Source organism: Polyodon spathula, chromosome 17 (assembly GCF_017654505.1).
Source record: "Polyodon spathula isolate WHYD16114869_AA chromosome 17, ASM1765450v1, whole genome shotgun sequence".
Taxonomy (NCBI): Eukaryota; Metazoa; Chordata; class Actinopteri; order Acipenseriformes; family Polyodontidae; genus Polyodon; species Polyodon spathula.
This window is the reverse complement of record NC_054550.1, coordinates 18,449,379-18,510,326: the sequence shown is the minus strand read 5'-3', so window position 1 is coordinate 18,510,326 and position 60,948 is coordinate 18,449,379. Positions and strand designations below refer to the sequence as shown.

General features: G+C 41.8%; 2 protein-coding genes across 3 annotated transcripts; both read left to right on the top strand.

Moving 5' to 3' along the window:
* Positions 1–9,903: 9,903 nt before the first annotated feature.
* LOC121329657 (deubiquitinase DESI2-like) lies at positions 9,904–31,762 on the top strand. Its single transcript, XM_041275367.1, has 5 exons — positions 9,904–9,942; positions 26,290–26,362; positions 27,424–27,517; positions 28,483–28,624; positions 30,837–31,762. Exons 1-5 carry the CDS (start codon positions 9,904–9,906, stop codon positions 31,077–31,079), a joined length of 591 nt encoding a protein of 196 aa, XP_041131301.1. The 3' UTR covers positions 31,080–31,762.
* A 6,685-nt stretch (positions 31,763–38,447) lies between these two features.
* LOC121329791 (serine/arginine-rich splicing factor 5-like) lies at positions 38,448–45,707 on the top strand. 2 transcript variants are annotated; one of them, XM_041275597.1, is made up of 8 exons: positions 38,448–38,546; positions 39,446–39,585; positions 39,979–40,049; positions 40,404–40,532; positions 41,118–41,187; positions 43,206–43,279; positions 44,268–44,372; positions 44,807–45,707. In XM_041275597.1, exons 2-8 carry the CDS (start codon positions 39,460–39,462, stop codon positions 45,087–45,089), a joined length of 858 nt encoding a protein of 285 aa, XP_041131531.1. In that variant the 5' UTR covers positions 38,448–38,546; positions 39,446–39,459; the 3' UTR covers positions 45,090–45,707. The 2 variants fall into 2 exon arrangements, with proteins under 2 accessions (XP_041131531.1, XP_041131532.1); XM_041275598.1 differs by lacking the exon at positions 38,448–38,546 and adding an exon at positions 38,705–38,725.
* The last annotated feature ends 15,241 nt before the right edge of the window (positions 45,708–60,948 follow it).

Here is a 60,948-nt window from a genome sequence, read left to right as displayed (position 1 = left end):
CAAGCCTGTGATCAGGCCAGTAGAATGACCATCCCTCCTGATACAGGGAGGATGGCAGGTGATTCCTGATGAAAATCTTTGACAAGTTCAATATTTCAGGCAGGAAGAAATTAAAGGTGCACGCCCCTAGTGGCCCTTTTTATACAGGCTACATTACGGAAATCCCACTTTGCTCAGGCTTGCTTTGTCCCAAAGTATGTTGGTGATTTTATTAAACATGCCAACTATCCACGAGTAGAGAAATAGTAATACATAATGATTAAGGACATGTATGATGGGATAACAAACAGATTCAAAGTGAAATATTATGCATTTTTGAAGGGTACAAAGCATTCCTTTAAGTATTACCTCTCAGATAACAGCTCAGGGTCTAATATACTCTACTTGACCACTTCACTCACCCTTGTGATGAGGATAGTTTTTATTATCCAAACTGGACTGCAGCTGCATCATTTGAGGGGTGGAGGTGGAGATTTACTAGCTTTCAAAATGAGAATTTTAGATTTAAAAAAAAATTCAATATGTAACTCAATAGTGAACATATTATAATAGAAATGCAAATTCTTTAGAGCTACTCACTTTCTAGCACTGCCTGTGTCTAGTTGTGTGTGCCTGCCTGAGTCTAGTTGTCTGTGTCTGATTGTGTCTAGTTGTGTCTGCCTGTGTCTAGTTGTGTGTGCCTGCATGTGTCTAGTTGTGTGTCTGCCTGTGTCTTCTTGTGCATGGTTGCAGCACTGGAGAAATGATTTAATTCACCAGTGACATGATTATCTGGTCTACACAGGCACTGCTGCCCACAGCACAAGATAATTTACGTGAGGATGAAAGACGGACAAGGGAAACGCCAGCTTTTTATGGTAATGATGGACAAGGCAGCAGATCTACCAGATTTTTAAAAGGAAAGAGTTGATCGGTTGGCAGAAATGACTGGTGTTCTCTGAGGAAAGAACCTCAGAGTGATGTCTTCACACAATGCAAAGAATAGCCTTAATAGCACACAGTGCAAATGTTTCTGTGCTTCGGGCCACTGTAGCCTGTCTGTATCTTGTCACAATTTGTTGCACACGTCTGCTTGATCTGTCACAATCCACTTGAGAACTGCTTTCCCATGATTGTTGCTGAATAGTTGTACATACCTCTAAGGTCAAGTGGATCACATGCAGACCAGGAGATTTTTTACCCCCAGCAGTTAAAACCTGGGTACCCGTAATACAGCAGCATCATTAGATCTCAACGCATAATCTGAGGAAGTTGGATTTAGACAGGCATTCAGACAGTTCACTCCAAACACCCTTACACACAAAGATAGCAAAATATAAGAGCCTACAGGCTCAGGAAGAGAAACTATCTGGAGATAGTTCCCTAGGCTGGGCCTAATGAAGGCCTTGGTTATATATGTCTGTGCTGAGCAACTAGAACTGAAGAGCAGCTCCTGAGCTCGTGGGGGACGGGGACAGATTTATGAAAACATTTGAAAAAAAAAACCACAGGAGAGAGAGAAAGAGAGAGAGAGAGAGAGAGAGAGAGAGAGAGAGAGAGAGAGAGAGAGAGAGAGAGAGAGAGAGAGTTCTACTTGTTCTTTCTGGGTTCATTTTATAGATCAAAAACATTTTCTGCTTAAATAAAATGTGGCGAAAAAAATTGTATTCAGTTGGCATGCATAGGATGCAAGGAGAGGTTATCTAAAGCAAAGAAAATTGTGGGCTATCATGTTTAGGGCTATCGTACAGCTATGGTCAAAGGTTTTCCATCACCCTATGGAATTATTTATTTTGCTTCATAAAGTTGACTGAAACCTGCTGAATAATGTTATGTAAACATATTGAATTGCATGCCACTTTGTAGTTTTCCATATACTTAACGATAAACTGACACCAATTGAAAAATGTGACATTTGGAAATCTAATATGGTTTCCAAAGACAATGCAGATGTTGACACTTGTTACTCAATTCAGTAGTTCGGGACAAACACCAATCACGAAATGTTTTAGTACAACTAATGTGGAGAATGCAGAGTATGCAATTTTACAGAGAATTATGTTGTATATACGCTTTCATTTGGCGTCATGGTTTGAGGGCTCTCTGCCTGGCCGAATGGACGAGGAGGAGACCCCCCAAAAAGAACAAGCTGGTCTCAATGCTGCCATTAGTATTAAATATAGCCCACTTGAAGGTTTATCCAACCTTTATCAAATGATCATCAGCATGCAGGAGAGGAAAACAAAACCCATTTTTGAGAAATAAACCTCTGGGAATCCATGGCTGATTCGATTGCCCTTCCTCCGTGCAGGCTACTAACGCTTAAGAATACATTTTTGTAAAAGCATTTTTAGGATCCATAATTTATTCTTATGTAAACTTGGTAAGAACTGGAGGTCTAACAACTTAACCGTTTGATAAAGGACCCTATAACTCCTTGACAAGAAGCTGCTACGATTCTGAAGGAATGACCGGAGAACTGCTCTGCTATGAATCTGGACCTGGAAAGAATCTGTTGAAGGTGAAAGAAGAACCAATGGTGGTTGACGATTGTTCCATTTTCGTTAAACAGCGGGTCTGAAGAACAGAAGGTTTGAGCACCCTGAGAAAGATGGAGATGGATAAGAGAGAAAGGGGTCATATGGGCTAACATGGCAGTTTAATTTATAAACGAAATAGGAAAGGGTTCCCTAATCTTCCTGGTCAATTTTACTTCTTTTTAGCAGGAAGGAAAAGGTATCAGATGAGGTGATTGCAAGGTCGTAGATACAGGGGTGAATCCGGGGGTTGAATTTGTGTAGACTCTGGAGCACCTAAGGAACCCAAGAAAGCTAAGAGAAAAGTGCTTTAAGGTTTACCTAAAAACTGGGAAGAGTAGCTGGAGTGGATGAGAGGCACCAAGAGAATACGTAAGCAAGCAGGGGGAGAAAGAGATTCTGATTGTTGAAGCCCTTTCAGGATTAGAGAAATGTGTGAGTTGCCGAGTGTAGAGCTGGGATGCTGAAAATGAGTTTGTAGAAAAACTGGATGCTGGAAATTGAAATATTGATGGAGGAAACTCTTATAGCACCATTCTTAAGGGACATAATATAGGATGATACTACAGGTATTGAAAATGAAGGGAACGGAATGCAATTCCAAGATGACCAGTATATTTGCAGTGCGTGGGGAGTGATGCTGAGAAGAGTTGTTTCTTGAGCCTGCAGAATTAGGGAATGGAGCGGGTGGCTCGCATGAATATCAGGTCTGAAAAGGGAGGAAACTGAGTTGGCAGGAGGTCGTCTTCAGGAGCTAATGCTCTGAATCTCTGCATTTGGAAACGAGAAGGAAAATAGGCGATTACATTCAGGTGGCCGCGAATGTGTTGAACTCTGAGAATGGACAGGTGAGTAACAGGTAACCAAATAATCCTTCTGAATATTATCATTATACGGTGGGAGGATGAACGACCTTTGTTAATTTGGACTGGCTGAATTATTCTTCAGGCCATGGAGCAGAAAACCATTTTCCCTTGTAATATCCTCCAAAGCCGAGAGAGGGAGCTGCGTCTGTGAACAGTTGAATGTCTTCATGCAGCAGGAAACACTTGACGTAAAAGAAAGTAATGCAGTTCCAGACTTTCAGTAGGAGCTCCCACAGGCAGTTCCTTGCGGCAAAAAGGATCCATGAATGTGACATTGTTGACGGAATCAATAGAAGGGATCAAGAGAAGGTAGGAGACAGCTCTTTCTTGAGGAATTATCCTCATTGCGTAGTTTAAATGGCTTAGGAGAGACAGAAGATTGCATTTGTAGGAGGGCAACCGGACAGAAAAGTGGAAATAGAAACAATGCGATTGCTTTGTGAGGCTGAAAAAGATTGGGAATCCAGGGTGAAGCCTAGAAACTCGATGGAAGTGAGAGGACCCAAGGTCATTTCTAATGCTAGGGGGATGCCGAGATTTGAAAATAATGATTTGAGGATCATTATTTTCTGGGCAGGGGAAGCGTGGGGAAAATCAAATTGAAGAAAATCATCCAGGAGATGCAGCACAAAAGGATATTGAATATCTATGGGCTGCTTTTGCAGCCGAACGTCAAGCGAACAGAAAAAATAAAATGTGAAAAGCCACTGTACTCCGAAGAGGAGCCTGAGGGCAGGCTCAATGGCCATGATTAAAAAAATGTGTCTGCTATATCGACTTTAAACCCATGTCTGGCTTCCCCAGCAATTTTGATTAAGAATATGGCTTGGTAGATTTTTGCCTATTGCAGGGAGAAATCTTCGAGAGGGATTAAAACTATTGATACTGGGTGTGGTGGAGTTATGGTGAGCGGAAATTAATGAAGTTACAGGCGGAATAGTACAGGTTCCTTTGTTGAAGTTATTACAAATTTGACAGTGTCCAGAGTATGCAGTATTGCAGCTCTGATCATTTTTTGATCTGGAGGGGATGAAAAGATGAGGAGGGTTGTGAGGGAGAGCCATGAGGGGACGGGGTGGAGAGTCAGTGGGGTGAGCAGTTGAACCACATGCTGAGCATACTAGAAGCCGAAGACCTGTGAAAAAAGGAAGAATATGTATTGGTCCAGTGCACCACAGTAGATGCTCTGGTTCCTTTGTTGGAGATGGGCAGTGGCTTAGGCAGAAAATACTTTGTGGTATTCAAAGAAATGGGAACCTCCGAATCTAACTGAGAGGTCTAAAATGAAAAGAACTCGCATATGATGTCCCTGAAATGGCCGAGAGCTAGAATGAACTCGGAAACGATAAGTGTTTTGAATAATGATGAGCTGAAAGAAGAAAAGCATCTCACAGAGAAGGGGCCACTATAGGGCCTGCTGGATGCCTGCAGTGAGGGGAGAGAAGCTGAAAGGTTATAGTTGGAGGAGAAGGGACCTCTATAGGGGCCTGCTGGATGCCTGCAGTAAGGGGACGTAACCTGAAAGTTTATAATTGGCACCAGAATGCTCAGTAACTGCTGAATGATCCTTTGATTGACAGGCTCTGTCGTCCCGTCTTCAGAGTTTTCCAGATGTAGACGCGCCTCGTGGCGATGCAGTCATTGCAGGGTGCGGCGTTTCAAGTCCGCTTAATGAGGGGAATGGGTTTGATTCTTGAGAGTCACAGGTTGGAATTTTTAGAAACACCCACACTGGCATGGGTTTGGCTTATTTTGTCATGAGACTTGGCAAAACTGGAAGTGAGCTGTAAAGCAATAATCTGTGCTTACGTCATAGCACCTGCGACGGGAATGATGCTGCAGAGTGGAGAGAAATAAAGTAAACATTCTCCTTACGTGCTGTAGATTTAAAAGTGATGTTGTTGCTACGAAGATCATGCTGGAGCCTGGGGATCGTCCAGTCTGTGATGTCAGGAGGTGCGGAGGAATGAGTGGCCAGGCAGGAGCTATGGCAGACAGGAGAAGCAGACATCCGCGCAGAGAAGTTCAGAGTGATAAATACTGCCAACCATTGTCGTGGAGTTGGCCCGGGAAGGGCTGGTTGAACTGGTTGAGTGGATCTCGGCTCAATTAAATACAGTAAATACAGTATAATTGTAAATCTCGAAAAACTACTTGCTTCTAAATCTTTTGTAGTCATCTTTGTATTACTTTAGTATAAATACATGTTAATTTGGATTCATATGTTGTTTTTTTCTGACTTTATGTGAACGAAAAGACACACATTTGCCCATTTTCCCATTGGAAATAATGATATTTTGAAATATCACTGTCCTGGTCACAAAAGCAAAGTTTGTGGGGAATAATAGCCATGTTCTATACTTTTGAGGCGTAAGCAATTAGGAAATAACACTTACTACCCAGGAACAAAAAACTTTTTTTTTGTTACACAGTGTAATACAGGAAATTAGGAAAAGTCAGCCATGCCAGTGAAAAGAACTGGAATCAAGTGTACAGGCTGCATGGAGGGATCTAAAGGATAACTCGACCCTTCAGTGCCTCATTGAGTCCATGCCTGAGGATTAAGGAAGTCTTAAAACACAATGGACTGCACTGCAAATACTAAGTACTGCTATTATAGCTTTTGCGATATAATTTTGTAGTTTCTTTGATTACACAATGTTAAATAAAAAATCTAAATTATGTTTCACATATATATATATATATATATATATATATATATATATATATATATATATATATATATATATATATATATATATATACTAGGGGTTGCAAAACCTTTGATGTTTTAACAATGATTTATGAATCAGTTTATATAAGTTGAAAAATGTATTATAGATTTTAGGATGAGGTCATCTCAGTATAAAAATTGTTTTGTCCTCAATGAGTCAATATAGAAAATGAAACTAATATTTCTTAAAATATGAATCAGACATATTTACAATATCTCAAGTCGCCAACCCGTTATTTCTATGGCAACCATTAGCTGTGCCGCCTTGTGAGCTGCCATCTTGAGCAGTCACTCCCACAGTCACTAACTCTATTCATTTTTGGGGTGCAGTGCAAAAAGTTTGAAAAACGTATAGTTAAGATATTAGGCATGCTAGCTTGGAATAAGTGATGTTTGTGTGGGCTGCATGTGCAGGGCTTGTGTGACCTTGTTAGGACGGTTACAGCTCAGTCCCCATGGTGATGATTCATCACTGAGAGAATCGCTCCATTGATGTAGTCAAGGTACATGCAGAGATGTTCCCTGGAGACCGACTTTACTTCAGATGAGATGGAAAAAGCCCATATTTAAACTGTGATAACCCAGACAGTAAAAGCATCTTCTCTGCTTGCATGCCAACATTCTCTCCAGCAAATACCTTGCTTTGCTAGGTTTTTTTAAATACGCGTGTGTAATAGAATCTTGTCGGAGCCTAACACTCACATTCTGGGCAGGCTGGAGGGATGTGTGGGGTCAGGAAAGTTAGTGCTATTAGCTGGAACACAACAAGGTGACTAATAGGTAACGCAAACCAAGCAAATCTATCAAACTTCTGATCCTTATACAGCAATGTACCATAAGAAGCAGAGCCGAAACAGGAAGATAAATCACATAGCTGTATTTGTATGGTAAAGCAGTATGGTTAAAATATATATATATGTTTAATTTAGCAGTGGTACCCTTTTGAAAGTTCAAATAAAGTTTATAGAACAGATATTTCTTGTGTAAATTAATAAGGGGTAAGAAAGGTGTTTTAAATATTTTTTACCTATAATAAAATGCTGGTTATTTCAGGGCCTCATCAGTGCTATTGATCTTAGCATTACAGTCTATGGCAAAGTGAAAGCATGAAGTAGCAATGAGTAAGACACAATCCTTACTGTAGTAAACTCACAGCAAAGCATAATAAAGCACAGTGAAAGCATGATAAACCGTAGGTAAGCAATGTGAAGTCCAGAGAGTTATGGTAAAGCATACTAAACAAACAATGGGGCAAACCTCATTCAACTCTGGTAAATGCACAGTAAAACCATACAACTTGTATAGGGGTGGAGCTGGATTGTGATCTAACACCACAGCCCAGGACTGCCTCGAACCCAGGACTTCAGATGTGAATAGCAGCAGAGAATATTTTTCAAAGCTTACTGCTTTGTGCTAGTGGTAAACATACACTGCCGTTGAATCTTGTGTCACATCCAATTAGCTATGAACACATTCAACTAACCAAACAAATCACTGAATACACAAAAACATTTATCAATGACGGTATATACAAAAACGTTTATCAATGACAGAAAATACAAAACCGTTTATCAATGACGGTATATACAAAACCACTTATCAATGACAGAATATACAAAACCGTTTATCAATGACAGAATATACAAAACCGTTTATCAATGATGGATTATACAAATCCGTTTATCAATGTACTGTTGGATAGGGTTCAGATAGGTAATTGGTGGCAGGTTTGTTTCCTGGATTTAATGAATTATACAGTCTATTAGCATTGATGCATAAAGCTGGGGGAGGGAATTCGTTTTTATATTTTACCGCAATCTGACCCCACACTCACTTATAATGGCATCCCTCAGCAGATGATAGTATTCAAGTACATGCAATATATTTTAATGAGCAATCTATCCCAGGGGTTTCTGTTATAGTAACAGCTAGGACTGGTGCAGTATTGAATCCAGTACCTATCTGGCAGTCACTATTGAAGAAACCCAGCATATACCACACAGTTGTTTTACATTGGTAGGAATGGATTCTATTTGGAGCACACATGTACTTCTCTAAGACAGCTTGCTTAGTAACAGGTTTTGTTTACTTATTCAGGGATACTAGGATATTTAGTATGCAGCCATGGCAAGCAAAGGCAGGAATATGAATGGGGTTTACATGAGACAGGGCAGTCACAAAACACTCTTTAAGTGATTGTAGCTAACATAAGAATTCCACTTTCAGCCGTTCAATAGGGTTCAATGTGCAGTTTTGATAGAAGCACATGCTGTTGTAAACATGTTTGTTTTTATTTTAAAAGACGATATCTGGAGGATAAAAAAAATCTCTGTAAGCAAGTCTTGGGCATTCGACCTTGAGGGGGGAGTTGCCTCCATCCCTTTAATGACTTATTTCCAGTCATTAACCAATCAGTTGCATCCCCCATTGACTAATGTGTGTTCAGCCAGTAACATGCTTTGACCCAGAAGACACTGAAAGCGTGACATGACCAAGGAAGTGTAAGAAAATACCTGAGAGGAAGACATGGAATGCAATGAGTGCCATCTATCATTCAAATGCAAACACATGACTGGTATATGTGTTTCTTTCAAAACTGCACATTGATGCCTGTGTGCTGCAGTTAATGAAAGTGCAAAACAGATTCCTAGAATGTATTTATCAGCTGCAATCACTTTAAATAAATACAATTTGTGTGGCTATCGATCTCAAGGGAGAACTCCTTCACTGAATACCCACTTCTGAGCCTCCTAATATGATTGCATTGAGTGAAAGTTTGAAACGGTTTCCAGATTCAAGGATGACCTGCTACATGCTAGCATAAAAGAAGTCAATTGCACGCAGGATTTTACAATGAGATGTGGTCTTGTTTATTACTTTAGTTGCTGGATTCAGGTACCACACCTGTTACTCAATGACTGATTACAGTTCATGAAAATAGGTTGTATGCTAGATAGAGGGTTATCAGTTTATCTTGTAGTAAAGGGATACATATCGATATGGATGACCCAGTAATATAAAAAAAAAATACACAGCATTTTATTTACTGTTTACACAATTCTATCGCGGACAGGATCCGTGTGTTCAGCACCTTGGTTAGCTCCATTCCGTCATCCGGAGCAGCACCAACCAACACGGAGCCTGCGGTGTTGACCACCGCTCTGCTTACTCTCGGCGCCCCCAGCAGCAACACACACCAAGGAATCGAACAATACATTCCATTGAAACTGCTCCAAGCGGATTCAGCGCCAGGCTGAGCCAAGCGCCCCTTTCTGTAACAGCGTGAATCGAGTAAATGACACTGCCTTGGAAGAGCTTCAACTTATTTTTACTTTATTTAATTAATACTTTTTTTTTTTAATTGAACGTTTCTAAATAAATAGACTAGTTGTATTATAGATATCCTCTGACCAGTACTGCTGGTGTTAACGTATACTACCTTTATAACACACTACCTCTGGAATCGTATGTAAAACCGACTTTGCCTGCAGATTGAACGAAATTGGAGTGGTGGGGGGCTGACAAAGTGGAATTCCAGCACAATTCTACCCTATTCTAAATGTCAAAAGTTATTGTGTGAAATAGGATTACTTTTAACGAGCAAAGCCACATGAACGAACCCATTCGACATTGTGGGTGTGTTTAAATATTATATAATTGAAACTCAATATTAAAACTCAGCATCTCCTGCACGAGGAAGCCGGTGGGTCTCTTCCATCAAGCAATCATAAACCTCATTATACGGGGGGGGGAGGGGTTCGTCCTTCTCTCAGCTAGGACTAGCACCATGGCCAGTGAACCTGTGATCCTCAACGTGTATGACATGGTGAGCAGCGCTACTGTATTCTGTTATCAGTTTAATTTCCATTTGCACGTGTCGAGTAAGTGATGCTCGTACTTATCTTATAGGCAGTAGTCTCTGTGCAGTTAATTTTGCGCTCTTTGTTCTGTTTGTGTAAGCAGGTGTTGAATAGCAACATGCCCGTAACCCTAACATGATGTATAACGAAAAAGCGTGGTATCGGAGAACGTGTTTAAATCTCTGATTAACGACATTAAACATTCAACTCAAATTGTTCACTCTTATACAGACTGCGAGTTCCCAAATGAAACGCATTAATCGTGTGATATGATGCGTAAAGCACCGTAGCAGCGATGGCAGTGTGTTGTTTGTGTAAAACAGCCTTTAGTATTTAATGTACAATAACTGCATTCCTATTTTGCTGCCTCAAAAACGCGATCGAGGCTCCATTAAGTTATGAAAATAACAACATATTGAATGTGTTAATACATTGAATTTAATGGTTTAATAATTAAACGGTTTGTTTTTCATATAAACATCGGGGTTTATGTGTTTTCTTATGGTTTGGTTTTACGAGGGCATTCCTCTGTTTGTGATCATATTGTGTATCAACAGTAATGCTGATATTAATGGTCTGAAAATAAACACCGTGTATATTGGCATTATTTACATTGAATTCGTTTCGCAGTTTCACATTTCAACGCAATAATTGTGACAGAGAGTACATATCGTTATCTGGTTTTCCAGCTGTGTGCCAACCCGCGGAATCCATTTGATTCTCAGAACGCAGGGAAAGAGGGTTTCGATGCGATTGACAGAACTCGCTTTCCATTAAGACACAATTCCAAGTGATTCCCAGGCACTGCACTTGCGGTGGGTGGTCGGGGCACGAGGTATATGCCTATTGTAGACACTACAAAGTGAAATGTTAAAGTTTTTTATGCACCACATACATAGGCTGGACAAAATAATAAAAACACCTACCATAAAACTGACAATGTTGTGCATGGTGACGACGGGCATCCAGTTGGCAATGATTTGGCGTGTCTAGTGTGCAAAGTGTTTACATTATTCTGGAGGGATGATTTTGTGATTTTTTTGAGAACATTCCAAAGTACTGGGCACCCCCCTTATTTTCCACAGCTTATTTTCCATGGTCATCCCTAAGGGTCAGTGCAATCCATGGGGATTCCTCAGCGTTGTAAATACTCCAGCACAATCCAGCTGTGGGTTATCCCGGTCCGGTATACATTGATCAACTTGACCCATAAGCCTGTTGTATTGAATGGCTGGTAGAGAGAGCACTTTAGTGACCATTCAGAGCCTGTCATTTGTGTTGTAGTGGCTTCAGAAGTGCCTGTCAAGTGTCTACACTGTAAATGAATTGTTCAGGAATTTAAAATATATCTCATGCAACAGAATCTAAGCATTACTGTTATTTACACAAAATGTTTATTGTTGTCTTTCAAAAGCATAATCTCAAACAATGAAACACTGCAATGTGTTTATAACTGGTTCAGTAAGAATGATGTTGAATTCTTTAACACTTGGTTTTACGTTGTAATGTTGGTCCTCTTTCAAAGTCTGTCAGGTCACTGTGACTGAAACTGTAGAGCGACGGAGAGGTGCAGCTTTACTGTTTTACAAATCGTCATGGACGCCATGTTTATGCAATGAATCAGTCCCGTAAGAGACAACCTATTTGTACAAAGTTTGAGTTACATATTATAGGTGTTTCTGTATTTTATCTATTTGTATATACTGTAGTACAGTATTGTGAACTCGATTTCTTTCAAAGCAAGAGTAGAATGGCTCTGTGTGACTGGCAGCAAGCATGTAGTACTGCCAACATTACATTCAGTAAATCATGCTTCACTTTAAACATACAGAGCCCATGGCTTTAACTGAACAGTTATTAAAGAAGTTTGTTTTTATGAATGCAAAAAACTGATAGTCATTAAATGGTTCTGAATTATTAAAAAAGAAAGTCACACAAGTTTCTGTGGTGGTGCACAATTGCAAATAAAAAGAACTGCACTGTAGCCACCTGGAACCCGCTACTGCCTCCCTAGGAGTGGAGGAGGACTTCTAGCTTACTCTGCTGTGTTGGTGGAATGCACTTACCAACAATGGATCATCTTTCTATGTTTGCAAATGGTCATTTATACAGGTATGTTGAACTTTTAAAGTATAACTACTTATAATAGAGACTGTATTTGCAAGTAAAGAAGCACATGGCTGAAGGGTGCATTAAATTGCGACAAAAGCACATATTCTAGAAAAAGAGAAAGAAGAAAGTGAAAATATATTAGAAATCCACATAAAAGGTCTGTCTATGGTCCTTCATCAGTTTTATTATCATAACTGTTTGTAAACATCTTATTAACATCTGCTTATACTCTAACACAGCCACATGATCTTATACAACAGAACCTTTCAGATTTGATTTAATTGGTTGCAAAGAGCAGAATTTCTTGTTTTAGACTCATGATAATTTCCATCAGTAATGCTCAGTTGGTAGCAGCATGTGTAAATGGCACATACCAGAGGTCCATTGGTTAATAGAGGGTATGGTATTCTACAGGATTGGATATGACAGATTCAACTATATATGAAACCAAAGGAATCTTTACAGAAAACACGTATAACTGCATATATTTTGGGCATGGTTATACAGTACTGTACTGCATATGGAGCTAACAAAGTTGTAAGGTCACAAAATCTATGGCATTTTGCAATGAAGAAACAAAAGCCTGGGAAGTGACTTATTTTGATAAGACCAGTAGCTAAAAGCTCAGTTTCACGAGGTGCTGTTCAAACCCACTAATAACCTTAACAGGGATCATGGATTGAGCTGCGTGTCTGGAAGGCAAGTCAGTATTTATATTTCATGACGGGTAATGGACTTTGCCTCAATGGCCACTTTGATTTAAATCTTAAGCAATGCGAAGGTCCTTTAGTCGTAAATGAGCTCCGGCATCATAAATCCAAACCTCCTCATTTCAAAGATGTGACTCATTCCTACTGTGTTGATTCAAATCAAAGGAACCTGAGTAAGGTATTTACCCTGTTTAAAACAGATTTAAAATAGAAATGTTTGCAGAACTCAGGATGTTAATCTATTCAACCAATAACCTTTTACGCAATTGGTGCAGAGAACTAGTAGCTCTTATATTCCCTCCCTGCGCTGTGATGCTGCCTTCTAAAGGACGGTTCTGTCTGGGTAGATTTGCTATATTTAGTGTGTTGTGAGCAGTGAATTAGAAGCTTCTGATTTCGCATGCCAGCTATACAGCTCAAGCCTGGGTGCTGAGCAACGTTGCTGCTGGTTTGACAGGATGACCAGCATGACAGGGCAGCACGGCACGGGGCTCGGCAGAGCACTCATATAGTTCACTGGCTTCTTTTACTCACACCATGAAACTAAATTCAAAAGCACCACACATGTTTAGAAAAGCAGTATTAGCAGGAGTAATTACCTTTAAAGTTCTGGATAGAAAATAGAATTATCTGCTGCATCAAAACCCAATTTACAGACATTGTAGAAATGCAGTGCTCCTGCTGCAGCCTGATTTAGAAGCCCCTGCTGTGCTAACAAGCATTTCCAAAGAGCAGACAGTGGTGGCTGCTTGAATGGTTCATTAATTTTGATGGCGCTCTGAATTAAAAGCAAATTAAAGGTTATGCAGGGCCAATGAAAATCCAAAGCCACATCTAAACGAATTACATGCAGATAATAATGAGCATGTAGACAGAACCAGCGTGCACACAATTAAAAAAATGCATCATTTTATAATGATATTTATTTGTGACAGGCAATAAGAAATGATTACTGATTCATTGAGTAATTCATATTGCAGTGAAACCTGCTAAAAATCATTCCTGTTAATGTCACCCTCTGCTTATTCTCATCACACTGTGTAATATATAAGGAGTCAATGGGGACAAGCTCCCCATAATATCACTTGGATAGTATCAGAATTTGATTAATATCAAACACGTTTTACACTAATACAACTGATTTCCACCCACTAACTATCTCTTTGAGAAAAAAAGGCATAAGATGGTTTGAATGTTCTTATCTTCTTAAATAAGTTGCTGTTTTAAAATGTAATCAAATGTTTTTACACATACTGTACGTGTCACCCTTATAACAGTTACAGATTCCACCGTTTGAACCTTTAGCTTTAACGATATAGATTAGCAGAAACAAGAAGACGACAAGCCCTCTGGAGTATCAGAAGTGATTGAATCCTGCGCACTTGTACTAAGGGTCTGGCACATTGACCTCTTTCATCTCCTCCCATCTGTACAAGCGCCAAGGAGAAGCATGATAAACGACCCTCCATCTCTCAGCAGATGAAGGGTGAGAGATGTCATTTATTACAGCATTTCAGCACCTGCCAGCTCAGCAGGATTTTCCAGGACAACCTGAGAATCTGATATCTCTCTGTTAGGGTCAGCTGGGTCCACTGTTCCCATTTGATTGAGTTAGAGCCACTATGGCCCCCAGGTTCAATTCCTAGTTTAGACACTGACTGATAGCACCTCACCCTCTGAGGCTTCAGTGTGTATCTGTTGGGTAGAGTTACAAAATGGGGTGGAAAGTGGGGAGGGATGGAAAAGGTGGAAAAAGAAAGGAAAATAGGGAGAAAAGATCAATGCGATTCCATAGTTTCTAATAGTTTTACTTAAGAATTGTGATTGAGAGTTCTGAAGTTCTGGATATTTTTTTTTAGCACACATCTGTTGCAGTGCCTCTGGTTATCTTGTGTAGAAGCCTCTCTTTCCTCTTTCTGAGACTGCTCTATTTTGAAAGTAGTAGGTGGATTGGTTGAGCTGGGTGGTGCAGTGGGCTAATTCACTAGTTTGCACACATTTCCACATCACAAAAGAAAATGCAAAAACTGTAAAAGGTCCAGGCCTGAATGGCAGGCAGGGGGTGGTCAGAATTGAGGCTCTCTCTCTTTCGTGGAGGATTGTGGGAAGGGCTTGCAGAGAGGTGGAACGCCGATGCGGTAGGACCGGGAAATTTAAAATTTTATTTATTTATCTATCTATTTATTTATTTATTTATTTTGATAGTTACTTAGTTGTTCTTTTTGGGTGTTTGTTTGTTCGTAGGTTAGTGGTGTGTGTGTGTGTTTGTTTGTTTGTTGGGTGGTGGTGTGTGTTTGGAGATCCCGTTATGGGGTCTCGTTCAGGAGGGCTGGGGGCTCTCACCCGCCGACACGGGGTCCGTTGCCTGCCTGACCCCGGGGTTTCGGTGGAGGAGTGCCTGCTGGCAGTAGGAGAGGTGGTGGGGTTTGAGAATATTATGTCGGCGTCAAGAATGAATAAAGCGCTGGTAATATTTTTAGTGGAGGTGTCTCTGGTACACAAGCTGGTAGAGGAAGGATTTACAGTGAAAGGTGAATTTGTTCAGGTTTCCCCTCTAGTAACCCCGGTTACGAAAGTTATTATTTCTAATGTGCCTCCGTTTTTAAAAAATGAGCAATTAGAAAAGAATTTAGCTCGTTTTGGTAAACTGGTGTCCCCGATTAAGGGAATCCCGCTGGGGTGCAAAAATAACAGTGTTAGGCACGTCATGTCGTTTAGAAGGCAGGCGTTTGTCTTACTAAATGATCCTAATCAAGTCATTAATGTTGCCTGGAATTTTAACGTGGAAGGGATGAATTGTGTGGTGTTCGTCAGTTCCGAAACGATGAGGTGTTTTTACTGTGGAGAACAGGGACACCAGAGGAAAGCCTGCCCGAGAAAGGAGGCTAGAGCGGAGACAGGGCAGGATCAGGGCGATGCTGGCGGGGAGGAAGTCGGGGGTGTTGGGGGTGAGCGGGAGGAAGAGTCGGCTCCTGCACCGCAGCCGCAGAGCGAGCCCGTGCTGACCGAGCCCGTGCTGACCGAGGAGGGGGCGATCCAGAAGGAAACCGGAGCAGAACCACCAACACCACGGCCTCGCACAAAGAGACCCAGCCGCAGCCTGTCACTGACGGGTTCGGAGGATAATACCGCTACTACTGAGAATGGTGAAGAATCATTCAAGGTAGTAGCGAAAAAGACACGATTTCAACGGAAGGCTGCAGAGCTGCCGGATGGCAGAGCGCAGCCAGTGCAGAACTCCGAACCCGTGCAGACAGGGAGACTGCGGGCTCCAGGCGGGGCGTCAGTCCCTCCCAACGCGGAGGAAGAGAGCACAGCGCAGGGTGAGCCGGGCGCGGTGCAAGACTCTCCGCTAGCTGAATCTCAGCCGCCTGAAATAGTGACGGCTGTGGCAGAGGCCGGTGTCGAGGAGTCGGAGGGAGCTGCGGAGGAGCGGATTCTCGGGGGCGAGCGAGAGGACAGCGCGGATGAGATGGAGGGGGAGCTCTCTGACTCCTCGCTTATCTCAGACATCCCTGATAGCCAACCCGTCAGTAAGAAAAAGTTATACACGCTTGAGCAGGTAAATGATTTTATGATAGAAACAAAAGGGAAAAGGGGAGTAGAAATAGAGAGTTTTTTCCCTGATCTAAGGTTATTTCTCCACTCCGCTCACGTTATAACAAGGAAAGCCACAATAGAAGAATTTGATCAGCCAAAACGTTATAGATTAAAAAAAAATGTTCAGAAAATTAAAAAGGATCTTAAAAGTGGTTCAAAATCTCTTGTTTAAAAATGGCTGTGTTTTATGAAACTTCTTTTATTACTTGTTTTAGTGTGTTAGTTTTTTTAGCTATGATGGAAAGGTGCGTTTTTATTTCTTTTAATCTAAACGGCTGCAGACAGTCTTTTAAGAGGGCGCAGCTAGTCGAGTTTTTAGAGCAGAAGCAGGCGGGGGTGGTGTTTCTGCAGGAAACGCACTCGGATCAGGAGAATGAGGAGGCGTGGCGAGCGGAGTGGAAGGGGCTGTGCGTGATGAGTCACGGCGCTAGTACTAGTGCAGGAGTAGCCGTGCTTTTTAAACCCAGCCTGGGGGCAGTTTTACTAGATATGGATGAAATCGAGAAAGGGAGGATTTTAAAAGTAAGAGCTAGGCTGGGCAGTACAGTGTATGTTTTTATTAATATTTATGCCCCCAATAGAGGGGGGGAACGAATTTTATTTTTTAAGAAATTAAAGCAAGCTCTTTTTAATATTAATAATAATGATGTGGTGGTAGTAGGAGGAGATTTTAATTGTACTGTTAATTTTAATATTGATAGAAATAATGATGAACCACACCCTCAGTCCTCCAGAGAGTTGGCTGCATTGTTAGAGTCCAGTGACCTGGTTGACATATGGAGATGCCTGCACCCCAGTTCAAGACAATACACCTGGTCTCAGTATCACACAGACTGTGTATATAGAGCAAGACTAGACCGGTTTTATACTTCTAAAAACGATTTAAATAAATTTATCAAAGCAAGAATCATCCCCAGTAGTCTCTCTGACCACCACTGTCTATTAATTACAGTAATAATTCAATCAGAACCCCACAGAGCATCTTACTGGCATTTCAATGTAAAATTATTACAAGATGTAAAATTTAAGCAACAATTCAAACTTTTTTGGATAATTTGGAAAAAAGAAAAAGCACAATATAAAGATTTAAGACAGTGGTGGGACATTGGCAAAATACAAATCAAATGTTTTTGTCAACAATATACTATAAATGCAACCAGGTCACTGAACACAGCCGTGAGAGAACTGGAGTCCAAAATCCTCCTCCTAGAGGAAAGTTTAAATTCAGAATTTAAAGAACAGACCCTGGAGAACCTAAAAGAGCAGAAAATCGCGCTGGGGAGCTTGCTGAAGGAAAGAGTGAAGGGGGCGATTGTGCGTTCCAGATTCATGGAGTTGAGAGACATGGATGCCCCCACTAGTTTCTTCTTCAACCTGGAGAGGAAGAGAGCGGACAGTAGACAGCTGTGTTGTATCAGGACTCCTGGTGGGAAAGAACTGCACACCCGGGAGGAAATCAGCAGAGAGGCGGTGCGTTTTTACAAGGAACTTTATAATAAAGAACTGTGCAACATAGAGGACACTGAGCGGCTGCTCCAGGGGTTACCCAGCCTCAGTGAGAAGGAGCAGATTCAGCTGGACGCACCGCTGACCCACCAGGAGATGACCGCCGCTGTCAAGCAGCTCTCCAGCGGAAAGGTTCCCGGGATCGATGGACTGCCAGCAGAATTTTATAATAATTTCTGGGATATAATGGGGGAGGATTTGCTCCAGGTTCTGAGAGAGAGCCTCAGCCACAAGGAACTGCCTCTTAGCTGCCGTAGGGCAGTGGTTACACTGCTGCCCAAGAAGGGAGACCTTTGCCAGCTTAAAAATTGGAGACCTGTGTCAATTTTATGTTCTGATTTAAAGATTTTATCCAAAACAATCGCTAATAGATTAAAAAGTGTTATTGGAACTGTAATACATATGGATCAAACATATTGTATACCGGGTCGCTCTATTTTTGATAACTTGTTTTTTATTCGAGATTTTTTAACTGTAAGTGATATTTGTGATTTTAATGTAGGAATGGTCTCCCTGGATCAAGAGAAGGCTTTCGACAGAGTCGACCACACCTACCTCTTTCATACACTGGAAGCCTTCGGGTTCGGTCCTGGTTTTATTTCTTATATTCGGCTTTTATATTCCAACATTTTTAGTATTTTAAAGATCAACAATGGGCTGAGTCAGCCCTTCCCAGTGTGCAGGGGTATAAGGCAGGGCTGTGCCCTGTCTGGTATGCTGTATTCACTGGTTATAGAGCCCCTGCTGCACCTGCTGAGGGTCAGGCTAGCTGGATGGACAGTGCCCTCCTCGCCCTCCACACCCTCCTCTGCCACAGTGAAGGTGTCTGCCTACGCAGACGATGTGACTGTGTTTGTGAGTGGGGATGCAGATGTCCAAGCGCTGCAGCAGACTCTAAATGAGTTCCAGAGAGCATCTTCTGCCAGAGTAAACTGGGCAAAATGTGACACCTTCCTGTCAGGCAGCTGGGATGAGGGCACCCCTCCTTTCCTGCCTGAGGGGCTGAAATGGAACAGAACAGGTATTAAAGTGTTGGGGGTGCACCTCGGAACAGAAAACTACATGAAAAAGAACTGGGAGGGTTTGTTGGACAGGGTGAGGGGGCGGCTGCAGAGGTGGAAGGGACTGCTGGCTCAACTGTCCTTCAAGGGCCGGGTGCTTGTTATTAATAATCTGGTGGCCTCTAGCTTGTGGCACAAGCTGGTATGCTTGGACCCACCCCAGGGCCTGGTGAAGGAGATCCAGAGAGTGTTGCTGGAGTTCTTTTGGAGCGGGAGACACAGTTTGAGGCCGGCAGTCCTCTACGTCCCTAGTGATGAGGAGGGGCAGGGGCTAGTCAGCATTGCCAGCAGGGTGGCAGCCTTCAGACTGCAGGTGGTTCAGAGACTCCTGTACACTGAGGAGGAGGCTCATTGGAAGAGGCTGGCCTGTTTCCTTCTCAATAGATTTGGGGGGCTGGGGTTAGGAAAACACCTGTTTTTAATTGAGAACACCAGTTTTAGTAAAGCAGGACTTCCTCCTTTTTATCAAAGTATTTTAAAAGCCTGGCAGCTGGTGAGGGTGGAAAGGGATGTGGAGTCCTTGACAGGGCAGGACCTGTTTGAGGAGCCCCTATTTTTTAATCCACTCTTTATTTCCAGGGATGATCGTGTCACCAGCAGTAGGTGAGGAAGGTGAGGGCGGTGGAGAGAATGGAGGGACTTTGCTTAAATTGCAGAATGTGGAGGAAATTATCTTTCACACAATGAATGGAAAACATATATACAAATTGTGTGTTAAAGCCACAGACTATAGTAGGCTAAGGGGTCTGGTAGACTCTAAGTGGCGAGCTTACTTGGCTGTAGAGGAGGGGCACAGGCCGGTGTGGAGGGTGCTGTACAAGCCGCCCCTCGCCAACAGAGTGGGGGACCTGCAGTGGAAGATTCTACACTGCATTGTGTCCACAGGCAGGTTTCTCTATAGAGTGGACCCCAGCATCAGTGAGCAGTGCGCTTTTTGCTCAGCAGAGGAAACTCTCTTTCATGCCTACAGTAAGTGTGAGAGGCTGCGGCCACTTTTTAATTTACTGCAGGGAATCCTGAATAATTTAGGGGTCGTTTTTAGTAAGGAGCTTTTTATTTTTGGGGTTCTATACAGTTTTAAAATGAAAAACAGGTGTGTTCTTATTAAGTTTTTTAATTGGACAGGCAAAATTGGCTATTTTAAAGACATGGAAAAATCAACTCTCTGGTCAGCCAGATCAGAGTAGAGTTTGAGTATTTTAAACTGGTCAGTAACCTGGAGGACTTTCAGGAGAGGTGGTGTGTGGGAGACGCCTTGTGTGCTGTGAGTGAGGAGGGGGAGCTCCAGTTTTTGTTCTAATTTTATTTAATTTTTGTTTTACAGTGTTTTATTTTGGCTTTTATCTGTTTTCAACAAAGAAGGCAGTAGGAATCTTAACTTTTGTTGTGTTTTACCTTTATTTGAATTTTAATGGATTTTATTTGGAATATTTAAATAAAGGATCTTAAAAGTCAAAGTCTCTCTCTCTCTCTCTCTCAGAGCTGTGAGGGTGCATGCTGTGTCCTATATGTGTCTGCTTGAGAGAGGCTCAGGACTGAATGGCAGAAAGGTTGGGATTGAGGTGAGGGGAGTTTCTCATGGCGTCTGCCTGCCTACCAGCACAATGCCTGACTGTAGCCAGTGAACAAAACGCAATAGAAATCGATTCCTTGTTGATTCTAGTAGCTTAGAGGCAGTACAATGTGGTGATGCTAAAACTGTCAGTATAACAAATAATGTTGGGACATGTGGCAATGTTGCCCAGCCCCTGTGTATTTCTGTGTTGTATGTTGCATGTTGTGTGTTAAAGTTGGTGTATAGTCATTGGTACTTGGGATTTAATATGGGGCATGCGTATGTAAAATATAGTAATATGTGAGCACAGGGAATTGCACTTATTAATTCACGTGGAGTTGTACCGAGACTCCAATTGAATGATTGATTAGCAATCAAGACTCGGTACAGCTGCATAAAAGCAGCATGTTTTCACTCACTCGGGGTTGTGTGTTCGGTGAGTGGAGAACAGGGAAAGTAAAAAGTAACATATATAATAATAGCAGCTCACCGTGTTTGACTATGTAGTTCATTTTTGTTTATCTCTTTGTTTTGGCTGCCAGTGCCGTGTCCTGTGTTTTGTTTGTCTTTACAACCTTTTATTTTCTGTCTGTTTCATTATTAAATGTTGAGCGCAAACAATCGCTCAGCTTCACCCAACTCCATCTCTCTGTTGTTTATTTCTTGGTTCCTGGTTCTGGTCTGACCTCACCCACTGCAGGACAGGACATTAATATATTATTGTGATGTTATCAATAATTGTTTTTATCGATTATTTATCATATATCGTAGTGGCCGATTATTCATTAGTTACAATTTAAATGAGGTAGAATTATTGCAGAAATGTACTGCTGTGGGGTATTGCTGTCTTGCTTGAGTTAAAAGGACCTACAATCTAATATTAATAACGCTAAGAAGGCTATTGAAGTTGTTTTCTGGCAGCAGTGAGCCTGAGCTCAGGTTAGTGTTTTCAGTATGAGGCAGTGCTGCAGAGGGATATTACTAGCTTGAGCTCAGGTTAGTGTTTTCAGTATGAGGCAGTGCTGCAGAGGGATATTACTAGCTTGAGCTCAGGTTAGTGTTTTCAGTATGAGGCAGTGCTGCAGAGGGATATTACTAGGGATCGTTTTTAACCCAAACTGATCGTTATTTGCAGGTGTGTGTTAAACTTTGTCAGCTTGGTGTTTTGGAATTTTAGTCAAATGTGCATGCCAGGGTTTTATTTACTAGAAAATCAGCTTTTGTATCAAAACATCTTCATATATAAAATATGGTGATAATGATCATTATCATAAGATTAGTGTGATTGGTTGACTAGTGTTTTCTGCCGTCACTTTTTTATTGGCCTCGTCAGCTGCTCCATGCAATCCCTATGGGAGGAGGTCCATTCTTTGCAGGTGCAGGTTGTCGGTTAATCCAGTGAGAAATGCTCAGGGAACGGGCGCCTCCACACATAACCCAATCACACCCTGCCAGATCCAATAACACAGCAGCTCTGCCCTCAGGATGCCCATTACAATCTGCTCTTAACCAGAATAAGTGGAGCAAGTGTACATGGTGCTCCTGGAAAATCTTCTGTTTCAATATTCTCTGAATTGTTAATATAACTGCCAATTCCCTTTCTCTAAACTCCCAACAAAATATTCCAGTTTCTCCAGCCATGATCTCAATGAGTGCACCCCAGCAACTACATACATATCCTTATCTTTTTGAAAAGGAATTACAATGAAAAATAAAATGACACTTTTACCTGCATGTCTGCAGTACGGTGTCTCCTGCCAGTCATAGTTTTCTGCTTGGTTTCAGACTGTACAGACTGTAACTTTTTTTCCATTTTTACAGATCAGTCTGTAAAAATGGATCACTTTCCAATGACTGTTGCGGCCGTCAGTTCCATGTGCAATCTACAGTCCCCCAGCCGGGGTCAAACGTGACCAGGACATTCAAATCACATGCTTGTATCATTCCCATTCATAAATAAGGACCCTTTGGTGTTAGTAACACTATACTTAACCTTTGAGAACAAGGCTTTCTGCTCTATACATTACATTAACTGTTAGTAATACTTACCTTGTAAGAACAATACCTTCTGTTTGCGGTTCGGTTGTTACCACTACCAAGACTTCCCTTTAAGAGCAGTGCTTTCTGTTCTTTTTGTTTAAATCACTCTGTCCCTAATAGCATAGTCACAGGACTTTTATTTCATTTATTTTGTCCAGTGCAGTTTATTAGGGATTGTGTTTAATTTGTTTATCTTTCAAAAAGGACAACAGCATTTTGATTTCTGTACTGAATTGTTTTCTGCTTGGAGACTCTCTTTAAGTGAAGAGCGGCGCTTCCTCCTTCACGTGACACGTTGCTGTTTGTTGTGCAGTTCAGGGTTAACAGGGTTTAAGCAGCAGCTATGGGCTGGAGCCTTGAGATGGAGTCACTATCAAAGCCAGGAGCCAATATGCTAAAGTCAATGTCAAGGTCACACTATGACCCCCTGCTTAAGACCATTCCCAGGTTATTCCCATTTGAACCTGACTTCCCAGCGTATATAAACAGGGTGACTCTGAAAGAATGGTCATATAAATAGCAGGATATTTGGGACTGTATTCCTTTAGTCCACTCAGAGACATGCTGTCAGCAAGTGACTCAGAGCAATACAGCACTACGCTTACCACTCACCATCGCCCTAATGAAAGCATTGACCAAAACAGATGTCTTGGTCCAGGTATTTTAGAGCGTGATAACAACAGTTTGTATTGGTCTGAATGTTTTCAGGGTGGTCTGTAACTACACTTCCATTTCATACAGGGCTTGATAATCATGAGATGAATCAGTTAAACGAGTTCACAAGCTCTGATGTGTAGCTTGAGCGAAAGCTTCAAGAGTCAAATCCCTGGTGTTGATATTTATTAAATATTTTATGATGCAATCCTATTTCTTTCCAATGCAGTCAAACCTTTTTATAATGAACGACCACAGTGATTCACAGTCCCTGTATACCAGGCAAGGCACTTTATGTGATTGCACATCCCTGTAGGCTCCACAAAGAGGGAGAACTCCCCCCCCCCCAGCAGAGACCTGTTCCTATAACCAGGGGTCCAGTCTCTGATATGTCTGGCTCAGATGGTGGTCAGTTCAGTGTAATGGATGCACCTTGATTTATCATTCCATGGGCAGTTCCAAGTGGGTAGACTGGCCCCTTAATGTTGGCACATACAATCTTCAATTCAAACACTTGTCCATTTATATTATAGAGGGGAAGGTGGCTCAGCACAACTTGTGCCAACCTATTTACACAAGGAGGATCCTTCGCCCTGCCTCGTGCACACTCACTGCCCATTGCGCTGCCTGGCACTGCCACTGAAAACCGCTGCCATGCTAATGTGAGATGGGAGACATTCACCTAATCACACTACCTTGCACTAGTATTATCAACTGTGAAAATGCTGTGTTGAGCTCACTAATCAAACACCCTGCTTACTATCTTGATATCCCTGTCCCTGAGATATTCACTCATACATATAAAAGATTTCAATGTGCAGCCCATCCCACAAGTGAAACGACACACCAAATACTACCCATTCACTGCCAGTCAAGTGCAAAACCACTGGCTGGGACATTTGTTCTTCATTTGTGCAATGTTTTTTTATATAGAGTCTTCCGTTATTATTCAATATACGTTCCAATATTACATAAGTAATACTTCCTCATGAGAACATAGAGGGGATTTTCATCCACGTATGTAACATGGCAAGATATAAAGAACAAAATATGAGCAACAACACATTTTCATTAAAATTGCAAAAGCGCTAGCAACTGGATTCATGCAACATTCAGTACAGGATGACCTTTTTACAAGAGCCACCGTAGAAAATAGAGCATAACATTAGAAGGATATCCACACTCCACAGTGACTGGGTCTCTTCTTGTTAAACCCAGTTGTAGAACAGGCAGTAGTGATTTCTTTCTCATGTATGTAAAAAGTAAATGTCTCCCAGCCATCTGCCATGACATATAAAAATGAACTGTGGAAAGCTGGGGTCTGGCTGGAGCAGCTTTTAATAGAGATTTTTCAAAGCTGTGGTTTAGTTCTGGAGGAGGGAGGGGAAGACTTATTGTCTGAGTGCACCAAGTCCCCAGAGACGTGGCTTTCAAAACAGTTCAAAGCACTTTCCTGGGTCATGCAAAAAATCTATTAAATTCAATAGGCATTTGAGCAACTGTGCTGCACCAGACAATTGCAAATATCCTAAAAATGTAAAGTAAAACATGCATGTTAAATTAAAACTATTTAACAATTCTCTTTAGTAATTCACCCAGCAAGCTCAGTCTGAGCAATCACCAGCGAATGCTTTTAGATGTTGTGAGCATTATTGATTCCCATCAACATGCTGAAGTGCTGAGTGATTTGCAGAGCGCAGTAGCACTGAGTGTGAGGGGCCAGTGAGGACAGCACTGATTCCATGTGTCAAGCCTGCAAGTCTGCAAGGTGCTTCAACCCTTCAGGGGACTAGCACTGGGGTGGAAATATCCAGCATATAAGACTTGTCTCATGTTGGTCTATCATCTGATATTAATTCAAAGTCATGGATAATGACATTATTGACAATAATGTTTATGCTATGCATTTATTATAGTTTTTACCCGGTTTGCCATGTTTTTTATATGCTTTATCATGCCTCTTTATGCTTTATAATGCTTACCTGTATTTACCATGCTTTCAATATACTTTATTACGCTATGCTTTTATTTTGGGAACCTTTTATAAGGGTTATACCATAAGAGACAGGGTCAGCTGTGTATAATCACTTACTAAACAGGTGGGACAGCCCTTTCTCACACAGTATTGTACATATCTGGTGTCCAACTTTTGTAAACATCAGAAATAGCTTGAGCTTCTGATTTTATGATTAAGCCCAATAAACTTAAACGAGATTTTTAACCCCAAAAACTGTAAAAATAAAACCCAAACATCAGAAGCCCTGTAAATGCAAGTCCGACTCAGTGCTTGGAGAGGAATGGGATTGGATTTGTAAGAATCACAATAGGGCTGTTCCAGACCCCAGTGCAGTGAAATGCAGGGCTGTTCTCTCCATACAGCCAACGATGCATTCCCCAGAGCAGTCTGTGTTCTTACCATTCTGTTTCACTAGAGCCCCTGTCTTTAAAAGCACACTCAGTATTTGTGTTCTCCGGGATTCCCTTTGCCTTTCCTTTTATTTTACACTTGATTGATCAATACCTTTCTTTTGCTTTAAGTTGGAACCAGGCAGAGATTGAACAGCCTTTCATTTAAAAGGCACTGTAATACTAGCTGGGTCTTTTTGTGCTCAAATCAAATACATTAGCGCACCATACACCTCATATCATTTGCTTGAGATTCTCTGGCTTCTTTGTTGGTTTATTTTATTTTAGGTCACATACAGCACAGGAAATGATTAGGTATCTTTCCAAACCTGGACCTTGTTCGACCATCTCCTTAGTTACTTAAATCGTAATTAATGATACTACCTGGCCACTTTATTAGATAATATTGGGTTGGACCACCGTTTGCCCTGATCACATCTTCACACTATGTGGCATGGATTCCACAAGGTGCTGGAATGTGTTCTGAATGATGTTAATCCAACAGTCTTTAATATTTCATGCGATTGGTGCAGAGAGGTAGGCAGATGATCCTGATGAATGTGTTCTTCTTTGGATTGAGATCCAGGGATTGTGGTGGCCATGGAAGATGCCTGAAGTCTCTGTAATGCTTTCCCTAATCTTTTGTTCTTCCTCGTTTCCTCCTTGCAGTACTGGATAAACGAATACACCTCCACGCTGGGGATCGGAGTCTTCCATTCAGGGATTGAGATCTACGGGAGAGGTAGGATCCCTGACAGCAAGCCACTTTCAAACAAGGTGTTAACTGGCCAATGAAGCAGTGTTGCAATCGAGTCCCAAAAACTGGGTCTCGAGTCAAGTCATGGGAGGTAAGAGTTGAAAGAGTTCTCGTGTCTGTCCGGGGGGGGGGGGTGGGGGGAAGGCAGTTGCCCCCCCCCCCCCAGTTCTCAACTCAGCTCAGGGCCCCCCCCCCCTTCTCAGCTCTCAGCTCAGGGCCCCACATTCTCAACTCAACTCAGTGTCCCCCCATTCTGAGAGCTCAACTCAGTGTCCCCCATTCTCAACTCAGGTCATTTTCCCCCCCCATTTCTAAGCAGTCGAGTCACAGGGGGGTAAGAGTCGAGTCGAGTCACAGGGGTAAGAGTCGAGTCCAGTAAAAGGGGTAAGAGTTGAGTCGAGTCACAGTGGTAAGAGTTGAGTCGATCCACAGGGGGGTAAGAGTTGAGTCGAGTCACAGGGGGGTAAGAGTCAGGTCGTGTAAGAGGGGGTAAGAGTCGAGTTGAGTAACAGGGTGTAAGAGTCGAGTCCCGGGGGGGTAAGAGTCGAGTCGACTCACAGGGGGTAAGAGTCGAATTGAATAACAGGGGGATAAGAGTCGAGTTGAGTCACAGTGGGGTTAGAGTCGAGGTACAGGGGTAAGAATCGAGTCGAGTCACAGGGGGTAAGAGTCGAGTCGAGTTACTGGGGGGTAAGAGTCGAGTCGAGTCACTGGAGGGTAAGAGTTGAGCCGAGTTACGGGGTAAGAGTTGAGTCACAGGGGGTTAAGGGTCGAGTCAGTGGGGGGTAAGTGTTTTCTCTCTGTCTCTATGTTGTCACGTGTTCCTCTCGCTCATAAAGTGGCAGGGCTTGTATAAATCAGAAGAAGGGCTGCGGTTATTGAAAACAAAACTGATTATGTAATTTATTTTACCTTAAAGACTATGACTTGAGTTCAGTGGAGACTTTTGTGATGGCACTAGAGTCGAGTCATTTGATGTCAATGACTCGAGTCATTACAACTCTGCAATGTAGGATAGAATTGGATCTCTCTCTGTCTCTCTCCAGAGTTTGCTTATGGAGGACACCCCTACCCCTTCAGCGGGATCTTCGAGATCACTCCAGGGAACGCCACTGAGCTCGGAGAGACCTTCAAATTCAAGTGGGTACCCCTGGCACTGTCCAATACAGTACAGCAAGAATCTGAGCTTGGCATTATAACATCAGAATCATAAAGTGCAATCCAGTGCTAAACTGATAAACACAGATAAAATACCCACACATAGCACACTGAAAGAACACTAAAGAGACTAATTGAGGATGTGTTGCAATATACAGCATGTAGCATGCACATAGGGAATCCTGTCTGTGCTAAAGTTGGATTTCAGCCTCGAGATGTCAGTACTTTTGGGCAATAGCAGAAAGAAAGAACTGGTCAAGTTTGGACAACAAAAAAAACCCAAAAAGCCAGATAAACACTGAATAGTGAAACATCTCTCTGTGACCAGCCCTACAATAACCATCAGTGCCTCTCGGTTCTGTACATGTCATCCTGGCTGGTTTATTGCTGCCACCTGCTGGTGTTTTAGATAGTAAACTCAACCAAAGATTTTTCTACAAAAATATATAATAGATGGTGCGCTGTGCCCTGAAAGAAAAACGTGAAGCATTGTGCATTGAACCCTGTGCACCGCTAATATGCTTCCACATCTTGCTTTAGAAAGTCAGCCTCAGGGAGTCTTTTTGAAAGCAGTTTTTACTGGAATAGTTAGTAAGCATGATCTGAGCAGACACAACAATAGAGAATCATACGGATCACACAATAGGATATTAGCCAGCTAAGAAATGTCATTTTATGTCAATTCCTTTATTGGAATAACACAAGACCTTTTCAACGAGCCGCTCATTTGCCTGTTACTGTGGTGTAAGATCTGAACAGAACCAAGAATCAAGTAATCAAGAAATAAGGCTGCCACCACTAACAGAGTGTCTGTCTGCCTGCCTCTGTGTGTGTGTGTGTGTGTGTGTGTCTGTCTGTGTGTCTATGTGTCTGTGTGTGTGTCTGTCTGTCTGTGTCTGTGTGTGTGTGTGTGTGTGTGTGTGTGTGGTGTGTGTGTGTGTGTGCAGAGAGGCGATCGCGCTCGGGACCACAGACTTCGCTGAGGAGGATGTGGATAAGATCATGGAGGAGCTTGGGAAGGAGTTCAAAGGCGACGCCTACCATCTGATGCACAAGAACTGCAACCACTTCTCCTCGGCCCTGTCTGAGGTGAGTGTGCATCCCCACTCTGCTAGCAGCTCAATGCTGTCTAGTCTGTGAGTGTGCACCCCACTCTGCTAGCAGCTCATAAGAACATAAGAACATAAGAAAGTTTACAAACAAGAAAAGGCCATTTGGCCCATCTTGCTCGTTTGGTTGTTAGTAGCTTATTGATCCCAGAATCTCATCAAGCAGCTTCTTGAAGGATCCCAGGGTGTCATCTTCAACAACATTACTGGGGAGTTGATTCCAGACCCTCACGATTCTTTGTGTAAAAAAGTGCTTCCTATTTTCTGTTCTGAATGCCCCTTTGTCTAATCTCCATTTGTGACCCCTGGTCCTTGTTTCTTTTTTCAGGTCGAAAAAGTCCCTTGGGTCGACATTGTCAATACCTTTTAGAATTTTGAATGCTTGAATTAGGTCGCCACGTAGTCTTCTTTGTTCAAGACTGAACAGATTCAATTATTTTAGCCTGTCTGCATATGACATGCCTTTTAAGCCCGGAATAATTCTGGTCGCTCTTCTTTGCATTCTTTCTAGAGCAGCAATATCTTTTTTATAGCGAGGTGACCAGAACTGCACACAATATTCAAGATGAGGTCTTACTAGTGCATTGTACAGTTTTAACATTACTTCCCTTGATTTAAATTCAACACTTTTCACAAAGTATCCGAGCATCTTGTTAGCCTTTTTTATAGCTTCCCCACGTTGTCTAGATGAAGAGTCAACAAAAACTCTTAAGTCTTTTTCATAGATTCCTTCTCCAATTTCAGTATCTCCCATATGATATTTATAATGTACATTTTTATTTCCTGCATGCAGTACCTTACACTTTTCTCTATTAAGTGTCATTTGCCATGTGTCTGCCCAGTTCTGAATCTTGTCTAGATCATTTTGAATAACCTTTGCTGCTGCAGCAGTGTTTGCCACTCCTCCTATTTTTGTGTCGTCTGCAAATTTAACAAGTTTGCTTACTATACCAGAATCTAAATCATTAATGTAGATTAGGAATAGCAGAGGACCTAATACTGATCCCTGTGGTACACCATTGGTTACCACACTCCATTCTGAGGTTTCTCCTCTAATCAGTACTTTCTGTTTTCTACATGTTAACCACTCCCTAATCCATGTACATGGATTGCTGTCTAGTCTGAGTGTACATCCCCACTCTGCTAGCAGCTCAATGCTGTCTAGTCTGAGCGTGTGTCCCCACTCTGCTAGCAGCTTAGTGTTGTCTGTTCTGTTCAATGTAAACTGACTGCAGATAAACCTGAGATATGCATATTACCACCAGGGGATATCGTGGAGGCGGGCGTCTATCACAACATCACACAACTGGAGTTAAGCTCATATCTTAGAGAAGTGCTTGCCTAATGGTTGTGAAACTTGCTGGGGTTGTATGGAGGCTGTCTGTCTGTCTGTATGTCACACTTACGTTTTAACAAATAGCTAGAGAAGTGCTTGAACCAGTTGGGATGCTTTGTGATGAAGCACAATGCTAGTGTCAGAGTCAGGTGGTACATACAGGTATCGTTGACATCCCTGTACCAGTCACTGCTTTTCCTGTGTCATGTTTTCAATTCACTGAAAGAAACTTTGTAAATTCAGTGATGACATTTCGACTAAAAGTCCTTCTCAGTATCTTCAAGCTCTGTAGGACAGTTTTTAAGTCCTATTTCATTCATTCAATCTAGCCAGCAGTTCATGAAACCTTTTCAACTGTTTTAGAAAGGGTTTATTCTCATTGTATCTGTTTTACAGACCTTAAAGATAATCATTGTAATTGTTTTTCTATCTTTCTATGTTATGTTGTTTGCAGTAACTGTTTCTCCAATATTAACTTATTATCATTCGCTCTAAATCTATCTTTGCCCAGCTTTGAGCTGCTTTGAGCTTGTTTGGAGAATCCAAAGTACCGGGACTGAACAACCTTCCTCAGTACATTCAAATCCCTTGCTTTCTGTATATATCAGTGTAGAGTGTGCTGGGCTGAAAGAGTTCAAACTCCTCATTGTCACATGATTTGAATGGAATGAGGAAGACTGTCCAGTCCCAGCACTTAGAATTCAAGCTCAACAGAACCCAGAACCACTCAATGATTTCCAACTACATAAAATATAAAGAGAAAAGCAGGCTTCCAGGGCTCTGTGTCCTCTAAGAGATTTCCATCTCACAGTGCCTCAGCCCTCGCCTTGCTCTGACGCCCTGCCTCTCATTCTAGCTCCTGTGTGGGAGGGAGAACCCTCGCTGGGTCAACCGGCTGGCCTACTTCAGCTCCTGCATCCCCTTCCTCCAGAGCTGCCTGCCCAAGGAGTGGCTCACCCCGGCTGCCCTGCAGAGCCACATCAGCCTAGGCCTGCACAAACAGGATGCAAGCGAGTCCAGCGACGATGACACCCCCTCCGCAGCAGGGGGCGCTGCAGGACCCAGATCCTCACACAGCTGCAAGCACACGCAGGTCTGAGCCTCTGCCACCAGCAGCAATCACGCACAGCAGCCAGCCAGCAGGGCGGTGCCACTGGGGTCTGCAGTACGGTGTGCCTGTGTGTGTGAGGACTGTACTGATGAAAAGGATTGACAAGCCCACGTATGATATGAACCCTGATCTCCTGGCTCCTGGGCCCTTGGCCAACAACAGGTTAACAACCTTGAAGGAGCAATACCTCAGTAGGGAGACACATTCTGCAGAAATCAATGAATGGAACTACTGGTTCTTTACAAAGCCATTCCCACCATGTCCTGGGAGCTGCGGTGTGGTGTAGTGTTCGCTGAATCTAACATATGCTCCTTTACTTAGAGGCATTATTGTAGTTTAATGGGAACTGGGGACTGTCTGAATTAAATTAAGTGTTCAATAGCCATCAGGTACAAGGAAGTTAGTGCGTTTCAAGTCTTACGCATTGCACATCTTCATAAATAGGGGTTCAACTTTTTTTTCTTCCATATTTCTACCCCTGAATGGAATTTTTCTACAAAAATGAAATTAATGGTATTGTTGCAATTATTAATCAAGTTATTTTAAATCTTGTCATGGATCCTTTTTCTAATAGAAAAGGAAAGTGATTTTCTAATCAGTATTAAATGGAAGTATAATTGCAATTTGAAGTGCTCACCCGGTTTCCTTCTTGTGTATTTTTATGTGTGAAAATAAAGCCTGATAAAACCTGTGTTTCAATGTTAACACTGATAAAGGAGTGGCAGCTATAACCTTACATCATTAACGGGTTTGTTTAGCATGACATTTTTGGGATGTAAAGATAATGTCATAATTAAAGATATATATTTTTTCACGGTTATCACGGATTTCAGGATTTCCATGAAATATACCCATTGCTGTGTAATTGTAGTTCACAGTGAAAATTACCATTATTAGAAAGAACATTGTAAATATACATATTTTTATCACTTAAAAATACATGCAGAAAATGCACTACCTGTTACACTGCATTTAGGAGCCTGGCAGACGGTTTAGTTTGCTTCTGGTAAGGTGATTTCTTTCAATGTCATCAACGAAATAGACAGCAGCTGCATCAAAATATTTTTGCTAAAGATTGCTCTGTCTGGTACAAGAAGGGGATATTTCACTTGGCTGTTGTTATTGTTCTATTTATTTATGTTTTTATTTTGTTTCATAATTCACTGGTGATGAAAATAGAATCTTTAAAAAGGTGGACATAAAAAAATGTAATATTCTTCAGTTTAAAATGTACTGTTTCAGATAAGCATTTCAATATTTACAAACATTTGTTGTAGACTAACTCTAGAGAAAGTGATCAATTTTGAACGTGACAACACTATTTTTTTCTGTTCTAATAAATTAATCTTGAAATATCTTGAAATACCTATTTCTAGACCATGAAATAAATCATTTTTTTAAAGTGGAAAAACGCAACCATAGTCATAATATAGACATCACGACAGGACATGCATAATGAGATAAAAAAGAAAGACACAAAAAAATGCTACAGAGAGATGTATTTATACCAACTACTGATACAGTGAACTACAATGAGCTATGTTGTGCATTTCATCTTGTATCACAGCACAAATGATTCATAACTGTTATTATATGTTATTTCATTGATACACAGTGTGCCTCTTTCAGTCCTTTCCAAACAAGATTCTTGTTCAACCATGTCCTTAGTTACTTAAATAATAATTAATAAGGATACTACCTGGCTACTTTATTAGGACACTTAGATAATATTGGGTTGGACCACCCTTTGCCCTGATCACATCTTCACACATTGATATTGAATGCGATTGGTGCAGAGAGGTAGGCAGATGATCCTGTTGAATGTGTCCTTCTTTGGATTGAGATCCAGGGATTGTGGTGGACATAGAAGATGGCTGAAGTCTCCATCATGCTCCTCAAACCTTTCGTGCACATATGTATCTGGCACAGTGGATGGGTGCATGTGACAGAAAGATAATGAGTGCTGGTGATAAATCTCCCTCCCGACCGGTGAGGGCACTAAAGAACAGGAGGAGAAGTATCTGGACGGGCTGGCCTGACAGTTCGTTTCCGGGACCGGGAAGTCAGTCAGCCTGGAAAGAAGCGAGACTCTGTTGTAAGACCGTACTAACCTGAAAGGTAAACGAGGGGCAGCTGCAAGCAAAAAGGCAGCTGCAAGCAAAAAGGCAGCTGCAACCGTTTACCAAGATGTCATACGGGATTACATATAGGGGCCAGGGTAACGCTGATCTTTTCCTTCGTTTGGGTAAAACGCTGGAGAGAGAGAAGGATCGAGAGAGGAGCTCTCATTAAAAGAAAAGGAAGAGTGTTGTGTGTTGTTTGTGTCTGTGTAAATAACTGTCTGTGTTTTCACCACTAGACAGCTAAACGCACAATTCCGGAGCTGTCGGGCGAGGGTCAGCACAAACCGGATCACCACTGCACCAACCGTCACGAATTACCTGTGTCTTCACCACCCCACATGCACGTCTGCACTCACCCAGGACTGGTGACCGTGTATTTGTATTTGTTCGGTCATAATAAAATGGCCAAGCAGTGTAGGTTTTTATAGTGTTCAATTACATATAGTGTCACATTTAATAGAACACCCCAAGCAATGTCATTTATATCCTTTATATGATCATTTTAATTTCTGGTCGGTAATCACTAGAAACAATATGTACTCATGTGAAAATATCAGACCACTTTGTGCTTTAATTAGGATTTTTAAACAATGTCTAAAAAGTCTCTTTATGATATTTTCCTTTTCTCTTACTATTGTAAATGAATTACACACATGACCTATTAAAGTCATAAATTCAATTAGTAAATCACTAATTTGTCTATTTTGGCCATTTTTCAGTTGCAGTAGTTTGATTTCATAAGCACAACAAATTAAAACAACAGAAGCAATGGAAGGTTCTAATATAGTGCCTATTTGTTGTGTCGGTGCATCAGAATTTCATGCATTTAAATGAGGATTTTTTTCCACTTATCTACCCACCATACTCCACACTCAAGGGGAAAAAAAGTTTTATTGAAAAAAAAAAAAAAAATTTTAAATACAAAACTGAAAGATCATAATTGGATAAGTCTCCACCCCCTGAGTTAATACTTGGTGGAAGCACCTTTGGCAGCAATTATAGCTGTGAGTCTGTTGGGATAGGTCTCTACCAACTTTGCACACCTAGATTTGACAATATTTGACCATTCTTCTATACAAAACTGTTCAAGCTCTGTCAAGTTCCTTGGGGAGCGTTGATGGACAGCAATCTTTAAGTCATGCCACAAATTTTCGATTGGATTTAGGTCGAGGCTCTGACTGGGCCACTCAAGGACATTTACCTTTTTTTTCCTTAGCCACTCCAGTGTAGCTTTGGCTGTGCGGTTTGGGTCGTTATAATGCTGAAAGGTAAACTTCTGTCCCAGTTTCAGCTTTCTTGGAGAGGGCAGCAGGTTTTCCTCAAGGGTTTCTCTGTACTTTGCTCCATTCATTTTCCCTTCTATCCTGACAAGTGCCCCAGTCGCTGCCAATGAGAAACATCCCCATAACATGATGCTGCCACCACTGTGGTTCACAGTAGGGATGGCATTCTTTGGGTGATGCGCAGTGTTGGGTTTGCGCCAAACATAACGTTTTGATTTAGGCCAAAAAGTTCCATTTTAGTTTCGTCAGACCACAAAAAGTTTTTGCCACATGGCTACAGAATTCCCTGAGTGTTTTTTTGCATACTTCAAATGGGGTTCAAGGTGGTCTTTCTTGAGTAATGGGTTCCTTCTTGCCACCCTACCATACAGACCAGATTTGTGGAGTGCTTGGGATATTGTTGTCACATGCACACTTTGACCAGTCTTGGCCATAAAAGCCTGTAGCTCTTGTAAAGTTGCCATTGGCCTCTTGGTAGCCTCTCTGATCAGTCTCCTTCTTGCTTGGTCATCCAGTTTGGAGGGATGGCCTGATCTAGACAGTGTCTTGCTGGTGCCATACACCTTCCACTTCTTAATAATTATCTTGACCGTGCTCCAAGGGATATTCAAGGCCTTTGATATTTTTTTATACCCATCCCCTGATCTGTGCCTTTCAACAACTTTGTCCTAGAGTTCTTTTGAAAGCACTTTGGTGCTCATGGTTGAGTCTTTATTTTGAAATGCACTACCCAGCAGAGGGAACCTACAGGAACTACTGAATTTATCCTGAAATAATGTGAATCACTATAATTTAACAAATGTGGAGGCCTGTGGCAAAGTGGTTTGTAGTGCTCCGGTGTACAGGTGATTGGAGGTGCTCCAACAAAGGACAAACACAAAGTTCATCGGTCAGGTTTCTTTAATTCCCTTAACCGGGTTTCAAATAATAAAGCTGGCTCTACCCAGCAATGGGTATTACCAGCTACAAAACAAAGGGGTTGCAGTCCCGAAATAATAAACACAAAAACACGTCTCCAGACTGGGTGCTCTGGTGCAGGTGCGATGCTCTGAGTGCTGGTGCTCGTGCGCCTTCAGGTCCGGGCTGGCTTCTCGCTGCAGCTCCGACTTCGTATCAGCCATCTGGCAAAACAAACACAAAAACTTCTCTCTCAATGAACCCACACTTCATTCAAGGTTCCGTCCTTGTCTCCTCCCATTAACCACAACAAAGGAGACGATTACGGCGTCACGTCCCCCTAAGGTACCTTAAGCCCCGCCCCCTCCGATAGCTAGTTCAATCACGTCTCCTCCAATTCATGACAGAAACTTCGCTCACTGTACTAGGGCGATAACTCCAGGTACCGTAACGCCGCCCTCTTCCTGAATGGCCGGCTCCCGACTGTCCCCGGGATGAACTGCCCAACCATTCAGTAGGAAGCCCGCAGCTCCTGTTGTACAGTGCCCTCACCAGTCGAGAGGGAGATTGTTGATTCGGATTCATTCGCTCTCCATCACAAGGCCACTTAACTTAGTGTGTAATTCTGAAGGTGACTTGTTACACCTGAGCTAATTTAGGATTGCTATTACAATCACTCATCCAACCAAGCTATTTCAGTATTTATTTTTAATTAATTTTCTACAACTTTCTAGAATATTTTTTTCATTTGGAAGTTGTGGGGTAGAATGTGTAGATAAATGAAAAATAAATTAATACATTTTATTTCCTATAAGACAACAAAAGGTGAAAATTTTGAAAGGGAGTGTAGACTTTCTACAGGCAATGTACATGTGCACACTGCTGTATATGCTTACCATAATGCTCTGAAATTCATGTTTTGTATGATTCTTCGATATTACGTAATGTAAGGGAACTGTCTGGATGAAATAAAAGTGCAAAACCGAACATATTGAACTGAAAAACTGTCTCTGCGGAAGGTTTGATTCTCCCTGTTGATTTCACCTACAGCCTCCCACGGTGCTACACAGGGGCTCCGTTGAGTGCTCTTTTCCCTGTCTTTAGATGCAGCTGTGGTTGCCGCCCCTGCTCTTCTAGGACTTGTGAGCAAGTGTTTGGTTGCTGGTCTGCAGTCCATCGCGTAGATGGTGGGGACCGGGAGAGTCTATCGCCCAGATGGGGGGATGGTGGGAATTCAAAGCCCAAGGGGGAGTTATTCCCCCCAGCAGAGGTAGAATGCCTGCTATCCCTATCTCCACCAGCAGAGGAAGAATATCTGCTGTCCCCATCTCCACAAGCAGATGAAGAATGCTTGCTGTCCCCACCTCCACCAGCAGAGGAAGAATGCCTGCTAGTTTCGCCTCCAGAGCCAGAAGGAGAGGAGTCGTCTCCAGCGCCAGAGGGAGAGGTCCCACTGCTGTCTTTTGAGCGAGAGGGAGAGCCACAGCAGTCCCCTGCAAGTGAGGGAGAGCCGCACCAGTTCCCTGTAACAGGGGGAGACTACACGCTGCCCACACCTTTGTCACCAGGAGACCAAACGCTGCTCCCATCTTGGTCGACAGGAGACCACAGGCTGCTCCCACCTTCGTTGCCAGGAGACCACATGCTGCTCCCACCATCGTTGGCTGGAGACTACACACTGCTCCCACCTCCACCGCTTCCACCATCAGGAGCAGAGCAGCAGGAGCTGCCTCTGCCTCCACCACTTCCACCGGCAGGAGCAGAGCAGCAGGAGCTGCCTCTGCCTTCGTCACCTTCACTGGCAGGAGCAGAGCATCAGGAGCTACCTCTGCCTCCACCACCTCCACCAGCAGAGAGTGAACACCTGCTGGTTCCGCCTCCATCAGTGTGGGAGGACTGCTTACCGCTCCCACCTCCACCACAAGAGGGAGACTGCCTACAGCTTCCCCCTCTAACACTAGAGGAAGCACCAGGACGTGATGCTGGTGGTCCTCAGCAACCCTTGTATAGGCTGCTGAGGGAAGCACGAGGGAGAGCCACAACAGTCCCCTGCAATAGATGGAGAGCCGCACCAGTCCCCTGTAACAGGGGGATACTACATGCTGACCCCACCTTGTGCATTTTTGTATCCTGTAAATTATACTCATTAAAAGAATAGTATGCAATCAGGTTGTGTGTTTGTTTTTGTTTTATTTTGTATTTTAATATAATTAGGGAGATGCTTTGAAACATAAATATACAGTCCTGACAGTATGCAGCAAAACGGACAAAAACTGAAAAAATTTACATTTTGAAATCTAACATGCTGTACTACTATTATGGCATCCGGTAGACTTTTGCAATATTGTTTTGTAGTTTCTTTAATTACATGACGTTAAATAAAATTACACTTCAGCCATCAACACCTGACAGAAGGATATCTACATCATCAGATGGAAAGAAACGCAAATGGATGGAGATGCAGATGGATCACATTAGTTTACTGTAAATCAACGTCTTAGTTGGTGCTTATCTTGGCGAGAGCTGAGTTCAAATCAGCATGAAGTTTTAACATTTACTCTCATGTAATGGAAATTTATATATATATATATATATATATATATATATATATATATATATATATATACACACACATACACACACACACCACACACACACCACACACACACACACACACACCTCTGCAAAAGTCTTGGACATGTTGCATTTTTCTATTCTGATGCATTATGAGCATCAACAATTTACTCAAAGTCTCCACTAGTGTTTTCTACTATTATAACAACCTTGACTTGCATAAAGAAGGAAAAACATTGAGTGAAATAGCTTGCATCACTCGACTTTCAAGGTGTGGTATCCGGAGCATAATCAGCAAGTACTGAGAAACATCTCACACACACACACACACATACACACATATATACACATATATATATATATATATATATATATAGTTTAATAAAGCAGACTTTGATTCAATAAACAACTCTCGCTCACAAGGTGATTGTGCTCAACACCTCCGCGCCTGCAGGGGTCAACTTTTCTGTTCGCGTGCTGCATTCTGGAACCGCTCGTTTTCCTGCCCTCTGGGCACTTTTCCGGTTGCTTTTTAGGGACTCCATCGCCATTTTTAGGCAGAACTCGAGAGGAAGCAGGTGAGACGTTTCTCCCGTAAAATTCGGGATAGTTTGGTTGTGTGTGACATATATGTAAAAAGTTCAAGAAGACGAGTATCAAGACAATTTTAGTCCGAAAAAGAACCGTGGAAAATACATTATTTTGCTTTGTTTAACCGAAATCACTAGACCACGAGGCTTGGAATTCCATTATGGAAGTGCGTGGTTACGTTTAAGTATTTGTTGGATTTGTGATACACAGTGTGCAATTGAAAGAATTGTTTGTAGCAGTTAATCTAGGGTGGGAGTGAGGATTGGATTCTATGAGTTCGCTAAAAAAAGAAGCTTTTGTTGAAACGCATCTACCGACTATGGTAGTCAGTGTGTGTGTGTGTGTGTGTGTGTGTGTGTGTGTTATGTGTGTATATATATATATATATATATATATATATATATATATATATATATATATAATGTAAGATTCCTTAAATATTTGATTGGGTGAAGGAATCGAGGGGAGTGGTGTTAAAACCAGTAAGTGGGTTTAGCTGGATAAGAAGGGCGGCCGTGTTTATGATCTTAGTAGTTAGCGGCCACCGTGCTGTTGTCTTGTCAGGCCTTAGTGCTAGTATAGTATACTATATTACTACGTGGAGCTATTAGCTTCTTTCATTTAAGCATCAGTACGATTTTATCTGCCGTTGGTAAATATAGCCTAACGCAGAATTTCGCAATGTCGGGTCGGCGCTTCCTAAGCTGGAATCTAATGGATTGAGAAGGAGACAAAGTATTCCTGTACATGGTACCACGGTTTTTCCTCTTTGAAAATTGCGACGTTTGTTTCATACGTCACATCGAGGCAGCTTTCAAAATCGAATTCAAACGAGGACGCTTCCATAATTAAGTGCTTTCTAGATTTCTGCATGTTTTTTCCACAGTGAAGCATTTGAAAATGAGCGGATGTCGAGTGTTTATCGGTCGGCTGAGCCCCCACGCCAGAGAGAGGGACGTGGAGAAGTTTTTCAAAGGATTTGGACACATTCGGGAAGTCAATCTAAAAAACGGTTTTGGCTTTGTGGTAAGTGTCTCTGCCTTAGTCTGTGCATTGCTATCAAACATATCAGACACATTTTACTCCAGAGAAGATGTGTTAAATCAGTTGCATTTGTATGTATATGTAAAACAAAGGGTAACAAGGAAACCTAACTATATATCTATGTAATGGGCACTTCACCCACTATTATACCAGTTTAACATGATTTGATTTTACAAGTCTTTAGCAGGTTTCAAACGTTGTTTCCTAAATATTTGGGCTTTGTTTGTTGAGCTTCATGTTCAAATGCCTGTAGCACACTTTGTGCATTCAAAGCTGTCCATAGAGATGCTGGAAACTGATGTACACCACATGCCCATCAACTTTTTTCCCCTAAATTTCCATTGTGTAAATGGTGCCTGACTGCTTGTTATACAGGAGTTTGATGACCACAGAGATGCTGATGATGCAGTCTATGAACTGAATGGGAAAGAACTGTGCAATGAAAGGTAATGCATAGATTTGAAGGCTAAGGTATTATTTTACGATTTAAATAACCATAGATAGGACCGTTTTGATTGTCTAGACCCCGCGAAATAACCAAATGGGGCCCAAATGGCTCAGTTAAATTAGCACTAGGCATCAAGGATTGGCTTTCATACCAGTACTAAAAGGATCTTTTTAAAACTGTTGGTGAATTAAGTACATTTACTCCCACTTATCTAACTTTTTAAAGTGTATTCTTTTGTTTTATTTAATGTTTCATTACTATCAGATTTACTAGACCTGCTACTGAACTTTAAAAGCTTCAATGTATTGGCTGTGAGTATGATGAGACAAACTCTTGTTTGGTTTCTACGCAGGGTCACAATAGAGCATGCCCGCTCTCCCAGAGGAAGAGGAGGTGGAGGAGCAGGCGGTGGAAGTGGTGGTGGAGGTAGTGGAAGGTTCTCTCCGCGGTTTAGCAGCTATCGTCAGACTCGCGGCTCAATGTAAGATACTACACAGGGCCAAATATAAAATTACAATTCTAGCATAATTGCTGAAATTACAATGCAATTTTGTTCAGTTATAGTGCAGTAATTGCAATTGTACTTAAATGTAAACTAAAGTAACAGCTTCACACATTAACATGTTTAATCTATTTATTCAAAATAAACAAGCAATAATTTCAGGTAAATACAGAAACCTACTATGTAGCTTATTTTTTTCAAACAAATGAGGTCACCAAAGTGGTTGAATAAAATTGGACTGAAATGACAAATGTGTAACTGAACTGTAATCGATCAGTTATGTGGTTTTACTGTTACGCTGGTGTGCCAAGGTTCAACTACAATGACATTGCAATTGCTTAAGAATTGCATAATTACATTGGAATTGACCCCAGGTCTGCTACACTTCACTCTTAAATGCACCTGACTTATTCTGTAGAATTGTAACTGTAAAGCAAAGCTGGTAAGCCATGCACAAAGACAAGTCTGAAATTATCAACCATTGAAATTAACTTTGATAAACATGTTTCTGATAAGCCATTGCATGCGTTTTTAGCAGCCTTAAGTGTGTACTTTGTCTTGCAGGTATGGTCCTCCTGTGCGCACAGAGCACAGAATCATTGTTGAGAACCTCTCGTCCCGGATAAGTTGGCAGGTTAGAGCACTGATCTAAGTTTTAATTTAATCTTCTAGCTAAACTAGTCCTGCTTCTGATTGCCATAAAACTGCCATCCCATTGATAAAACACGGGTTTAAAAACAGAACACCCCCTTGAGGGGGAAAAAAAACCTTAAATTCTATAAACCCTGCTGGAACCAGGAATATGCAGGTACACCCTCACCCAGCCAAGCCATGAAAGGGTATCTAGTGCTCCTTGTTGGTGCTCTCTCCTGGATTCATTACCTAGACTTAGTCTTACCTCACCTAAGATGTGTTTTTTTTTTATGTACCTTGGATGGCTAAAACGAAACTTTGTGCTTCACTGTGTGTGTGTCTAGATAGATCTTTAAGCTATTGTGTAATCTTACTGGTCTTGTGATTGTTTACAAGACTAGTAAGATTACACAATAGCTTAAAGTTCAGAAAAAAAATATATTTTTTTTTTTTTTAACATCTTAAACTTTTTTTTTTTTTAAACAGCTGCTCTTATCTGGTATCTCCTGTGCGACGTTGCACCCTCCCGCTCCCATGTGAGACAAGGGGGAGGGGGGGATGTTGTGATTAGCGCCCTCTGCTGTTGTCCTGAAGTGTCCATTTTTGATGCTTCTCCCTGTACACAGTTGCCGGTGGTCAGTATCTTGGCTGGGGCCCCCTAGTGGGTGAAAGTGGTCTAGCGCAGGTCAGCCTTAGGAGGTCCATAGCTGCAATCTGGAGGGTCTGTGGTCTGGCTTCCCTGCCTGCAGTTCTGCCCCCTCCCTGTTTGGTTCTTTTTCTGTTGCTGGCGGAAGGGGGTGTTAACGGTTGAAGCCCCTTTACTCTGGTGGTTCCTTTCTTGTGGAAGTTGGATTCTGAAACCCAAAGCCACATCCCTTTCTCAAACGCTATACAAGGCTTGGTCCGATTGCTATTTGGACAAGTGGCTCTTTGCTTAAGGTCTGCTCTGGGTTCTGAATGGTAAGTAGTGCAATAGCTAATGTGATTGGTGTGGGAGGAGGACTTTCTCTCAGTATATACAAGTTGAATACACTTCATTGGGGAGGACTAAGGACAGGTACTTGGCTGCAGTTATCAGGATTTCAGGCATACGCTGCTTGATCTGTGGCTTTTAAGCTATTTCCTTCAACCCCTTTTTATTTAAGTCAAAAGCCAGCACCTACCAGTTTGGGACTAGAAGTTGCACTGTGGATCCAGAGTCTACTGTTGGTGATCTGCTGAAGCAGCTGGTGTGGTATATTATAACCATGATTAGGTCTTTTGCCAGCAGTGAACTCTTTTGCATGCTCAAGACTGAATGCTCCTAGCTGGTAGGGGCATCCCTCTGGGGCATCCTGTCTCTCTTTAGACGTTAACTGTTTTCCTTCCATCCTTCAAGCTACTTGTGTAATCCTGCTGTTAAACTGCTGTGGAATGCTAATCCTACATGGACAATCAACCCCTTATCTATAAAATATGATTCTGTAAAATACCAACAGTTTCTGTTTTGTTGGTAAATCCCTGGAATGCTGCCAAAGTAATGTCCTATAGTCTTCTGAAAGTAGTGGCTGGGTACACAGATGCAACTCAGAACTCAAAGATTTAACATTCTCAAAATATTAATCTGATGGCCATGGGTTTAGATCTAGCCTCTACCTGTTACGGTGAGGTCCCGACTCCCCTGAGAGATGTGGTTTTCACATAATGCATAACTGGGCATTTAGTTTGAGTGGCTGATCCTTGACTCTGCTATTGGTGTCCATTATTGCAGCACAGGATGTGGAGAAGGTTTCTGCAGCTGCCCTTTCCCACAGGGGGGGGGGGGGGGGGGGGGGGGGGGGGGAGCTTTGGAGCAAACTTCTCCTGAGCAGATGATGCTGGTGTTATGCCAGACTGCTTTTTTTTTTTTTTTAATGGCAAATCGGCTCATTGTATTGTTAATGTGTTTGCGCTCTAATGTACTTTCTAAAATTGTAACCTTCAAATAAGAGATTTCTCTTGTGTGTTTTTGTAACATTTGTTTTCTTATGTACAACGCAGGACCTGAAGGATATGATGAGGAAGGTTGGTGAGGTGACATTTGTGGATGCACACAGATCCAATAAGAATGAAGGGTAAGTTCCTGAACAAACCAGGCCACAATGTATTGACCCATTGCAGTCCTATGTCGGAACAGGCCCGACATTACAATTTTCCCTTTCCAGTGCAATGTTGGACCCTGTCCGACATCATCAAATAGACGTCAAGCCCAGGTCTGTAGTCGTTTTTTCTCCAGAAGAAGCAGAGAACCTTTCAATGGCCGAGCGAGACCCTCTGTGGGGGTTGCGGGGTTTGGGTGTGTTCTTAAAAATGGGTTTGTAAATTTGTTTTTTTCAACTTTTTGTACTAATACTATATACATTATACAGTTAAAAATGTTTCTGGACCAGTTGGGCCTGTGGTGCTTTGTAACTACCGGCCAAACTGCGCTCTCTACCGGCCCCGGGCCGCTGGACCATGGTTAATGTCGAACCCTGAGTTTGGTGATAAAATGAGTGATTGGGAGAGGATTTATCAGTATGCACGACTATGAAGTTATGTGAAAAATACAGCAAACGGGGTGGGGCTTAGCTGGAGATGCAGTACTGAGTGTCCTTTTAATATGCAGTGCCTTTTAAACCTGTTATACTGTGAAAAACTTTTTAAACAGCGTGTGTGAAAATAAATTGGACCTGATGTGCCTGACAGGTGCTGAATAAATGGACCGCTAAGCAGAACTGGCTTCAAATAGTGCTGCTATGATTATTGGTGAAGTAGACTAGTTTGCAGTCATCAACAAAGGTTAATTATTTGCTTCTCCATCTTAACAAGTGGCTTAAATAATTGAGTAGTACCAAGTTTAGTGCCTGTATTTTACCTTAATTTGTTGTTTAATTGTCATTGGGACATGACACTTTTTTTTCAGAGGGGTTACTTTTTTTTAGTATACATTATATTCCACTTTGTTTTCTCTCTATAAGCAGAAGGTAGTGGAAATAGGGAATGGACTGGTACAGCTCTGCTAATGCAAGAAAAGCCTGTAGGTCTCCCTGTAATCCCTCCCCGTGTTTGTTTGTTTTCCAGAGTGGTGGAATTTGCCTCACACAGCGATATGAAGAACGCCCTTGACAAACTAGATGGGACTGAGCTTAACGGACGCAAACTCAAACTGACTGAAGATCGCAAGAAGTATGTATATAAATGTTTTGAATAAAAAAAAAAAAGGTAGGGTGCCAAGTGTACTATACTTAGTTTGCTGTTACTCAATCTCTCCCCACCCTTCTCCTAACTTGAGACTATTGTTTATAATCAGAAGTGTTCTAATTTGAATGGAAGTTGTGCTTTTTTGTTTAGTTATGCACAAGTGTTTTTAGTAATTGGATCTTCTGTTTAAAAAAATAAATAAATAAAAAAAGCATCCATTATCGTTGAATGCCTATACAATAATCAAATGCACCACTATATATAAACTTTATGCCTTTAGTTGCACATTTCCAGCTTTTACATCCCTTTGGTCTTCCTAGATAATAAGTATGTTAAATCAAGTTAACTCTTATTTATAACTAAACTTAAGTACTTAAATATGAAATGTGTGGATCTAATGTAAATGTGTTTTGTTTTAGGAGCAGAAGCCGCTCCCGCTCCAGGAGCTACACCAGGTCTCGCAGTCGTTCCCGATCCAGGAGCCGTTCCAAATCCCCGAGCAGGAGCCGAAGCAGGAAACGCAGCCGTACCAGGTCCCACTCACTCAGCCGCAGCCCAGAGAGGAAGCCCCTTCCCCGCGCAGCCCCGCGCTCCCCATCCCACTCCCCCTCTCGCTCCAAGTCTCGATCCCATTCCCGATCCCCTCCAGTGCAGAAGAGGCGGTCCAAATCCAGGTCCCCATCGACTGAGAGCCAGCACTGAGAGCTGTCTCCCTGCCTGCACCAGCTGTATCTGTAGATCTGGTTATGGTGTCTCGTATCTGGTTAGAGTTGCAGTCTGATCTGTTAAAACAGCTGCTGATCTGATTCATTGTCTGTTACGTAATAGAAAAGCCTCAGGAGATTTTTTTTTTTTTTGGCACCAACTGTGCATAACTTCTATTTTTATTTGAAAGCTACAATGTTTGGATATCCTCAACACCCACACTCGGCAGCATGTATGGAATTGCAGCAGCCAATGTTAAGTGAAGTCTGTGGTGTGTGTTGTTTTTTTTTTTTTTTAAATTCAATAATTTCTGCTTTCTGCTAATTTCCCTTCATAGTTTCATTGTCTGTAATTTGACTTCATATGTGGATGATTGCAATGGCAAGTGATATCCCTAGGTGGACTGGTTTGTTTGCAAAACACAAGCATTTTCCTTATTCAGTGACTTGTTACACACTTAAGTGGGTCATTGGTGTTTTAATTAGCTGTCAAATTTGTTTCCAGGCTGTGTTTTTGGTTTTCTAGCTACCAAAAATGAAAGACATGATGTGTAGTCGAACATTTTGCTGTGGCCATGTAATTTTGTGCTGATTAAATTTTGTGTGCCAATTCTTATGTTTCTGTAGTGTGTGGGTGTTTTTTGTTTTTTGTTTTAAAAATGGCTGTTCAAAGTGTACTGCATATTTTAGGGCACTTTCACACTGTTCACTTGCAAACTAACACTTTTCAGGCTTGTTTGACACCTGAAATTCAACCAAACTTGAGTTTGTTTTAAAGTAAATTCAGACTTATTTGGTTCACTTGCCTCTTCATCCACATTAGAGTTCTATTGGTTTAACTTTGCTTTTCCAAATACCCTCTGCTCTCATTAATTTTACTAGAGATGAAGCTCTCTGGGGTGTGGAAACCTTTTCCATCATCCCTGACACAGATAATACTTTGTTATTTTGGTTTGTCTGGTGTTTACAACATCAGATTATAGCAGGTGAAATGGAACATGTTGAAAGAGAGTCATGTATGTCTAGAAAACGCTGTTCTTCTGGAGGAAATGCGTGAGGGACCTCTGGTGTTTAGAAAACTTCAAGTAAAGACAAATTAGTGGTGTGTCTTATCATGCCTTGTTGATCAGTGTCTTTGTACCAGAGACCATCATCCCTTATCGGGTGGTAATGAAAAAGATTTACTTCACATTCAACGAACTGCTGTTATTGATAATAAAATTAATAGCTTGTTGTGAATGATGTACATGTGACCATGTGGTGAGATATAGATGCAGCATAGGGGCTTGTATAATGCATGTTTTTGACAAGGTACGATTTGCGTCTGAGACAGGACGAGACACTTTCTTTGGTGCTTGCTGAAGTACGTCATTCAGTTTGCTTTGCTGTTTGGAGGGTTTGTTTACAAGTGTACTGGATTATGTTTGTTATTGCAAGAAGTTGAAAAGGAGCAAAGTGACAAACGTCAGAGTCCACTTCCAAGTGAAGCGAGATTACTGTTTTAAGTGAGAATACGTGGTTTCACATCTTGCTCCAAGCAAACCAACCTGCATTTCAATCTGCATTAAATAGTCATTAACTAGGTGTGAAAGTCCCCTTAAGTGTTGGTATTACTTGCATTCTCCTGTTGGCATGAGCCCATACACAAAAAATATACAGTTCCTTACAGCTGTGCATTACAACTTCTATGTCTTCACTTTACACTTTTGAGGATTGCAATCCTTTTTTTTTTTTTTTTTAATACTGTTTTTTCCCCTGTATATAGTTTTCCAGTCAGTTGTCTCCTTCCCATAGCGTTTCTTGTTCGTGGTTGGTTTGCTTTTTACTGCCATTGGTGCCATGTAAACCAGACTTCAGCACCAAACCTCCTTTAATTTAAATACATTTTGCATGTGTGGGCTCTTGGCAAAAATACCTTACTCCAAGTGATACTTGAATGGAGTACAGTGTATTTAGTTTTGGTCTGTTATAGGTAATTTGCATTGTATGTTCAGTTGGTGGCTTTGTTTTTTCAGACACAGTGTATCCAGTGAGACCTTGTTTTAAGGCCAGTAGTTCTTCTATGGCATTCATTTCTATGTACCTGCAGTATTAAGGCCAGTTTCTTGGTTGTCTTCCACTGTTCCAGTGCTTGAGAGTATAACTTGCATTGGGTTTCATACATAGTGGCAGGTAAATGAAGAATATCTCCTTTGGGTGTTGATTATTTGGACATCACTGTGAAATGTTTATTTGAATAAAGGTTGGCATTACAAGGATACTTTATTGTTTATTTTTAAGTTAGGCATTCAACCAAAGAAGAAAGTAGCTTGTGTGTACCTATATTTAATAATGTAGCACTGGAAGGCAAGTGCCTGAAAAATGTCAGAGAACACTACAGACTACTTGCTACATGTTTGTTGGCAGGTATTACTCCTTTTTTGATAATTCAGAAGGGGAATGGTAATGAAAACACTAACCTGAAATGTAGTGTCACTGAGGCACAGACCTTTAAAACAAAAAGCCCTTCCTCCTGTTTTTATTTTATTAACCTTGGGAATAACCAAAAATCCTACATTCTGTGATCTAAGATTGTGATTAGGAATGTATGGGGCCATCAGATCCTGTAAATAAATAGGTGCTAATCCATTCAAGGCCATGTAAGTTTAAAGCAGAATTGTAAAATCAACTCTAAATTGCACAGGGAGCCAGTGCAAGGAGTCTAACACGGGTGATGTGTTCACTTTTCTTAGTTCTAGTCAGAAATCTAGCAGCTGCATTCTGAACGAACTGCCAGCAAGACAAAGCATGGTTTGGAATACCAGAAAACAAAGCATTGCAATGATCAAGCCTATGTGACGCAAAGGCACGCACTAATCTTTCAGCACCAGGTACAGAGATAATAGGTCTGATTTTTGCAGTATTTCTCAGATGATTTAGTGATGTTCCCAAGTCTAGTTTTAATTCTGAAGGGAGACTGCTAATGTCCAGCCCAAGTGAATCAGCATTATTTATGTAGTTCAGTTCAGTTTTGATAAACTATAATAGGCACAGCAGAAGTATAATCTGGTTTTAAAGACAAATATGGCGGAGTATCATCTGCATATAATTGGAAATGTACTTCATGTCAGCGCATAATGTCTCCCAAAGGAAGCATATATAGTGCCAATAGAAAGTCTACACCCCCTTGAACTTTTTTTCACATTTTGTGTCAGTGCCTCAGAGTTTCATGCATTTAAATGAGGATTGTTTTCCACTTATCAACACACCATACTCCACACTGTTAAGAGGAAAAACATTATATATTAAAAATACAAAACTGAAAGTTCATAATTGGATAAGTGTCCACCCCCCTGAGTTAATACTTGGTGGGATCACCTTTTTCAGCAATTACAGCTGTGAGTGTTGGGATAGGTGTCTACCAACGTTGCACACCTAGATTTGGCAGTATTTGACCATTCTTTGTTATAAAACTGTTCAAGCTATGTCAAGTTCCTTGGGGAGCATTGATGGACAGCAATTCAAGTCATACCACAAATTTTCGACTGGATTTAGGTCGGGGCTCTGACTGGCACTCAAGGACATTTAACTTTTTGTTCCTTAGCTACTCCAGTGTAGCTTTGGCTGTGTGCTTTGGGTCGTTGTCATACTGAAAGGTGATCATCCGTCCCAGTTTCAGCTTTCTTGTAGGGCAGCAGGTTTTCCTCAAGGACTTCTCTGTACTTTGCTCCATTCATTTTTCCTTCAATCCTGACAAGTGCCCCAGTCCCTGCCAATGAGAAACATCCCCATAACATGATGCTGCCACCACCATCCTTCACAATACCGATGACGTTCGTTGGGTTTGTGCCAGACATAACGCTTTGCATTTAGGCCAAAAAGTTCAATTTTAGTTTTGTCAGACCACAAAACTTTTTGCCACATGGCTACAGAATCTCCTGAGTCTTTTTTTGCATACTTCAAACAGGATTCAAGGTGGGCTTTCTTGAGTAATGGCTTCCTTCTTGCCACCCTACCATACAGGCCAGATATGTGGAGTGCTTGGGATATTGTTGTCACATGCACACTTTGTCCAGTCTTGGTCATAAAAGCCTGTAGTTCTTGCAAAGTTTTGTTTTGGCCTCTTGGTAGCCACTCTGATCAGTCTCCTCCTTGCTCGGTCATCCAGTTTGGAGGTATGGCCTGATCTAGGCAGGGTCTTGGTAGTGCCATACATCTTCCACTTCTTAATAATCGTTTTGACTGTGCTCCAAGGGATATTCAAGGCCTTTGATATTTTTTTTATACTTATCCCCTGATTTGTGCCTTTCAACAACTTTGCCCAGAGTTCTTTTGAAAGCACCTTGGTGCACATGGTTGAGTCTTTGCTTTGAAATGCACTACCCAGCAGAAGGGGTGGACACTTATCCAACCAAGCTATTTTAGCTATTATTTTTAATTAATTTTCTACAAATTTCTAGAATATTTTTTTCACTTGAAAGTTGTGGGATAGGATGTGTAGAAAAATGATTAAAAAAAAAACAACTATTTTAATTCCAGGCTATAAGGCAAGAAAAGGTAAAAATTTTGAAATGGGGTGTAGACTTTCTATAGGCACTGTATAAGGAAAATAATACAGGGCCTAAAACTGAACCCTGTGGGACACTACAGACTGCTTCAACAATGCTGATTACCTGTTAGAAAGATAAGACCTTAATCAAACAATGGAAGTGTAGTATACATCAGCACTTGAAGACAGACGCACAAACATCTCTTTATATTACCACATTCTGATACGCTACAACTGTTATGCACTTAAATGAATAGTGTGACAGAAAATTACAAATACCAATAAAAAATCTAATTAGGAGGTGGATATATATATATATATATATATATATATATATATATACACACACACACACACACACACACCGCTGTGCAAAAGTCTTGGATATGTTGCATTTTTCTACTCTGATGCATATGAGCATCAACAGTTTACTCAAAGCCTCCACTAGTATTTTATACTATTATAACAACCTTGACTTGCATAAAGAAGGAAAAACATTGAGTGAAATAGCCTGCATCACTCGATTTTCAAGGTGTGGTATCCGAACAACAACTACAGAGAAACATCATCTGTAATTGACAAACCCAGGACTGGAATACCCAAAAAAACTGTCTAACAAGGATGAGCAATACTGGAAGGTAATATCCTTCAGGAATAGAAAGATGACAGGCGCTGAATTGATAACAGAACTGGCAGAAGGCACAGGTGTCCATCCATCAACAGTCCAAAGCACCTTTGACCATTCCATAATCCAGTTTCTGTGTTCTTGTGCATATTTTCACCTTTTAGTCTTGTTCCCCTTTCTTAACAGGTATTCTTACTGCAACACATCCTTAAAGTTTCAAAAGTGACCTTCATACTGTTGATTTAATGGATAACAACACCTTAAAGAACTCATGAGTTAAAGCTTTCTGAATACAGCACAATTATACATAACTGGAATACAACTGTATTTAAGAACATAAGAACATAAGAAAGTTTACAAATGAGAGGAGGCCATTCGGCCCATCTTGCTCGTTTGGTTGTTAGTAGCTTAGATAGTATCTAAATAGTAAGCTTATTTTGCCCAAGTCTAGCTGCCCAGTGCTTGCTTGCACATTTAGTGCAATGGGACAAGCAAATGTTTTTTAGGCTGCCAGTCGTTGCTGTTACTTGCAGCTGCCATAGCCACTTTGTGATTTGTTGAGCATCGCATGTTTGGTGTTCGATGTCTGCTGCACAACCTGATTTTGCTGTGTGGCATTTTGTTCCTGGTCCAACATTGTAAAGTTGGTGCTGGGTGAATATCCCCTTAACCAATCATTGTTCAGTTTATTGAGAACATGGTTATGTGATGTTACACAATAATACTGTCTCTTTATAGTTTGAAAAGAGTGCCCGAGAAAGACAAGTGCGGCAGCACAAAGGAATATCCACTAAAAAGTGTCCTGAGGGCATCAGATGATTCTTAATTGTTAGGTATTGGGTTAGGGTTAGGTTTTAGGGCTGGGGTTGCTTCAGGTTAGGGTTGGGGTTGGGTTAGGGTCAGGGTGGGTTGATTTTGTATAGTTGCCTAGCCTGGAAGTGAAAGGTGGTGAGAGTGCTTGGCAAGTGCCCTAGAATCATCTGATGCCCTGTGGCAAAGTGGCTGCTATGAACAGGTGCAGAGGTGATGCAGTGCAGGAATAATCACAGACAATTGTAATCCAGTTTGTGTAAAACATGGAGAACAGAAAACAGGGATTGCAGTTCCAAAACAGTAAGCACACGTTATCCGCTCTACTTGCGGTCATCAGTCCAGGTGTGTGCAATAGTGCTCATGGTGGGTGATAACAATTAATTATTAGTGTTGCTTTCTTGGCAAAAAATGTTATATTTTGGATTCGTTTATATTTTAGATTTTGCAATTTTCTAACAAAAACAGTTTTGAAATACTGTACATATTTTCAATTTTCCATTTACTGTACTTAATATTTTTATCTAAAGAAATTCATTTAACCTCATAATGTGACTGAATTTGTTGTTATACTGTGCAACGTGTGTATATAGTATATTGTATTTTAATGTTTGAAAAACACCAAGTCGTCTAGGATAAAGGTGTCTGATAAATAACTAAATAATAATAATAATATATTCAATTTCCTATGTTTAATAGAATAGTAATCTTACTGTTACTTTTCTATTAAAATTTACTAGAATTTAAAAGGATACATGAGTACATTTCTTTCTATTTCCTTACATTATTTGTTATATTTGTAACAGATGGGATTCCATGTGGATGTTTTAATTGAGTTCATGTGGCTGAAGTATCGTTCGCAGCAACAGGTGTCAGGGCTCAGTGTCAGTAAAAGAAGTGACAGCCTTTTGAATTTCTGAGACTGGTGGCTTTTGGTTGAAGGGGTCCAAATAAAGCATGCATTTCACCAGCTATTTTTTGCAGGAAACCTGGACTTGAATGCTTGTTCAAGTTTTTTTTTGCATATTCAATGAACGTTGCTTTTACCTTAGCAATCTCCGTTTCTGGCAAGTAGTGCTGCTCCTCACATTCCCTCAGTATCTCTTTGACCTTGGCAAAAAAGGGATAGACAGGTCGCTTGGAGTTGTGAAAGATTCCCCTGTAGAATCATCGTTTGAAGGCTGTTTAAACGGCTTCAAAATTACCTTGCAGTATTTCTCCAGAGAACAGTATGCGTTGTATAGATCTGAGTTCTCTTTCTGCAGCGCTAGATTCATTGATGCTAGAAGTGGCAAAACCCAATTCAAGAAACTTAGATATAGAATGAATTTAGGAGATTGTAGCATGTCATGGATATTCTGGCAACTTGATCTATAACTCGGTGACCCATTCCCAAATGCCTCTCTCTCAAAGTACTGCACTAGAGAATCCCGCAGTAACTCAAACCTCTCAACGCAGGCAGCCAAACTTAACCAGCTAATTTTTTTGTAGTTGACCAGGTTTGAGTATTCCTCTTCATTCAGCTCACAGATCTGTCTAAATGCCTTTTTTCTTGCAGCCCCACTGAAATGTCTCAGTGTCACTTTGATCGTGTCTTCCACAAAGTCAGGTATGACTGGCGATGAGTCATACAGTGCTGGACAAATAAATCGCCATAGCGATCTTTCAATCGCCTTGAAACACTTTCACGTTGGGCTAGCATTACATGCCCCACCATTTTCTCTACAGGGTACTTGTTTCGGTCAGTTTCCAAACAACCAACGATGGCTTCACTCAGATTTGTGCATTACAACGCTCGGTTATTTCAATTAAGCTCAAAAACTTGGAGCGAATTTCATCTGCATCAACATTCACAAAACGATGATAAATTATTATTTGACTCTTGTCACTGTGGTCAGTGCTCTCGTCACACACTAAGTTTACAAACGGTGCATCTACTGCTGCTTGAACAGTTTCACTGTAAAATCCTAAATCCACCTAAATCCTCGGTGTTTCTTGACACAGTTTTTGCACTGCAATGCAGTCTTTGAAAAGGAGCAGAGTTTGGGTCAATTTTTTCAGCCATTTCTTTGAAAATGCCGCCTGCTGTAAATGGCAGTTTGGCTTTTGCAAAACTGTAGGAAAGGCAAAGATCATTCTGTGCATCTTTAAGATTGCGGTTAACAAATTCGGTCATTGACTTTACCTGGCTTCCTCTGTTGGCTTTGGCCTCCTTGATGAATCTATCCATCTCTACACTCGACATGTTTGAAGTCTTAGATATTTTTTTGCACCATTTTTCAGAATGGTCGCGAGCTACTGTTGACTTGAGTTGTTTCATTACTTGGCCACATCTTGTGCACTCCATAAAATAATCTGTGGGTCTTTCAAAAATGAAATATTCTCTTTACCAAGCTGTGTTGAACGATCTTTTTTTTCGACGCCATGTTTTTTTTTAATGTTAAGAAAAAGAAAACAGTGCACAACGTGAACGTAACTAACGCTTAATCAGATTGTATAACAAGGCTTCAGTAGGCGGTTCAGTGTCATCAAGATTCTGTAGTAGCCATAGTTACGGTAGAATATTGTCATTGTCAGTTTACAGGGAGAAGCAGAGGCCAAATATAGCCTGTTCGCATCGCAATTGCAATATGTACATAGATAAACCATGTATTTTTTCAACAGATATTGTAAATCGTGCTTTTTTTAAATAAATTACAACGGACCTCAAACTTTTTACCACGGACACCTTGCCGATCCCTGGATCGAATCCTTCTAGATTAGTGCGTTTCTTTTCGCGCGCTGCATCCTGTTCGCGCTCTACTTCCTCCCTTCTCCGGTTGCCCGCTGACTGGGTCACTATTTTCTAGCGTACGTCGGAGAGATAGGAGGTGAGTGTTTGAGCGAGCCTTTAAAACGGCGAGGCCTTTCACTTGAAATATCGAATAGTTTGATTGTGTAAACATATATGTAAACAATTCAGTAAGACAGGAGTATTAAGACCATTTTAGTCCGGAAAGGGAACTGCGAAAGTAAATAATTTTGCTTCGTTTACTTTGAAACCGAAACATGAGTGGCTCGCTGCCTATCACGAGACTTGGAATTCAGTTATGATATTAGATTTTAATACACAAAATGTGCATATAAAGGAATGTTTGTATCAATTATTCTTCGTGGGTAAAAATACAGTTTTATGAGTTGGCTTAAAAAAAAAAACAAAAGTAAAACGGTTCCCGTAATTTGGTTGAAAGCATGTATCTCAACTGCGATAGTGTGTCTCTTTTTGACGTATTTTTTTTTTTTTATTACATTTTTTCACGCCGACTTAAACGCATCAGAAGTGCAACATTATGTGCTTTAAATTCAATGCGCGCATCGTTTTGCAGATGTTACCACCAGTAAGATTTGTACTGGCACGAAGGTCCGGAAGCTGATTAACGTTGCTGCCAGTAGTTGCTGCAACAAAACAAGTTCTAAAACGCCCCTTTTCACTTTCAGTAATATGAGAATTTGTCTGTCTTCTGCACTGATTTTGAACTACTTATACAGTGTCCATTTTAGGACGTTCTCCGTATCATTCCTTCGTGTTGTAAGGCACATTTCACATTCACAAAAGTCAATAAATTGTTTGAGAAGTAGATGGCGTAGGACGCGTTGTTATATTTCCCGTTTGCTCAACAGGTGACGTAATTTTTTTCCTACCTGTATATTCCTGAAGACGTCCAAGTGAAGCTGGGGCGTAAGGAGGTTATTGTTTCAGCCAAGAGACTGCTGTGATTGGATACAAACAGAGGCAACTGTTATTGGGCGTGGAGTTTTGAAGCAGGGAGGGAGAGGGGGCAAGACAGGGACAGCATGACAGGGACAGTGTGTGTGTAATATATATATATATTATATATATATATATATATATATATATATATATATATATATATATATATATACACACACACACACTCAGACAACCTTATCCAGTTGTCTTGAGAAAGAATATTGTATAAGAATAAATACAATGTCACCATAACAATCCAACATTAGAGTCTGAGGTAAAAATTAACAGTATTTATATATTGTTGCTGTCTTATTAATGCTCTGTCTACTCTCATGTCAAGTTGACGTCACCTGGTGACACTCTTGTGTTCACCGAACTGTTAAAATCAGCAGGTGATGCTCAAGAACTGTTAAACTCAGCAATGAGCCACCAGACACCGCGTTAGTAAGTTGGTGAGATTCAATGAAGCAGCATGGAGTCTGTCAATGTGAAGTGTGGGGACACCAAATAAAACATTTTAGTCGACTCTGACGGCAGATCGTTTAAGAAATGGTAAATAGAAGTCCTACTGAATCCCATTCATCAACTTTTTCCTTTCATTTAAGTAGTCCAATCCAAAAGCAAAAACATTTGAATTTAAGTTGATGGAGTTTGTATTGATGACACAGTTTGTATTGTCTACCTTGGCTTTGTAAATCCCAATGGAGCAAACTGTGATAGGTTCTTTCTTCCACAGCAATATGTAAGAATCTAAAACACACTAAATTAAAATCAATACCTGCTATATTTTAACATGCTTGTAGGATACTGTAAACATCCAGTTCACACACTATTAAACGAGCTGAATGGAAAAGGACCAAAAAAACTAACTAGCTCGCATTCAAACAAACTCGGTCTCTTTACTCACAAATAACGGTACTTTCACACCTAGTTCGTTTGACCCTTTGATGCAGATTGAAGTGATATGTGAAACCACATAATCTCACCAGGATGCGCATCAGACCAAGTAAACAGAGATCAATTGAAATGGTCAACTTGGTTTACTTGCCTCTGCTGCATTTGTAACTTTTTGCAGTGTGAAACCAAATGTCTTCCAGTTCACTTGTAAAGCAAATCGTGGAAGTGACGTTCACATTCAGCAAACACCAAGGGGAGGGGGAGGGCTCAAAATAGAAACTTCGTCAGATAATAGAGAGTGCTCTGCATTACAGTGATGAACAGCTCAATGTACTTAATGTTAGATGTTTACATTTGAGAGACTTTATATAATTTCACATTTATTGAAATTTAAAGTGCAAAGGATTTACAGTTTTGTTATGGTGCATTGCTGGACACTCGATTCAGGAAATAAAGGTATGTTGTTTTAAAGCATATGCATTCTAACCCCTTTCGTGAAAGCATGCGTTTTACTGGTTAAAAAGCAGAACTACTTAAAGTAGTGAGAATGTACTACTCAAATCAATGAAAACGAATCGATGCACTTTTCTAGATTATGTTTCATTCACTGTTACCTTCTCTCCTACTCGTTACATAACGCAGGGAGTTGCTACTTGAACCTACTTTTTTGTATTTTATTTTTGGTGTAAGAATTTGAGCAAAACTAATAATGATCTACCTGGTGTGTGTTCACTTTTAGCGTTGGCGTTTTGGGGGGAGAAACACAGAATTACAAAACAGCAATGGTCATTAAAATGTCTATATAAATTAGCAATTTATATACTCTGAAGACATGAAAGGAGTTAGAATTTGTATTGCAACGTTGCATTATAAAGTATTGCAATTTTAAGACAGCTTGCTGTGTCACAATTTACTTCTGTCCAATCTCATCTTTTCTGCAGTACTTGACTGTAGATTCACATTATTGTTGTCGGGACGAATTGTTGTCGCTGCTGCTTTAGACAGCTCTTCTTCATTCTTTCTTTTTAAACGTTTTTGAGTTATCATGGAGCTACCAGATGGAAAAATCGCACAGCGACACTGCCAGCGAACACGTGTGATTGAAAATTCCTGGAGGTGCGGCCATATTGAGCTCAGTCTAACGCCACCCCTCCCTCTATATATCCTTCATTAACCAATGGTACAGTACATCTTTGTCGTGGTTTAGTGCTGGGAGGTGTGCAATAAAAAGAATGGCAACAATAATATATTGTGATAATGAGTAATTCTCTCAGGACGGGATTAGACAGAATTAAATTGATTTGTGACAGAATGGGCTAGCTGGTGCTGAACAAGTATGTGATTAGGATATAGATCAGATGTGCTGGTTCTGAGTGACACCTGCAGCAATGACGGACAGGCTTGTAGGCAATTTATGCAGTAAATTGTTTTTAATTTGAGAGGCATTGCGGCAAGTAGCTTGGGCACTGCAGTACCGTCGGTTATTTCATTTTTGTTCTTACTTTTTTTAAGCATGGCCTCTTCAAATGTACATTTTGAGGTTTTTATTTAGGCAATATGTTTTCAAATTTGACATATGGGCCTTGCAGACAAAAGTGATTTTAGTGTTTATTTAATAATAAAAATCTTAAAGTCAATGTAGCAGGGCGGTAGGAAAGCCCTGCTGTTTATTCGTATTGTTTGTTTATTTTTAGAACGGGGTCTCCCCCTCCGCCCGTGTTGTTATTTTGTATTTGTTTTTATTTTTGTGTTTTATAGATGACAGCGAACCGCCGTGTGTTTTGTTTGTTTATTATTTTGTATGACAGCGTTGCTGTACTTCAGTTTTTTTATTGTTTTGCAGCGTGGATGGGAAGCCCCATCCACATTAAGAAACTCGTGCAGAAGGTGGCCATCTCCCAAATTAGTTAAGTGACTAATTTGTTGCTAATCGGGAGGTGGTGACCTGTATAAATACCTGCAGCTCTCTGCACTCGGGGTGGGTGTTCAGAGGAGGAATGAGAGCGAGAGAGGAGTGAGAGAGGAGAAACTAAACTTAAAAGAATATAAGGATCCTTGAAGGCTACTGCCCAGCCGGACCTTAATTAAGTTGTGTTCGAGCTTTATTTTTGTTTAATTGTTTCATTTCTGCTCTGCGAGCAAGTGTTTATTTTTGTTCAAATATTTTATTTATTTTTTGTTTGCTTTAAATAAAACAGCGCATGCGCCACTGCATCGTACCTTTGTTTTTGTTGTGCTTTCTTCTGGTCTGGGTCACCGCAACGCCATTTCCTGTCACACGTGATGTCCAGCATGGGCTCACCAGGCTAGAAGAGGTACTGCAGATGGATACTGCAGTTTCGTTTTTTTTTTTTTAATTAATCGATATAAATTTTTTTTGGCGTGAAGAGGAAGGAAGGATGGGAGGAAAGAGGAGGAGCTGCAAGAAGCAGCAGCAGAGGCAACAGCAGCAGCAGAAGAGGTGGTGGACCCGGGCTCCAACTCGGTTTGGACCTCTGGACTGGGCAGCTGAGCAGGAAGAATCGAGGGCTGAGGGGCCCCCATGTGCGGAGCCTGCGGTGAGTTTGGGCACGTTCGGGAGGACTGCCCCCATGGCGACCCCCAATATGAGGAGGCCTGGAACCAGGGCCTGGTTGGGGATGTGGCAGAGTGGTTCTGGGTGAGAGACCAGACTCCGCCAACGACCAAGAGGGATGATCCCGAACAGCCACAGCCCAAGCCTACCCCAGCGGAGGAGGAGTGCATGCTGGTCCCACCACAGCTACTGGAGGTTGGTTGGGAAGCCCTCCTCCACAGCATGGGCATTCAGTATGGTTGCTGCATCTATGGGGAGTGGGACCATTTCCCAGCTAACTGCCCCCTCCCACTAGAAGAATGTCTGCTGCCTCTGCATCTACCACTGCCACCAGCAGAGGGAGAGAGCCTGCTGGTTCCCTTTCCGCCAGCAGAGGGAGCATGCCTGCTGGTCCCCCCGCTGCAGCCGGAAGGGGAGGCGCCCCGTCCGCCTTTGCCATCAAGAGGAGAGGCGCAGGAGCTACCGCTGCCTCCAACACCACCATTGGGAGAAGTGGAGCTCCTGCTGCCGCCTTCATGGCCAGGGGCTCCCTTCCCGACTTCGCCATCACCAGGAGCGGAGCAGCAGGAGCTGCCTCTGTTTCCACCACCACCAGGAGCAGAGCAGCAGGAGCTGCCTCTGTCTCCAACCCTGCTAGAGGGAGAGAAGCTAGAGCTGCTTCTCCCTTCAGCATTGGAGGGACCAGGGCAGGATGCTGCCGGACCTCAGCAGCCCCTGCATAGGTTGCAGCGCTAGCGGTTCGCCTGGGGCGGGGTCGCTGCCCAGGCGGGGCCACTGAATCGCCTGGGGCGGCTTCTCTCTCTCCAGCGGTCTCTCCTAGGGTCGCAGAGGGTCCGCTCCGACTGGGGTTGCAGTCCGGAGGGGAAGCTTCCCCCTTCGGCTGGGTGGTCGCCGAGGAGTCCCGCTTCGCCTGGGGTTGCAGAGGTCACACTTCCCTCTGGGTCTGCCTGGTCTCTCCTCTGACAGAGGAGACGGGTCCACTGCCTGGCTTGCACCCCCACAAAGGGGAGCTGTGGGGGAAGAAGGGGGGGGGAGGTCAGGAGACCAGCTCCCCAGCTTCACTTTCGTGGGGTCAGGAGGTACGGTGGTTGGAGCCCCAACCTCGGGGAGCTGCTGGCCAAGAATTTAGGGTCCCTTAGGGGGGGGGGGGGGGGGGGGGGGGCAGTTTTATATTTGTGTTTATAGATGACGAGGGAGCTACCAGCCAGGAAGACACTGGGGGAGGAGGACCTCCCACCATGGCCACCCCCAGGGATTACTCCAGACCCCTCTTCCGGGACATTGAGACTGAGGGGGGAGGTGGCCGTTAGGGCCACGTGTGCTTCGTTGTTTATTCAAACCGCCGTGTGTTTTGTTTGTTTATTATTTTGTAGGCCAGCATAGCTGTACTTTAGTTTTGTTATTGTTTTGCAGCATGGATGGGAAGCCCCATCCACATTATGAAACTCGTGCAGAAGGTGTCCATCTCACGAATTAGTTAAGTGACTAATTTATTGCTAATCGGGAGATGATTACCTGTATAAATACCTGCAGCTCTCTGCACTCCGGGTGGTTGTTCAGAGGAGGAACAAGAGCGAGCGAGAGGAGAAATTAAACTTAAAAGAATATAAGGATCCGTGAAGGCTACTGCCCAGCCGGACCTTAGTTAAGTTGTGTTCAAGCTTTATTTTTGTTTAATTGTTTTATTTCTGCTCTGCGAGCAAGTGTTTATTTTTGTTCAAATATTTTATTTTTGGTTTGCTTTAAATAAAACAAACACCATACCTTTGTTTTTGTTGTTCCTCCTTCTGGTCTGGGTCACCGCAACGACATTTCCTGCCACAGTCAAATATGTACAAATGTAATATATTTGAATGGGAAACAAATAGCTATCCACCAATGCCCCCTTTTTTATATGGATTATTAAATAATCCAGTTAGTTTCACCAGTAGATGCAATAGTAGGATATCATTTAATTGTACTTGTCTCAAAATGAAAGTAATCAAGTTTAGTTAATAAAATATTGACATCCATTGTGATACTTAAAAATTGTTTAACGTATTTTCCTGTTAGCCTGCGTAGTTCAGGGGACGTGCAGCAGGGGGCTTCCAATCTCCTGTCAGTAAGTGCTAATTATCTATTTAAGCCCTGATCACCTGCACCTTCTCTGTCTAGTGTTTTAGTTTTGAATCCTGACTGGTAGCGGTACGCGTTACTCTGCTTTAAAAAAAAAAAAAATTCTATGAAGATCATCTTCAAATATATTCTTATCGCAAGCTTACCAGTTTCCAAATGGAAAAGCCTTCTGCCCACGCTGTTTCTCCTGACTCGGACGACTTCCTGCCTCAGACTCCTCCACCTGTCCGTCTCTGTTCGACCTCCCGTCCCTCTTCTTCCCAGCTTCTGACTGCACCAACCTCGCCAGCCCACCTTGCTTCCACCCACCCTCAGCCAGGCAAGCGTGCTGCTCCAAGCGCGGTTCCGTCAGCCAGCCCCTGCCGCAGCTTCATTATAAAGATTAGACGACATCTAAGCTGCTGAAAGTTCTCTTCTAGAAGGCTATCCCTATCCCTGTCGGCGGAGACCACATGTCCCTGTTTCTTATTGCGAAGCCTTATCAGCTGAGCCAATTCTCTCCCCCCGTCTGCAATCTTCTGCCATCAGGCCCTCCCCTTCCGCTACTCTCGCAGCT

Coding starts and splice junctions, on each gene's coding strand:
- LOC121329657 (XM_041275367.1), top strand. CDS start 9,904: ATGGCCAGTGAACCTGTGATCCTCAACGTGTATGACATG. Junction 26,363..27,423: donor GATTGAGATCTACGGGAGAG/GTAGGATCCCTG, acceptor GTCTCTCTCCAG/AGTTTGCTTATGGAGGACAC. Junction 28,625..30,836: donor TCTCCTCGGCCCTGTCTGAG/GTGAGTGTGCAT, acceptor CTCTCATTCTAG/CTCCTGTGTGGGAGGGAGAA.
- LOC121329791 (XM_041275598.1), top strand. Junction 40,050..40,403: donor AAAGAACTGTGCAATGAAAG/GTAATGCATAGA, acceptor GTTTCTACGCAG/GGTCACAATAGAGCATGCCC. Junction 41,188..43,205: donor CGTCCCGGATAAGTTGGCAG/GTTAGAGCACTG, acceptor TGTACAACGCAG/GACCTGAAGGATATGATGAG.